At 44.8% G+C, this 72,089-nt stretch overlaps 3 protein-coding genes across 3 annotated transcripts; 1 reads left to right on the forward strand and 2 right to left on the reverse strand.

The window, feature by feature from the left end:
* Window positions 1–6,111: 6,111 nt before the first annotated feature.
* On the forward strand, window positions 6,112–10,536 carry LOC125533794 (uncharacterized). The gene is made up of 7 exons (XM_087544565.1): window positions 6,112–6,655; window positions 6,746–6,859; window positions 7,289–7,396; window positions 8,123–8,230; window positions 8,944–9,030; window positions 9,151–9,312; window positions 10,319–10,536. The coding sequence occupies exons 1-7, from the start codon at window positions 6,164–6,166 to the stop codon at window positions 10,391–10,393; spliced, it is 1,146 nt and encodes a 381-aa protein (XP_087400691.1). The 5' UTR covers window positions 6,112–6,163; the 3' UTR covers window positions 10,394–10,536.
* An 11,155-nt stretch (window positions 10,537–21,691) lies between these two features.
* LOC125539216 (uncharacterized) lies at window positions 21,692–25,350 on the reverse strand. Its single transcript, XM_048702595.2, has 4 exons — window positions 24,632–25,350; window positions 23,626–23,857; window positions 22,776–22,852; window positions 21,692–21,984 (listed from the first exon to the last, which is right to left on the reverse strand). Exons 1-4 carry the CDS (start codon window positions 25,250–25,252, stop codon window positions 21,889–21,891), a joined length of 1,026 nt encoding a protein of 341 aa, XP_048558552.1. The 5' UTR covers window positions 25,253–25,350; the 3' UTR covers window positions 21,692–21,888.
* A 6,371-nt stretch (window positions 25,351–31,721) lies between these two features.
* LOC125533795 (cytochrome P450 84A1-like) lies at window positions 31,722–33,462 on the reverse strand. Its single transcript, XM_048697146.2, has 2 exons — window positions 32,515–33,462; window positions 31,722–32,415 (listed from the first exon to the last, which is right to left on the reverse strand). The coding sequence occupies exons 1-2, from the start codon at window positions 33,454–33,456 to the stop codon at window positions 31,783–31,785; spliced, it is 1,575 nt and encodes a 524-aa protein (XP_048553103.1). The 5' UTR covers window positions 33,457–33,462; the 3' UTR covers window positions 31,722–31,782.
* Between the last annotated feature and the right edge of the window lie 38,627 nt (window positions 33,463–72,089).

Here is a 72,089-nt window from a genome sequence, read left to right on the forward strand (position 1 = left end):
TTCCCGTCTTTCTTCCGGTCCTCACTGTGCCATCGCATCAACTTGGCATGCTCTTCGTTTCTGAACAGACGTTTCAACCGTGGTATTATAGGAGCATACCACATCACCTTCGCAGGAACCCTCTTCCTGGGGGCTCGCCGTCAACATCACCAGGATCATCTCGTCTGATCTTATACCGCAATGCACTGCATACCGGACATGCGTTCAGATCCTTGTATACACCGCGGTAGAGGATGCAGTCATTAGGGCATGCATGTATCTTCTCCACCTCCAATCCTAGAGGGCATACGACCTTCTTTGCTGCGTATGTACTGTCGGCAATTCGTTATCCTTTGGAAACTTCTTCTTTAATATTTTCAGTAGCTTCTCAAATCCTTTGTCAGCCACAGCATTCTCTGCCTTCTACTGCAGCAATTCCAGTACGGTACCGAGCTTTGTGTTGCCATCTTCGCAATTGGGATACAACCTTTTTTTGTGATCCTCTAACATGCGATCGAACTTCAGCTTCTCCTTTTGACTTTCGCATTGCGTCCTTGCATCGACAATGACCCGGCGGAGATCATCATCATCGGGCACATCGTCTGGTTCCTCTTGATCTTCAGCAGCTTCACCCGTTGCAGCATCATTGGGCACATCGTCTGGTTCCTCTTGATCTTCACCAGCTCCCCCCGTTGCAGCATCACCGTATTCAGGGGGCACATAGTTGTCATCGTACTCTTCTTCTTCGTCGTCTTCCATCATAACCCCTATTTCGCCGTGCCTCGTCCAAACATTATAGTGTGGCATGAAACCCTTGTAAAGCAAGTGGGAGTGAAGGATTTTCCGGTTAGAGTAAGACCTCGTATTCCCACATTCAGTGCATGGGCAACACATAAAACCATTCTGCTTGTTTGCCTCAGCCGCATCGAGAAACTCATGCACGCCCTTAATGTACTCAGAGGTGTGTCTGTCACCGTACATCCATTGCCGGTTCATCTGCGTGCATTATATATAATTAAGTATCCAAATTAATAGAAGTTCATCATCACATTAAAACCAAAGTACATACATAGTTCTCATCTAACAACATATAGCTCTCCAGAGCATCTAATTAATTAAACCATACATTGAAACTATGTAAAACATTTCAATGCGAAAACAAATGCGATCATAATCGCAACCAAGGTAACAATTGATCCAACGGCATAATGATACCAAGCCTCGGTATGAATGGCATATTTTCTAATCTTTCTAATCTTCAAGCGCATTGCATCCATCTTGATCTTGTGATCATCGACGACATCCGCAACATGCAACTCCAATATCATCTTCTCCTCCTCAATTTTTTTTATTTTTTCCTTCAACAAATTGTTTTCTTCTTCAACTAAATTTAACCTCTCGACAATAGGGTCGGTTGGAATTTCCGATTCACATACATCCTACATAAATAAAATCTATATCACGTTGGTCGGCATAATTTTCATAAACAATAAATGAACCAATAGTTATAAAGATAATATATATACCACATCCGAATCATAGACAGGACGAGGGCCGACGGGGGCGGATACCAAAACCATCGCACTATATAAGATGCAATAATAAAAGTAAAAAAGTAATACAAGTATCTATGTAAACATACAAGTAAGAATATTTTTCCTTTTAGAAAGAAGATAAGAACAAGAGGCTCACCACGGTAGTGCCGGCGATGAGCTCGGCGCGGTTGATCGACGGCGGTGAAGACGGGGACGGGGCGTGACGGGCCGCTAAACCTAGATAAATATTGAGGAAAATGGAGTTTGGAGGTCGAGCTTGAAGAGGAGAAAGTTAAGTAGTGTGGCTCGGGCATTCCATCGAACACCTTGTGTGCATAGGAGGTGAGCTAGAGCACCACCAAGCCCTCTCCCCCTCGGCCAGAAAAAAACAGAGCAGTGTGCTCTGCTCTTACGCGAGGGGGTATATATAGGCACCTCATTGGTCCTGGTTGGTGGTTTGAACCGGGACCAAAGGGGAGCCTTTGGTCCCTGTTCAAGCCACCAACCGGGACCAATGGTGATAGGCCAGGCGCGAGGCCCACTGGTCCCGGTTTGTCCCACCAACCGGGACCAAAAGGTCCAGATGAACCAGGACCAATGGCCAACGTGGCCCGGCCGGTCCCCTAGACTCACGAACCGGGTCCAATGCCTCCATTGGTTCCGGTTCTGGACTGAACCGGGACTAATGGGCTGACCCGGCCTGGACCGTTGCCCCCTTTTCTACTAGTGAGCGACATGGCCGACCTCCACCACCACCTCGTCGGCGCCGAGTCCCTCTGCTGCCGCTCTTTTGTACTGTCTTCAACCATTCCCTTATCCCTCAGCCACCGTGTCCCTTGCGACAACAGCCTCAAGCAATGACATGTTGCCTGCAACTCGAATACGATTATAGCTAAAGCTAGTTCAAGATCAAAGACAGCAAAATGAGAAGGTATATTTGTTGCTTCCAGTGTATACACGGGGATGAATATGCACTGATCCAGATCAGTTCAACAGATAGTAGGTTGTACCTCCTGTTTGACATCCAAGCACTTCTTGATGTGCCCACGCTAGCCTGAGGAGGCTGGGAGCTCTCCTATTTCCTGCATTATCTGCGCTAGAAGGCTGCTTTAAAACTGAAGCAAGAAGCGTTAAAATAAAATTGCAATAGGATAAGGGAAATATACAAAACCGGTTCTCTATAAACAAGGAAACGGCTCTAACAGAATAAAATCTTGTTTGGATCATCTAACAAACCCGTGGATATAGAAAACCTGGTTCTCCAAAACCCAGGATTTTGAGTTTACGGGAAAACGACTATTAGTCGTTTTTGCAAAAACAGGATTAACATATCCTGGGTATCGTTGTCCTCAGATTCGCCATTCCAGTGAGTTGTAGCGAAGACGATGGTGCATCCGGCGGGTCGACGCGGACGCCGGACGCCAGACATGCTTCGTCATCCGTGCGCTCAAAGTCTGCGGCTGGGTCGGCGGCCGCCGAGCCGGTCTCGCCACTGCGGTAGCTCTAGCACCTCACTTGCTCCTGGCGACAGGGGGTTATCCTAGGCAAGACCGTGAGGCTTGCCGTGAGCCCGTGACGAGGCCTAAGATGTTGAGGAGTCCACGACGGTGGCCGGATTGATCGCGGGTGACGCAGTTCCAGCACCATCGCTACTCCGCTGCGTGGTTATCTGTTTCTGTGCATGCACGTAGTCCACGATGGTGGCTGCTGGGCATGGTGATCGCCAGTGACACAGTTCAAGCACTGGCGTTGCTCTGCCGCCTTACGCACGGCACGACACCGTCGCCGCTCCACCGTGTTGTGTTCCTTTGATATTGTGGTGTACCGAGAGCTGGAGGACTGGAGCGCGTTGCAGTTCCCCGTGCCTGAACCAAACGCCCCATGATGCGCTACTCTCCGAGTACGGCGGACACGCGCACCGGCACAGCCTCCTTCCAGTTCATGGACGTCGGCAACGACGTCGAGCTTGGAGGCATGGATGAGGGACGAGGCGCGGCAAGAGAACAAAGTTGATTCCTCATCGTGGTGAGCTCCACCAGAGGATACGGCCAACAACGCCTCGTTCGGCTTGGTCGTGGCAGAGAACGCCGGCGACCATTGAGCTTGGCCGCTGCTTGGCTTTCCATGCGAAGAGATGTGGTACTCCCAACATTCAGCTTGAACGCCGACGAGCGCATCATGCCCAACCTCCGTGATGCTCCCAACATTAAGTCATGTGCTCTTGGTGTTTGGTCTCGTGACCAACGTGCTCGGAGCGGGACGGGAGAAGCAAGTAGTCCGCGTAGAAGGCGATGAGCGAAGCGTGGCAAGTGCGTAAGAGACGACCCAAACAAAGAACTGCTAAAGACATGTACAATGGTTGATAAGATAGTCTTATCTTAAATTTTGCATGTTTTTTAGAGATGACCAAAAAAAATGTCTACAATGAGTCATCTCTTGGTCTTATCTTCAATAATTAGCAATTCCTAAAAATGTGGTGAGACATATTATGCTAAGAGATCATCTCTCGTCTTATCTTAAATAAAAGAAGACAAGCCTTCTCTTATGAGTTCTCTCTCCTCCACCTCATCATTTATCCTACGTGGCACTTCTAAGATAGCATCATTGTACATGCCCTAAATCTCTTTTTCCTAATCTCTACATCCAAACAAGGAATTGTACATACCCACCGTAACTGAAAAAATAGCAAAAACCGGCTTTGCTAAAAATCCTCCAAAAACTCGTTTCCTATAATCTCACAACTAATTCTCAGTATCCAAACAACCACTTCATTACTAAAAAACGGAATGAATACGACTGCCATCGTCCCTGATAATGAGAAGGTACCAAATAGAAGAGCACTACATCTATATGGCAACACTGAAAAATAGGGACAGAAGCAATGTTAATAAGTGAGAGGCTGTCCCAACTAAATTAGCTATATTTTGTGATCTCCTCTACAGTAGCATGATCAAGTAATATGATCAGTGTGAAGAAAGAAAAATGTTTTTGAATTATGGTGTGGGTCTTAAGAAAATTATGTGAAAAGAATGTAATAAGAACTGTATATATATATATATGTACTGATGTAAGTTTTCATATTTTAAATATTTTCCTTTCATGTCTGTTAATCTAGAGAGGATATGTATCCTTTTCTTCTATAGCATTGTCCACGTAGGATTAGGAACATTGCCTCAGATCGAGTCGCCAGTGGGTTGTCCGTTCTGTCGAACAGCCGGACGAGAGACAAAAAGAGAGAAACGGATCGCCCAGCCCCAACCCCCGTTCCCCATTCCCCAGCCCCTGATTCCTCCCCCTCTCCCTCTTCCTCGTCTGCCAATATTGACACAAACTACTACTGTAATAACGGAGAATGATATATGATCATTAGGTGAAATTCATTATCTTCCTGTAGTTTTTTTCCTACACTAAACCAGATATCGGCACCAGAAACACAAATCATGACCCCAAGAGGCCATCAAAGAGATGACGACGTGCTAGAATCATACCTTTCATGGGACGAAAAACTGGACGAATAGTTAGATCAGATAGAAAATGACAGCGTCCCATAATAACCAAATAAGTGCATTTCTATCAAAGATATGAACCTTTGGATCTAAGTGTAGTCCAGAGAGATGTCCCTCCTGAAACCGTGGATGCGATGAAGAGGAATGTTTCAGGCATATTGGGTCTGCTTCAGTCTAATCAGTGAGAGGGCGACCCCTGGCCTGGTGTACTGAGAGGGCGAAGGGTGAGTCCATACAAGCCAATCTCCTTACCGTCTGTTTAGTAAGACAACTTGATTACCATATCCGTTGAAAAGGTTTTGAAGCATCAGGGGGATTTTCAATAAGTTTAAGATATATTCTTTTATTTGAGTATCTCTTTGCCGCTGTTGATGGGCTGGCAACGGATGATTTTCAGCAAGAAATTCTAAGCTATTTGGTTTACGCTAATAGATTAGCACACCTGGCGAATGCAGTGGGTTTCCTGGTCGTGCCCGAACTCGTTCTACCTCTTTCCCTCTCCTCCTGACATGTTTTTGGAACTTTGTATTTCCGTTCATTTGCAATGGAAAGGGGTATAGCCCGGTTCGAAAAAGATTAGCACACCTGTGATTTCTAGCTAAAATGGGCTGGCACCGGGTGTTTTCTAGCTAAGAATTCTAAGTTATTTTGTTTTAGAATAGTAGATTTGTTTTTATTCAATGCATTTATTTCAAATAATTAGCAGACCTACAATTTCCAGCGAAAAATGGGCTGGCACTGAATGTATTTCCAGCTAAGAATACCAAGTTTATTTGCTTTTACACTAGTGGATTACTACTTTTTATTTGCTGCATTTATTTCAAAATGATTAGCACAATTATATCACGAATCTTCTATTGGATGCACTGCCAATGTTAGCGTTCCAGAAAAATCAACTGCAATTACGAATTAAAACTTGCTAAATATATGCAAATAGTACTAAGTAGATTGGAGTACTATTCCGTCAATCAGGCCGTTGGATAGCTTTCCGAGGTGGAGTGTTCCCATCCCGACCGTCCAGCCAACACTCCCCTCTGGCGTCTCGCAAAATATTCGGCTGTCAAAAAAAAAAACTTCAGATTTAGACGAGGCGCCTCTTCGTCCGTTTCCATTCGCTACCAACCCAGACACAAAGCCCCAACCATGCCATCACGGCCACGCGCTCCAGGTTCCGCCGCCGAGATGGGCGCCCAGGAAATCCCTGCCCGGGGCGGCTCCCCTGCCCCTCCCGTCACCACCAAGCACGACGCGTCCGGCACTGGCGAAGCCCAAAGCGGCCCCGTCCGCTCCCCGGCCCCGGAAGGAAGCGACCGCCCGGTGGAGGAGGAGAACTCCCCCGCGGAAATCCCTTGGTACGATAAAATTGAGAACATAGATGAGGGCTACCGCCTGTACTTGAGTTGCATACGCATGGTGAATGGCCACCAGATGGTGGTCGTGCCGGAGGGCGGGCTGGACGCGAAGCTGGTTCCACGGAAGAAGGGTGGGGAGGAAGCGGCTTCCCGTGCTACTTCAGGGAAGAACAGCTGCGGCTTTGGGAAGAAGGAGGAAGGGAAGGGGAAGGTGGCGGCGATCGCCACGGGTGGGCCTGCGCTGAAGTCTCCCGTGGGCGATTCCGCTACGCATCCGCAAAAGGTAAAACCGCTTCCGTTTCCCCTCTCAACTGAAAAGTTGCCGCTCGCCTAATGCAGAGCAAGCACATGTTACATATACCTGTGCGAACAGATTCAGAAGGAGAGGAAGAATGGATGGAAAAATGGTGCTAAGAAGATGAAGGTGGCGGAGAAAGAAGAGAACCCGTCGGCAGAGCCGCATCTGGAAACACTCAGCACTGCGTGGGTAAGAATTTCTTATGCTTTTTCAATTGTTTTTTCCCGGCCAGCACTGTTTGTTAGTACTAGAGCTGTGGTTTGTGGTTTATATTTGTGCACGGTTGTGGGTAGACATGCAACATAAGAATCTATAAGTATGTTAGAATAATACGGAGTAGTAATATAGTATGCCTTATACCAATGAGCGTAAATGATGTTGATGCAAACCTACAACATGTATGGAACTAAAAGTACTTAGGACCATGGCGCGTGTATTCATCACGAATTAATCTGGTGGTTGCTGGTATCAATATAAAAGTACAGACACCTATGGAGTACTTAACATACCTTGTCTCGGTAAGTAGCTGAGTTAGGATTTAAGACTATACTAAAGAAGATATACATTTTAAACTAAAAGAAAGAAAATTTATTTGGCTAAAAAGAATTATTTTTGGAGAAGGGGAAGGGGAATGTGGAGCCGAAGCTGCCTATGGAAACACTGAATACTATGAAGAGGAAAAGGAAATCAAGTGATGTCCAAAATGCCGAGTCTCGCACTGCTTCAGTGAGAATTTTCTATGCCTTTATGTTTTTTCCTAGCCTGCACTATTTGTCAGTAGAGCTTTCGTTTATAACTTTATATATGTGGTTGTCGGTAGATGTATCTTGTACCACATAAGAGTCTACAAATATGCTAGAACAGTAGTATATCGTGTACCAGTGTGCCAAGCTGATATTGATGCTTCCTGCAACATGTGTGAAAACTACAATACTGCATTCTAAATCACGTTAGTTATGAATAAATGAAATTTGTTGTATGCTTGTTAAATATGGAGGGGCATTCATGGTCAAAGTTGAATTTTGGATTGCGGACGGGCCTTATTCATTGGAACAAAGGGAGTACTGAAGAAGAGAAATGCATTTCAAACTAAAAATAAAAGAATTTATTTGGCTAAATAGAATTAACTTAAGTATTTTTTTTCTACTCTGTAATTTTTTTCCTCTTACATAATATCCACACATTACAACCCTTTCCTAATACTAAAACAGTAAAGAAATGTTAGCATCAAGGATATGGAAACTAAAAGTATTTAGGAGCATGGTGTGTATCTGTTAATAATTATCTAGGGCTCATTGGTATCAATATTTAAAAGTACAGACACATATGGGGTACTTAACATACCTTGTCTCGGTAAGTAGCCGAGTTAGGATTTAAGACTATACTAAAGAAGATATACATTTCAAACTAGAGAAAGAGAATTTATTTGGCTAAAAAGAATAATTTTTGGAGAAGGGGAAGGGGAATGTGGAGCCGAAGCTGCCTATGGAAACACTGAATACTGTGAAGAGGAAAAGGAAATCAAGTGATGTCCAAAATGCCGAGTCTCGCACTGCTTCGGTGAGAATTTTCTATGCCTTTATGTTTTTTCCTAGCATGCACTATTTGTCAGTAGAGCTTTCGTTTATAACTTTATATATGTGGTTGCCGGTAGATGTATCTTGTACCACATAAGAGTCTACAAATATGCTAGAACAGTAGTATATCTTGTACCAATGTGCCAAGCTGATATTGATGCTTCCTGCAACATGTGTGAAAACTACAATACTGCATTCTAAATCACGTTAGTTATGAATAAATGAAATTTGTTGTATACTTGTTAAATATGGAGGGGCATTCATGGTCAAAGTTGAATTTTGGATTGCGGACAGGCCTTATTCATTGGAACAAAGGGAGTACTAAAGAAGAGAAATGCATTTCAAACTAAAAATAAAAGACTTTTTTTGGCTAAATAGAATTAACTTAAGTATTTTTTTTCTACTCTGTAATTTTTTTCCTCTTACATAATATCCACACATTACAACCCTTTCCTAATACTAAAACAGTAAAGAAATGTTAGCATCAAGGATATGGAAACTAAAAGCATTTAGGAGCATGGTGTGTATCTGTTAATAATTATCTAGGGCTCATTGGTATCAATATTTAAAAGTACAGACACATATGGGGTACTTAACATACCTTGTCTCGGTAAGTAGCCCAGACAGGATTAAGACTGTACTAAAGAAGAGATGCATTTCAAACTAAAACAAAAAAATGCTAAATATTTTGTTTAGAAGGGGAAGGACAAGGTACCGACGATCATCACGGGTGAGTCTGCGCTGAAGTCTCGTGTGCGCGATTCCACTACACATCCGCAGCAGGTAAAATCAATTCCGTTTCCCTTCTCCAATTAAATATGTTGCCGTGTGCTAAAGCAGAGTAATCACATGTTACATACACATGTGCAACCCCGCAAAAAAAACATACACATGTGTAAACAGGGTCAGGAGAAGAATGGAGGCAAAAATGGTGCTAAGATGATGAAGGTGGTGGAGGAAGCAGAAGAGATTGCGTTGAAGGAGCTGCCTATGGAAACACTGAATATTATGAAGAGAAAAAGGAAATCAAGTGATGTACAAAATGCCGATTCCCACACTGCTTCGGTGAGAATTTCCTATGCATTTTATGTTGTTTTTTCAGCTTGCACTATTTTTCAGTAGATGTAGATATATATGTGGTTCTATCAATATGCTAGAACAGCAGTACATCATGTACTACCAATGTGCCTAGCTGATATTGATGCTTCCTGCAACATGTCTGAAAACTATAATACTACATTTTAAATCTCGTTTGTTCTGAATAAATGATTTTTTCTATACCTGTTAAATATGGAGGGGAGTTCATGATCAAAGTTCAATTTTGAATTGTGTGAGGGCCTTATTCGTTGGAATGAAGGGAGTACTAAAAAAGAGAGATGCATTTCAAACTAAAACTAAAAGAATTTTTTAGGCTAAATAGAATTCATTTAACTATTTTTTTCTACTTTGTATTTTTTTCCTCTTATACATAATACACATCACCCGCAAAAAAAACATAATACACATATTACAACCCTTTCCTAATGTTTTAAAACATTAAAGAAATGTTAGCATCAAGGATCTGTTTAATGATGTTTTCACTTGTTGCCTTCGGTGCAATCGTTGTTGGTTGTTATATATACCTCAAGAAAGTGGTCTAGGGAGGGAGGACTGGCATGAGCCATGCCATGCTTTTAGCTGCCTCGAATAAATATCATGCAACTATATATGTGCTGATTTGGATGGAGCAAAATTGCATCGAGCCAGGCCCAATGAAGCCTGCACGCTCGCTTTCATCACATTTTGTTGTTTAGTGATCCAACATACGATCTCTCTAGTATCCTAGTAAACATATTGACTTCATGGTGCTTTGCATCTTTCAGCACACTTTGACTAGGCAAATACGGCAAGTTGAATTTTGTAGACGAATATAAAAGTAGAGTTCTATTTCTTATGGGAATTCTTAAACATATTACATGTCTATTTCTGACCAATCTGCATCTTTATGCATAGTCATGTGGTTTCCTTTTTCTTCTCTTAAAGTTTCAAGTAATGAATTAATATGTGATTCTGCTTTTTGTCGCGCTTCCAGACTGACAACAGAAAGCCACAACTTCGGAGATCTGCTCGACTTATGCTCAATCCGCCTGAAAATGATCATAAGTAGGCTATAGAGTAACGTCTCTTTTTGGAGAATCAAAATAGATTGCTTCATTCCAAAAAATTCCTTTTAACTTGTTGTTTGGAATTGTTCGAATACATACAATGGATATGTTGGTTCTCGGATTTTACAAGCACCTAGTTAGACCATCTATTAGTCTATTGGATATGGTAATTTTTTCTGAGTAATTGGAAAGATTGCCACCTTTCAATTAGAAGAACATGGTTGTGTTGCAGTTGTTTCTATAAGCGACTATTTTGGGAGGTATGGTCGAGAAACCTATCGCATGGCATGCGGACTACAAGAATTTTGCATGGATATCTGCCAGAGCTAGGTGCACCACCTCCTGATAAATCATTCTCTGTCCATTGTAAACTAGACGATTCCTCTCTTTCCAGGCATTCCATAGTGTGTAGATCAAATTCCCATTTTGCACCTTCAAACTTTGCTCCCAAGGGATAGCCAGGTAGGCCTCCCACCAATGGTTGACAGATTGACCACGATTTGTCAGCATCAGCGGGGGCATGGCAGTCCTGGCATTCACCGCCTTCCATACCTCCTTCGAGAAGGGATAATCCTTGCAAAGGTGGCATAGTGCCTCATTTATCGATAAGCATAAGTGAGAAACCAGGCTATAGGGAAAATCCTATTTGCTAGGTTCTCTGTCATCGGGATTCTACCATGCAACACGAGCCAGACGAAGAGCTTGCGTTTGGGAACGGTTGTTTCCTTCCAATCCTTCCCAGGACGACAAGGTTGCACATGGGCAAGGGTATCTTATACACAAATTTGGTCAAGAATTAACCTGAGGCCATGGATGGTGTCCACGCGGTTAGTGTCGATGTTGGTGTTCTACAGAAGCTCCAAATGTCAACAAATTCCCGCAGTGGGTAGGGGTGCTGAGACATGCGACAACTGTTATCCACTTGCCCCTCCCCCCGCCCCCGGAGATCCTGGTTTGTCCTCCAGTTCTTCCTAGTTGCGATCTTGAAAAGCTCTAGGGCACGGTACAAAGTGTGGAATACCAAATCCAGTAGTCTTGTCAAAAACGTATCTACTGCCATCGCCGACAGTGATTGTGATAGAGGCACGAAATGGATCCATGTCCGAGTCGCTACAAGGCAGATCTGAACCCACCCAAGGGTGCTCTGGGTCATTCCATTGGAACCAAGGCTAGCGCAGGCACAAGGCTCCGTCGAAGCGGTCAAGGTCAGCATAACATGGGTTGTTGGCATGCATACATGGATGGGGCTGCTGGCAGGGCCGGCCTTGAGCATGTGCAACCGGTGCGGTTGCATAGGCCCCCCACAGCTCAGGGGGGCCAACCCATGTCAAAATTGTATAGTACTATACTAATATTATATGCTTATATAATTGATCACCCTGCTATTTAATTTCCAACCCACGCCCATGATGCAGCCTCCACCACACAACAACACTCTTAAGCCCAAAATGAAAGAAAGCAATGGGCCCTTGAGGCCTACGCGTGGCGAGCTTTCGATGCTGATCCTAAAAATAGTGCAACAAGCATTGACCAACCACTCCAACCATAAGGGTGTCTTTGTTAAAGTTTTCTATTTACCTAAAAAAAGTTAACATTTCCTATGTTATTTATGGAATAAAAAATTGTCTGGAAATGAAAAACGCAAAAGGAGAGAACAAGTAAAGGATTTGATAGAAGTTTTCAACCAACCGTTCCAAGTGTTATATATATGCTTATTCACAAAAAAAAGTGTTTTTATGCTTGGATGCGATAGTAATTAGTACTTTGATATTGATTAACAATTCAAATACAAAGAAAACATGCTAGTATTTCATAATTTTGTTGTGTGTGTAAAAGGTCTCTTTGTTATCTTGCACCGAGGCCCCTCACATGCCAGGGCCTACCGGTGATAATCATGCTTAGATAACTATACAAAACTACATACAATGCATTGAAAATGAACTTTCATGTCCTGGTGATAAACTCTAGCTTTACTATTTGATTAACATATTACCTATCAACACACATACACAAACTTATCGTGGCCCCTTGCTTCCTATGCACGCTAAGGCCGTCATGGATACAAGGGATGGCTTATACTTGTGGTTATGTGCTCGTGTACTGCAACATGGGTAGGATTTGATCGATAAACATTGTCATGGGGCCATCATGAGCGCAGGTTATGTGCGGCCCTCTAGGTAGGGATCGGTTACGTGGTTCCAAAGCTCCTTGTTGGATTCTTTCGGTGGGACCCTTTTCCAAACAAAGGTGTTGATTAGTTTGATGCCAAAGATTGTTCAGTTATGGCCTCATAAGGTAGAACTGGCTAGTATTTTACTATTGTATATGTACCATGTTTTTGTATGATTGTTCTCGCGATCTCATACACTTCATTGTTCATACCTTTTTTGGGCGAAGTGATGCTTCACAACTCTCATGTCTATATTATGATTGTAGCAATGTTGGCATAAATATGAAAGGCCAAATCAAAAAAACTTGAGAGTGGCTCCTTGACTATTGTTACTTCCAGAATTTAGGGGCTAAGGCTACAATGTTGATAGAAACAGACCCTAAGTCCATACCATAATGCACCATAGACAAAGGAATATATTAATTTTAGGCACATGAAAAAATTAATCTCCCAATCCTCCATTTAAGTTGATATAATTTTTTTACCATTAAATCCACCCATACAATTGCACTTCCATAAGATGTCACTCTAAGGTACAAGAAAGTTACCTCACCGCCCAAGAGGCGTAAACCCTAGCCCCGGAGATATATATCAATTATTCATCTTGTGCCGCTCAAATTATGTCGATATTTGTAATGCTCACTAAAAGTAGTCCTCAACATGCACTATATGACTTGAAAACCTTCATCATTCCTTCCTAAATCCCTTGCCTAGAAGGTCTAACTAGTAGTCAACTATCCGGTAGGGTAGGGATTTGACTCGACTTCGCAAGAATTACAGTCACCCATGTTTGAGTCCTTGGACCCCCTTGGGTATGCATCTTCTTAATTACGAAGTACTAGAGCTCTGACCCAATTGTCCACGAATAAAATTATAATGTCACTCTTGGAAATGCCTCGTGGTAGATTAGCTTTTGATCCATTCCCTATTTGGTCTCATAGGTTCCTACCATGGCCTTTGCTGCCAAGTTATCACTTGCTTATACCGTTATATGATTGCTTAGTTATTCCCATGCTCCATGAGGAATTTAAGGCCACAACACCAATCATTTGGGGGCGTGACAACAAATTGGTAGTTTTTGATGGAATCGAGACAGCTTTGGATACATTATGACAAAATGTATTGCCGATCCATGTATTTATGAGTGAATATACACATAAATAACAACATAGTTGTCTGTTGAATACGGGAATCTGGACATTTACTGCCACCATGTACCTACAACATTTCACTCATGTTAGGACTCGGCGCGAGTTTGAATTCAGGAATGGCAAAAAGGACAGATGCTTTTCCAATGGTAAAGACGAGCACACTAACATTAAAATAGACAAAATAATGGAAAATTATCCATAGATACCATATTATGCATATCAGGTTTGCTGAGAAAGCGTATATGGTTCGGTTTAAAATCTTTGGGTTTAAATCATCCTTCAAATATTTTATTATATTGTTGGTTTTAGTTATTATTTGAGAGCATTTAAAATAATAATTCTCACATTCAAAACTCTCATGAATCATGATAAATTCATTGTTTCACAGGAATTACGTGGTGTCGGTGTTGTATGGCCTACTCATATCATGGAGAAGCCAGATTCAGAATTCAAGGAAAAGTTGATGCGTCTTCTCCGCAAACCATTTAGCCAGAGAGAATACATTGTGCTGATGGACAAGGCTACGGCTCGCCTTCCGGCAACAAAGAAAAAGCTAACACGCACTGGCGGTGAAGTACTACAACTCTAAACATGAAAGGGAACCATCACATTTTGATTCTCATCCAGGTATACTTGCTTTTATACTACGTATATAACTTGTTTTGTTCATTGGATTTATGTTATATACTATTCCCCTTATTATTTCTGTGTTGAAATATCTTTTTGGTAATTATTGCGATCACATGGCTAAAGTAACTTTTATACATAATGATTATAGGATCAAAATCATTTTCCATGCTTAATGAACACTCTGCCTTGTTATTTATGAAACAATTTGTGCTTGTTTTTTCTCGCAATTTTCATTTTCCTTTTGAACCTTGCAACTTGCAAGCCAACATTGTGTTTTTTCGGTGATATATTGGTTTACAAGACTGTTAAATCTATGTCAAAATAGCTTGCTTGAATCTAGGTGAACATACGCTTTCTATAGATACACTTGAAACCCCTGCACGCTTAGGTTAGCAGGACTTTAGAACAACAAGCACTGTGGCATTTTCATAATTGTGTTGCACAAATTGTCATGTAATTCTTATTTTCTTCTTTGATAAAATACAAAGCTTGCATCTCGATGAATTGGTAGAAGAGAAGTGGTTGTACTAGCCTTAGAGAGGCCACAGCTTTACCCATGCAACACAACACAATTACATTATGTCGGCGCAGAAGTCCAGCTGCGCTGTGAGGGAATGTGGAGGAATTTTAACAAATACCTAAATTAGAAATAGTTTGCTGTGGAGTACTATATACTGATAATGGGTTGTGTTTGACTTAAAACTTGACTAACCTTAACTTTCAGCGTATTTGCAAAGGTCATCAACATGATGGCAGTCCAAAATTAAACTCCAGCAGGTTTATTTTATTTGCTATAATAAATGGCTTTTTTTTGCTTGAGAAGTTACCTTTCCCAATAAGACGAGAAAGTAGTACCAAATCATATTGGTATCTGGTTTGAAGTAATGTGGTATGTGGCAGTTCAAAAAACACTGATTTCTTACATGGCGTAGTATTAATCAGCACGTGTTTTATATTTATAACTCCAGATCTTGCGGAACAAGTAGAAAGCACCAACAAACCCAATCAGCTAGCTCTGTTGCGTGGATTTTTCTTCTGGATGGAGGTAACCTCATTCATACCATTTCTTTTTTTTTGTTAATAACCCTTTTTTTTGCAAATAAATTGCATGCCAGCATGGTCTCAAGCCTCGAACAGTAATGGTTCTAATGGCTCCACCTGTTGTTAAAGAACTGAAGTGATATTTTTTTTACCTGTTCCCAGTTAGAGCAAATATATTTCTTTTGGTTTAGATTATTTTTTATTAATGGAAGCAGCCCAATATTGTCCTGTTGAAGATCACGCTGGTATGATATCATTCGTAGTTAATAAGTTTATTTGCAGCAAACTATTAACAGCCACGGTGCATCAATATCAGTTTTTCTTGTTGCCAATTTTGAAAATTCATGGCACAAAGGAGTAGTTCAAAATGGAGTAACTACCGTGTGATTTCTTCATATTGCTTGATTGTTAATAGTATGTGCCAACTTCTTATATATTACTCCCTCCGTCTGGAAATACTTGTCCTCGAATTGGATAAAATGAATGTATCTATAATTAAAATAAGTCTAGATACAACCATTTTGAGGACAAGTATTTCCGGACGGAGGGAGTACCTCTGTTCCGAAATAAAGTCGCTGGGGGAGTTCAGTTTACACTCCCCCAACGACATATATTTAGGTACGGAGGGAGTAGATGGATTTCCCTAAAAGATGGCCAATTTTCCCTAGCAATATATTAAATTTTCCCTTATTTGGTTAGTTAGGCCGACTGCCCGCCGACCTGTGTCCTAACAATTTACTCTCTTCCTTTGTAGAATATTTTGCATCAGGACCAATTCGTTCCATGGATAGATGATTTCAAACAGTACGAAGTTACTATCATAGAAATAGATTGAGATCACCTGCAGAATTACAGAAGAGTTTGTCATTTCTCGATTGGAGTGGGAAAGCCCCAGTTTCTCCTTGTTGAATTAGTTTGGTCTCCAGTGTGCATCTTACACTGGTCGCTGTTGTTATTTTCTCTGCAAAAACGTAGAGCTGATGCTACGAGAAACTAGTAGCATATCTCAGTACTCAGGACTCCCCAAAATAAATTATCTTCAGACAGGGGTATACCCTATTTTTCTCAGCTTTTCTTTCAGATAGAAGGTTTATGGACGACAATGATGTTGTCAACAGACAATGTATTGTTTTTATATATGGGCAACTGCAGTCATAACTTTGGAATGTTCTGGTTCATGCTTCTTTCTTATGGAACAACAAGTGTGTACCACTCGTCAGCTAGCAGAGTTGTATTCTACATCTAGGGCTGCTTTTGAATTTGACGCGGGGTTTGCCCATGCTGAAATTGAGCACTCTAGACCTCAAGTTGTACTTTTTTTGAGAGAAGCTCGCCAAGAGGGCATGGTGCTCCTGAAGAAGAATATGGTTGGCTCGATTATTAGAAAACTAGGGCCGAAGAAGGGAAAAAGTCCATTTTAAACCTTGAACCTGTAGAGGTTGGGCGAAATGAACCCCAAAGTCGAAATCCCGGTCGATTGCACCCTGAACTATGCAATCCCGGTCTAAATTGTACCCTGGCAAAGTCGAAATCCCGGTCGATTGCACCCTGAACTATGCAATCCCGGTCTAAATTGTACCCTGGCATTGTTTGAGGCATAAAAGCGCTGACGTGGCAAATATCAACCTGGATTCATCTTGCGGGCCAGCCCGTTTTAGTTTTTTTTCATTCAAAACAAAAAATTACGGCGCGGGGTTGGCTCAAACAGAAGACCGCTCGCTACTGATCGATGCAACTAACCAAACATGCGTTCTGTTCACTTGGTCCCTTTTCTTTTCTTTTCTCTTTCTATTCTTTCCTTTTTTTTTCTTTTCTTTTTCCCTTTTTTTCTTAAATTCGTGAACCCTTTTTTAAATCGCCGAACTTTTTCCAAATTTGCATATTGTTTTCAAATCCCGTAATTTTTTTGAATGCTCAAATTATTTCAAAGTATGTAAACACCGGTGGCCATCTTAGTAGGAAATAGCAAAAAAAAAAGAACCTCGTGAACCATATTTTCAAAAGAAAAAAGTTCATGAATTTGAAAAAAAGTTACAGATATAAGAAAAAGTCAATGGATTTGGAAAAAAGTTCACGGACCCATTTGGAGCTATTGAAGTTCAGGCGCACAAAAAAATTCAGAAAAAGTGCTAAGCGAGCGACTCAAACTCACGGCCACCTTCTTGTTAGAAGATGGAACTTGCAACCCGAACCAGTGAGTTCAACTGATGTATTCACAGCGTGAAGCTTTAAGTATCAAACTTCTTTTGAAAATTTCTGAATATTACGCAACGAAGATTTTGTACTATCTGTTGAATTTTTTTTAATATACACTGAACATTTTAAATTATACGCAATGAACATTTTTAAATATATGATGAAAAATTTAGGAAAAACAATAAATAATGTGTGGAAGAATATTCAAATATGCGTTGAACATTTGTAATATACTTGAAAATTTTTGAGCATTCAAAAAAATTACAGGATTTTAAAACAATATGCAATTTCGAATAATTTGTTGAAAAAAACGAAAAGAAAATAATAGAAATAGAAATAGAAACGAAAAAAAACAAAAAGGAAAAAAGCCAAAGCAGAAAAACCGAAAAGAAAAAACCAAATAATGAACGAAAAAACTGTAGCGGTAACTTGTTATAGCAAGAGAAGAAAGAAGGTTTATAAAGCCAACATGTTTTTTGCTTTGGCAGCCTTTGTATATTGGATTGATATATTTGTGCAAAACACACAATGACATGTGGGGATAGTTTGTCATACATACATACACTAGCTTACGTACATGAATACATATGCTACCATAACTCGCCACTGTACAGGTCACATACACACACAACACACGTGTACACGTACACGTACACACTTCATAAAACAAATTCATGCGATAAAACCGTACACAAGACACACATGCGGCATGCAAAAAAAAGGTACACTAACATCACACGTACACGCACACACAACACATGTACACAGCATACACACACATGCGCGGCATACACGGCCCACCAGTCATTGAGACAAAAATATAAAGGAGACCACTTTAGGAGGCTTTGTAAAATTATAGCAAGTAGCCTCTCCACTTTGCAAATATACAATGTCTGGGTGCAAGTATGGCAAACTTTGTAAAAAAAATGATGAAGGACCACTTATACAAAGGCTGCTGGAGGCGGAGGTTTTTTAGAACAGAGGAGGGTTTTTGGCCAAGATTGCTAAAATAGCAATTGAATGCAAATATATAAAGGTTGTTGGAGATGCTCGCAGTGGGACCGGTGGACACTATGGTTTCATCAACATCTAAAAATTAGAAACATCGACCTAGTGAAAGAACCCTCTATACGAATTGATAGAGCGAAATATTTGAACATCTCGATGGAGTGAAACCGCCACTTTTTTTTTGCGAGTGACATTTTTATATTTTTCGAGAACATACATGAGCTTTGCAATCCTATATATTAAGATAGAAAGCAATGCGTAAGTTACAAGAATTGGTCTGAAAAAGCGCCGGACAAATCCATGACTGCCCAGACTATCTACCGGGAGCGATACAAGAAGGGCTAGTTAGAGCATCTTCAGCCGCGCCCTCAACAAGGCCCCCCAGGCGATTTTTTGGTCGCCGACGCCAAAAAATCGGCCCAGTCACGCCTCCAAGGGCTCAATTTTCGCCGGCTCGGGCCGAAAATGACGCCGGTGGACCCAACCCGAACCCGGCATGCTGGGGGCGCTCGGGGGTGCCGGGCGAATCGTTTTTGGCGCGAAAGAGCCGCGGGCCCTCCTTGCCAGCGACTCGTCTCGCTTCGCCGCTTCGTCGTCCTCATCGCCTTGTTTCCCGCGGCGAATCAATGCCAAAGCTGCCGCGCGCTGCCGCGCCGGTCAGCCTCCGCCATTGATGCCTCACGGGCGGCGCAGTGAAGGCGTGATGATGCGCGTCCCCGCGCATGCCACGCGTAGACGAGGCCGCCACGCGTGCTCACGCCGCCTCCGCCTATATAAGCCGACCCCAGCGCGTCGGTGGCACGCACAGAGTCCACCGCCGACGCGCCCTATCTCCCCTTCCTCCCTCTCCCCTCGCCGTCCCAGTTCGTAAAAATGTCCGAATGATTCCCAGGCGACGGCGCGGCGGCGAACGGCTTCGGCCGCCGCCACCTTCACGAAAACGAATCTCGGCTCCTCTACGAGGCCGAGTACCCGGTCCCGCCGGACATGCAGGTGCCCGGGGCATGGAGAATCAGCGCCGGCGGGGTCCCGGTGCCACCACCGCCCACCGGGGCGGCGCGTCATGCGGAGATCGCGCGTATTCGCGCCTCTCTGCCACGGGCGGCGAGGGATGGGCCGCGCTACGTCCCCGACAGCCCGCTCTGGGAGCCCTACTTCCGCCGTCGCCACGCCGAGCAGTTCGAGGCCACCAACGGCGTCGTGCCCTCCGGCAGGCTCAACTCCGAGGGGCGGCGCCGATGGTGGGGCGTGCCCGGCCGCACGCTGGAGGCCGTCCTCGAGTACATCGAGGGCGGCAACACGCCGAGGCTGGAGTACCCCTCCCCGCCGTCCTTATCTCGCCGCCGTGGGAGCTCGTGGACGCCGAGGCGCATGGACCCCGGGGCGTCCTCCTCCTCGTCCGGTCGGTCGACCGGCTCTCCCTGCCTCCGCCCCGTCAAGCCGGAGCCCCAGGACACGCCTGTCAGCCGGCGCACCCGCAGCTCCGATATTCGCATCGCCGACTCCACCCCCGCTTCCGGGCGCCTCGTCCTCGTCGCGCCCAAGCCGGGGCCCAGTCTCCCCCCGGAGTACGAGGAGATAGCCCGGCGCGGCTTCTCCGACACGGACGCCCTGCGGTGGGCGCGCGACGACTACCTCCAGACGGAGATGACCCGGCAGACCCGGGCCCTGGAGGAGATCGCCGCCCGCAAGCGTGAGCGCGAGGACGAGCACGGCGTCATGATCCTCGACAGCGACGACGAGCACGGCGTCATGATCCTCGACAGCGACGACGACGAGGACGCCGCCGGACCGTCCAACTCGCCGCGCCAATCGGGGGAGGGTTGCAGCAGGGACGGCGGCCATGACGACGATGACAACGACGATGATGACGACGGCGGCGACTACACGCGGTTCTACAGCCTTCTCGGCATGTAGAATTGTAAGGGCGGCCGCCGGCGAGGAGCGGCGAGGCGAGCGAGACGGCAGGCGGGCCTAGTAGTGTGTTTTTTTTTCTGTAAAATACTTTAAATATATATATGAGCGGGCGTGTTTGTGCTGTGTTTTGGTCGAATTTGGTTTGAAGTCGCCGAAATATGCATGAACTCGCCGTGTTTGCGCCGTTCAAAAAAATCCAGTGGACGCCGCGACTGGGTGGCATCACGTCCCCAGCATGCGTTTTTTGCCAGTGCGCCCCAGGGGCAATTTTTAACGGCTGGAGATGCTCTTAACAACTCGCTCTAGGCTACCGTTTCCCATCTTCTTCCACTCGCGCAAAGTGTCGCGGTCCTTGAGGACAAGTGCCGATGTGAGGAGGGATTTGTTCTTGAAGATCCTCCTATTTCTCGAGCCAAATGCAGTGGGAGGGTGCAAATGATGACTGAATCGATCCCTTTTTTCATCTTGGGAGGGATCGTCTGCTGCCATGAAGACCACCACGGGAGAATGTGATCAATCGAAGAGGGCACGAGGTGGATGATGCCAAGCCAGTGGAGCACACCAAACCAGACTTCGCGGGCGTAAACACACTGAAACAGAGAGCTCCAAGGCCGACCAGGTGAGAGCATGACAAGTTTTTGCCTGCCATAGCCATTTGGTTGACTGGCTTATGGCCGTGCCCAAGCCAAGCCAACGAGGGCATTGGCTAGCTTTTGACCGGTTTTTAGTTTGCCATATAGAGTTTCCAGGAGTTCCCTTCAAAAATCTGCTATCGCTGTACATCAGCCCTTTTTTATCTAATGAAAAGTTCCTCGTAAAAAAGAAGTTTGGACTTAAACTCTAGCTCCAAACTACAAAGAAGACAAACAATTTTCATCAGTTTTTACTTCTGCTTCGGGAATCAGATTCTCTAGCACCACAGCAAGAAATGCTGAACAGAGTTGTGCCCTGATGAAATCAAAGATGAAAGTGAAATTGCAAGGGTGCCGCACGACTAGACCAAATCCATTTTCAGAGTACAAAATCAAGTTTAATTAGGTCATTTACGCTACGTCATGTGATGCATTGTGATGCGGACATAAGTTGAATGTGAGATTCAGTGCCCTCAATTTCAACATGAGAAATGCATCAACTGATCAATAGCAGCTAGAATGCTAGATCCCAGTTGTAACCTAGAATGTATGCAGTTTCACAGGGAATGATTTCTCCTTTCACCAGTTGAGCAATATATACATTTATTCTCCCAAGAGAAAGAGCAACACAAGCAGGCTGCTACAGTACTTATTCGCACACTCCATATATAAAATGATAAAAATCAGATATTCTGTACTGAGAATGGTTTCACCCTTAGGGAATAATCTCCACAAAAGAGAAGATGGGTGAACTAAGGCAATGGGTAATCTAAGTCCATCAATGGAATAACCTCTTGATCTTTCAGATCATCTGTCCATGGCCTGAATTGATCCTCGTGTGCACTATTCTGCAAAAAGAAAGTGTAAACTTCAAAGTTTGCAAATATCTTCATGCTGCCAAGGTACGTATGTGATAGCATATACTCCCTCCGTCCGGAAATACTTGTCTTAGAAATGGTTGTATCTAGACTTATTTTAGTTATAGATACATTCATTTTATCCATTTCCAAGGACAAGTATTTCCGGACGGAGGGAGTACTTCCTCCCTTCCACAAGATAAGGTGTCTGTTTTTTCAAAAGTCAAACTTGTGCATGTTTGACCAAGTTTTAAAAAATATATCAAATTTGTATAGTTAGATACATCATGAAATATGTTTTCGTATCTTATTTATTATGTATTGCTTATTATGTTGATATTTTATTCTACAATCCTGGTCAAACATACATATGTTGACCTTCACGGAAATTTATGCACCTTATATTCTGGGACGGAGGGAGTAGTATAGAACAAGCATGCGATTAAGATAGTGTATACACTAATGCTGCAACTACAGATTTCGTTATAATTGGTATCAGGCCCCCTAACCTGATCTTGAAATGGCAGTATTTGAGCTGCATGGCAAACTAATAGTCTATCCATGACACATCTCCTTTATATTCTACCAAAAGAATACATGTGCTCCAGCTGTGACAAACTTATTTGTGTATATAAAAACTACTAGTTCATTGTAGGTGACCTAGAAGATTTTAGGTTTGGGCCTTTGGATTTAGATGGAAATGTGAACGTTGCAGACATGACCACAATTACTGCAAACGTATTATTATAACTTATAAGAGGTAAATTAGTATTAAAGGATACCTGCAACCAGAAGAAAAATCCACGCATCAGAGCTAAACCCTTGGAAAAGCTAGTGTTTGTAACTTGTTCGACAAGATCTGAAGTTAAATAAACGAAGAGTTTTAGTACTATAACCACAACAACTCAGAACTGTTAAAGTTAAAAAAACATCCTTCATCAAACTGTTACAAAGTACTCCCTCCGTCCGAAAAAGCTTGTCCCTCAAATGAATGTATCTAGCACCAAGTTAGTGCTAGATACATCCATATGAGGAACAAGCTTGGGACAAGTTTTTCCGGACGGAGGGAGTAGTAGTTTACATTTAACAAACCCTGGCATCAATATTTCAAATATTCTCGAGGGAAAAATATCAATGTGAATGTGCTAGTTTATACTTAAGTTCACTGCAATACCAAGGACCGTTTAGTGACTTTACAATTGTGCAGTAATATAATCTAGAGAATGAGTGTTTGACTATGGCACATCAACAGTATTAGAATCAAGAACAAACTATGTTCAAACCTTTGATTGCTAGTTGAGCTGCCCATCAAAAGTACAGAGTAGTCCACAACATACTAATACATACATTTACAATGATGCATAGCCTATACTGCTCTGGAATTTCAGCACTGCAGGATAAGTCGTGATATTGAGGATTGTTAAACAACACAGCAGTGTGTCGTCAAGCTCAGTACAGAAATGTCCATGAAGGGTAATAAGTATAGTTCAGCAGAATTTACTTTACCCGGTTGATTTATTACGATAACAATAAGAAACAAATTTCTGAAGGGAAAGATGGCAAAAGGCAGTACTATAAAACAGGTGACACAAAAGATACAGTACTTGTCAGTGTATACCCATGATAACATACCAGGGTAATGATCAAAATATGAATTGCCCATCTCCTCGGTAGGGTAGAATTTTGCATCATTGCGCACCTGTCGCAACTTCACTAAAGGAGTACGAATAGAAGCCATGTCAAACAGCTTAATATATTCTTTGCGGCTAAATGGCTTCTGAAGAGCATCCATCAATCTTCGCTTGAAGTCTGAATCTGGCCTACGGTTGATATGTGGAGGCCATATAACATCTGATCTATGTGACTACAAATTTGTAGGAGGCGAAAGGAGAAGTAAATCACACATGGTAGTTAACATACAGAAAGAAAAAAGACAGCCACTACATACATGTAGTATGTACAGCTTATGAACTTTGGTTGAATCTTTCTAATATTATTATGAAGTTCAAAGATGGTGCTTAATACCAATCAAGAATGTCTCAATTTCAAAATGTAGATTAGCTTAACATTTTTCAAGAAAAAACTTAGATTATCACACTCCTAGACTGTTGTACAGGTAGATAGAGTGAATGACTATTGCGTTATATTAAGTGACTGACAATGAAGAATCAACAAAAATGGCAAAGTAGGGGAGATATATTTTGATCACAACTGCTCGAACAGGATGGTGTGATGTTCCAAAGACATGAATGTTTCTACTTGTTCGGGAAAAATGGTTGATCCGTTTCTTCAGAACTACTGATATCCGAATATATTTTCTAAAACATATATTCCATACTGGCACGTGCTACAGAATTTGGAAAATGGAAACAAGGCACGTGCTACAGAATTACTCGTATGATTTCAAATGTCAATTGACAGTTGACCTATCTACCATACTGGCACTGACCACTTAATTACACACTGATCAGTTCGAGAACAGGCGAACAAGATAAAATTGTTTACACATTGATCAGTTTTAGCATCACAGTAACACATTGATCCATTTCATTATCCAGCAGTAATACACTGATCAGTATTGTCCAATAGTGTGAAAACGTAACAACAATAGGTATCAGAGATAACAGGAAATTCTCACCGAAGCAACGCGAGGCTGAGCATCCTTGCGCCCAATATCTTCCTGACCCTGCATCCTTTGACGAGGGGCTGGATCTGCACGCCAGTCGTAGGCGTTCGGGTCCGGCATAATTACAACCGGTACATCTGAGTCGACCGCCTGCTCCTCTTCCCCCGAGGAAGCAACGGCCGCATCTTTCTCCGATTGCTCCTCGACCCCGCTGCTGCCTCCAGATTGCGCGGCGTCCGGGTCCGGCTCGTAGTCCACAACGACGCCCCCCATCTGGAGCTTCAGGCGGTTATTCACCACGCACGTGTGGTGCAGGAAAATGCGGTAATCCTCGTCAATGTCGACGATGGAGTCGATCCAAGAGGGGGGCGCCTCCACCGACGAGTCCCTCTCTTCCGCCCGGCGGTTGGCGCTTGCGCCGCCCGGGGAGGGGTCCGAGACACATTCGCCGTCGGAGATGGCGATGGGGGACTCGTACCTGATGACGGGGGCAGGGGAGGCGCCGCCCGGCGGGAGCTCGAGGACATAGGAGCTGCCTTCGGTGCGAAGGTGGCGGAGGAAGTAGAGGTAGTCGGGGTCGAACTTATCGGCGGAGCAGTCGCCGGCGGCGAAGGGGGAGGGGAGTGAGGGCATCGCGGGGCTTGGGGCTTTGGGCTGGAGGCGACTGTCCGAAGCGGTTGTGTCGCCTTCGCGGCGACTGGCCTGCCTCTCCCACTCGGGCTCTCGGCTCATGGGAATATGACGCGATTCGGTTTTTTTCTAGTAATACTTCTGCCTTTATAATTAACCGACATAAGCTCGGAATGTCATCTGAAATTACACCCAACACAAAGTCTGGGGGAACACCCCCATCAAATCTTACAAAGTTCATCATCCACATATACTCTAGCTAATTTATGCGCAGCAACATTCAAGGAATGTCTAGCCCAAGAAATTTTAAACTCGTTTGATTCATTTTTTCTGTAGTTTGTACATGGGTTTTTTTTTCTTTTTTTTATTTGCATGGGTTCTCTTTTTTAGTTGCATGGGTTCTTTTCAAATATCATGTTTCCGGGACCAGCCCTTTTCAAAATTTACCAATTTTGTTTGCGCGGGAGTGAATGCAAATATCAATGGGAATTACATATTACTAAAAAGGATTATTTGATGTCAGATTTTGAGGTTAAAAACAGACACCCTCAACTATATCGGATTCTGATCAAACGCATGGCAACTTTTCTGTTGATTTTTACAATACATGGCAATTTTGACCGTAGAACATGGAAAATCCTTATATTGAAGCATGCCAATTTTATTTTTTTCGCATGGCAAATCTGATCATCGGAATTTTAGCGCTAAAAATCAGATGTTGGATTTTTAATATTTTTGTACTAAAAAAATGAGCAATCTGGTCTAAATGTAGATGATATCCCTCCACAAAAGGTATATCCTTTAACGTTGGGGAGAACTTTATATTACTAAGGGATTTTTTTAGATGCCAACTTTTTCCACTTCCCATTTTGTAGCATTCTTGTTTACTAGCACAATGTCCGTGTTTTACTATGAAGAAAATCTTTTAATTGTCATGAGATAGGGGTGGCTAGATCGAGCAACCGTGAGGACAAGGGTCGTCCGTGATAAACATGATGGGTTGTTTGAGGGTAGTGTTCTTCAAGACATTAGCTCGATATGGGATATAATCCTGAGTTAATTGATCCCGGTAAATAGTGCTAACATCACATTATTGGCTCATTATAAAAAATTTAAAAGTAGAATACAATAAATAGCATTACAATAAATCTGGAATACGATAGTAGGAAGTGGACCAATCTAGAGTAAAAACACCAACAATCATGGTCCCGATACGTGATACGACAACATTCGGATGGTGCCGCCCGATGGTGCAGAGGTCGCGTCTTCCACGACTCTGACCGCCATCAAACAAAACACCCACCAGAATATTGTTGACCTGACAATGACAAACTGAAGTTATGCTGCTATGCTATGACGAGTGTGTAATCCATGAGAGGAGAGTCGACAACGATCACTTAACAGGGCACATTAAATGACGAAACCCTTTTATGTGGCTGCAACACACCTGAAACAGGACCAACAAAAATGGTGGATTGGTAGCTTATATACAAGCTTGTTATGATGAGAATGCTCGTGCTGGAGGATGAAAGAACTTAAACAACAGGTGTGTGCTTGACATGTTTTGTGTTATTTTAAATAATTTGTTGTTCCTTTTTTGATCAAAAGGGGTCCCCGCCCCCTATCTCATTTATTTAGAGACATTAGAACTGAGCACCCTCCCAACCTTGTTAGGCCACTAGCATTCGAAGACGACCGTTTTTATGATCTAACTAATCATGGACGTTTGATCTCCGTTGAGTTTAACCCCTACTGTTCTCATGAAGTAGGCATTTTTAGCCGTTTGATTTCATTTGTCAAACGTTTCTAACCATCCAATCTAAAGTTAGCGCTAAGCTAGTCACAAATTGGACCTAACGTCGCAAAGGGCAGCTACTCCCCGTAGCTATTTTGGACTTCTGTGGTTAACTGGGCTAGTTTTCCTGCTCGGCCCTAGGCAGCAAAAGCCCTCTCATACATTCGCTCCCGTTCGACACAGTAAAGAATCAGCGGGCGCTCCTAACCGGCGCTCTCAATGCATGTTCCTCGTACTGGCGCCCGAAGGCGATGCGACTGGGCGGCCCAACAAAAAATCAATCGATGCAACTAGTTTATGGGTAGCGCGAAAAGCGAAAAAACAACCCAAAAATGGTTCTCCTTGAGGATCAAACTCGCGCCGTGATAACAACGAATGAGTATGGCTAACCACATGACCTACAACATGCTACTGACCAATTCCAGGGCAAGTTTTTTAAGTACATTTGTAGCCATGCAATTTATTACACATATACATGTCTACTGTAGCACCTTGATTATAAATTATTTGAAAATATTTTGGAAAAATTTCATGAATTACAGAAAAGTTCATTGGTTTTGAAAAAGATTAACCGAATTTTAATTTTGAAAGAAATTCATGATTTTGAGAAAAATTCCATCGATTTTGAAAAAAATTATCCATTTGAAAAATTGTTCACAAATCTTGGGAAAAAATTCACAAATTTGAAAAAAAGTTCATCAAAATTCAAAAAAGGTTCATTGATTTGGAGAAAAGTTCACCGGTTTTGAAAACAACTCATCAATTTTTTAAATAGTTCACAGAATTGGAAAAAGTTCGATGACTTGGAAAAAAGATCATGAATTTTGAAAAAAAAAGTTTATCGATTTTGAAAAAGTTCACAAAAAGCAAAAAAAATCATCAAATTTGAAATAAAGTTCATCAATTTCGGGAAAATGTTCATAGAATTTGAAAGAGTTCATCAAATTTGAAAAAGGTTCATCGATTTAAAAGGAATATTCATCAAATTTGAAAAAAGGTTCATAAAGTTGAAAATAAGTTCATCAATTTTGAACAAGTTCATCTATTTGAAGAAAAACTTTATGAATTTGAGAAAAGAAAGAAAAAAGGACAGAGAAAAAAATAAAAAATAAAAGAATAGAAAGGGAAGAAAGATGAAATAACGGAAAAACATATATGTAATCACACTGAGTGATTTGTCAGGGGGTTATCCCATTGTCCCCTCAACACTTGCGCTGGAGGTTCGGGCCCCAGCTAGAAGCATTTTTTGCACTTCAGATTAGAAAATAGAAAAAAAATGTGAAAAGGGCCGGCCCAACATGAGGATGTGATCGCTCGACATAGAAACGAATTGGAGGCGGCCAAGAGGATGCGTCGTGCGGTCGAAAGGGGACGGATGGGGCGGGCGCTCGATTCAGGCGAAGTGGACGACCTACGGTGGGATCCAGCCTACGCGTGCCGCTCGCGAGGGAATCCAGCGTGAGGGGATCAAACAGTGCTAGAGTTCGATGCCAACGGTTGTCTGCTTAATCGACCGCTTCGCAAAGGTATGGAAAGGTGAGGGCGCCCCGGCTACCCTGGCCTCGCGCTTATATATCTCCGCGTATCGTTCGTGCATTCTTCAAAGTTTGCCATGTCCCCCAGGTTTGACAGGTTTGAGTGAATTCCAGTTTATGTGTGTTGTTTTCGCTATATTTGCAGAGCTACTTGGGGTTGCACAGAATGTGATGTTGGCTAGTTACCTACATATGCTCTGTGTCAATACCCAGGTTCTCCTCTCTTCTTCCTTTGGCAGTAACGCAGTAGCATCCAGGAGCTATGTTTCTCCGATAGTTCGCCCCTTTATCTTCAACTCTGTTGCATATTTCCCTTCCCCACTACAATGCCTTCGCACTCAATATTTGTACCGATGCAGATTTCTGCTCTTAATTTGTTGCAGTTATTGATGCCCAAGTGTTCGGAAATGCTTCAGGCTTGTTTAACAAATTTCTTGAGGTGTCTCTGGATTTTTTTTGTTCCTGAATTCTGAAACCTGGGATCCCAATGGCTGCTAGCGGTTTAGTTAGTGGAATGTCATATTAATTTTCCATATCCAGTGTGTTCATATGATTGCATATTTTCCATGCTTATTTGTTTGTAATTATTCATGACAAGCTACTGCCGGCTATTATTGTTCCTATACATACGCATGAGGTTGTTTAGGATGGTAGATCCATATGCGCAAATAAGTATTGTTGTACATGCACGTGTGATGTGTGTTATCTGACCGTGGTGTAGATGCTCAATTCACATAATATTTATGCGTGTAATGAAATCTCTTACCAGTTTTTGTACATTGGTCTTTTATTCCAGATGGTTAGTAGCTTTGTAAATTCTACCTTGCAGTTTAATAAAAAAATCTACCCTTGCAGCAACTTCAAATATGAACGGGGGCTATTCGATTGTCTTTCTGCATATGGAACATTTTAGTTAATTGATCCCTTTGTTCCATTGCTATTTGGTGCTGTCATACTCGGCAATGATTTGGATGGTGTCATTATAGCATGTCTGGCTTTTTGCTGTCATTTACATCAAAGTGACGTATTTGAAACTATTTTATTGCAAAAATCTCCTCTTCGACCACTAACCAATATGTACAGTTAGCTCTCATGTTCATCATTTTGCAAAAATCTTACCATTTACATTCAAATAGATGGGCGCAGCAATGCGTGGCATCAATGATCAAGTTTTTTTTTATTAAAACGAGGTCACAAAAGCAACATGACTGTTCACAACACTCGAGCTAAGCTTAGAGTAGCTGAGTCAGATCCTCCCAACACATAGGAGGTTTTATGATAGAATTCAAACATAATAAGCAACTCCATTTATGCGACCAGAAAGAAAAAGCAAGACCAGGGCTATCTATTACATTTTTCTTCATCAAGGTATCTTCTTTTTTCACTCAGAATGAGCTCGTGGGATATATCCCTTTTGTGCCCTCGCTCAATCAATGCTTTGTATGTTGGATCTAGATTGGTGTGTGCGGTTTTCGTTCAGACAAGTTGTTTTTGATTCGGGCCACAGTGTGGCGCGGCCCGTTCTTTTTTCTATGAGTTTGGCCTATTGATTTTTTTCATGGGCTCTTTTTTGTTTTGTTTGTCAAATGGGCCTTTATTTTGCGCTTGGACGGTACCCGAGTGGAATGCGGTTATAACTCATCAGATGACGCTCGATTATGGAAGAATCGTCCCCCTTCACAGCTTCTCGGAGAATCTTCAACTCCCATTCGTGGCTATGATTTTCGGATGGGAGTTGAAGATTCTGAAAAAAGCTGGGGAGCGGGCTGATTGTAGGAGAATTGGCCAGAAGAACTTGCCTGATATAGGGGAGAAAGTGCAAGTAGGAGTGTGTTTTGTTCTTTCTTACACAATGCTTTTTCTCATGTGTGTTTGTGACAGTGGAATCTGTAGCAGAGCACATGTCCCCTTTTTCATCATTTTTTGTGCATTTTTTAGTCCACTACTTTTCACTAGATTAACTTTGTTTGGTTTTTCCTATGCTCAAGGTGGATGTATGTAATGTTTTTACAACAACGTGCGACATGTCCATTGTAGTATATATGAATTTCCTTTTTCCTTTTCGTTGTTTTCTTATGCTCAAGGGGAGGTATGCTAAAACTTGAGAGTAAAACTACACCTAAACCGAGCTCTACCATGTCCCCAACAATTTTGTCCGTCGGATTTCGCATTTAGATCATTTTTGGTCGTCAGATGTTCGTTTCAGTTCCAATTTACCGCGACCTGGTCCGCATGTGTTAATGGGCCGCTATTCTTGTGACCTTTTTCAAGACATGTGGTCAATTGGGCTTTATTGGGCCGCTGTGCAAGCCTAGAATATGTCAAATATTACTTCATAGATTTTTAACAACACATGTCTTGAAAAAAGTCACAAGAATAGCGGCCCATTAAAGCCCAATAAAGCCCAATTGATCACATATCTTGAAAAAAGTCACAAGAATATTTGACATCGTAAAAAAATTGACCACCACTCTATTACTTAGTAATTTTAACAACACATTTATATTCACCTTTCAACATTTTTATTTAAGCACAAATATATGAAAAATTATATTATTATATCGTAAAAAAATAGACGGGTGCGTCAATGCGTGCCATGAAAGATCTAGCGATCTACTACAACAATGACCGACATGGTCATTTTAGAATGTATAGTGTGATTATCTGTTTTCCTTTAACGCTTTTTCTTCTTTCTTTTACGATTAACGCCTTTTCTTCTTATATTAGCATATGCATCAATAACATCCCACCGATCCCCCTTTTTAAGAATGCACCAACAATGAAAAGGGGAGAATTCATTATTATTTTTGTAGCACCAAAAGTGAAGCATAAGTGAATGCATTTCTTTCAAAATCAACATAAACGGAACTAACAGAGGCAACCCAGGAATAGACGGTCCTGCGAATCAATCCGTGGTTGAGTTGGTTAGGTGGACAGTGGTATCCCCAACCCACCAGGGTTCAAATCCTGGTGCTCAGTCTTTTGAAGGTGCTCGTAGGGGTAGGGTGTGCGTGCGTGCGTTCATAGGGGTAGGGTGTGCGTGAGTGCATTCATAGAGGTGAGTGTATGCACGTGTATATGAGCGCTTGTGTCTGTACTGATGCTAAAAAAAAAATAGACGGTCCTTTATTTATTCGACGAGTACCACGTTACTTGCACAGTTGCACTGATCTGGCAACACGAGCTGTGCGCGCGCGGCTCTGCTAGACCACTGGGCAGCTAAGACGGGGCAGCGGCACTGCGCACAACCGCACGGCCCGTGGAGCGGTGGCGCCGTATGCCTCTTCCATGTCAAGGTCCCCCGGCGCCATCCCGCTCGGCAGGCTCCACTCGAAGCCATGCAGCAGCCGCGCCAGCGCCATTTCCACCGCGTGCATTCCGAGCTGCATGGCGGGGCACGACCTCCGCCCCGCGCCGAACGGCAGGAGGTGGAAGTGGCCGCCCCGGCAGTCCGTCTCTGCCTCGTCCCCGCCCGCGTCGAACCGGGACGGCCTGAACGCCCCGGCGTCCTTCCAGGCCTCGGCGTCTCGCCCGATCGCCCACACGTTGATCAGGACGCGGGTGTTCTTGGGGATGCGCCAGCCGGCGACGTCGCAGTCCTCGGCGGCCTCGTGCTGGAGGAGCGGGCCGGGCGGGTGCACGCGGAGGGTCTCCTTCACCGCGCACCTCAGGTAAGGGAGCTCGCCCAGGTCGCCCGCCGCGACCTGGCGGTGCAGCCCAACCACCACGGCCAGCTCGTTCTGCACCCGCTTCATTTCCTCCGGGTCCCTCAGCAGCTCCGACATTAACCACTCAATTATCATCGCTACTGGTCCTGTCCCACCGATCATCACATCCTGCGCGTATTGTGATCAAAAAATATTTAGTTTGTCACAATAGCTATATGTAAGTTTTAATTTGTGGAGTGGTAAATTTCGGCCACTGTTGTACTTTACCATAATGGTGGCCTTGATGTTGTCCCTGGTGAGACGAAGCGTCGACCCATGACCATGAGCACTGGAGTCGGTGCTCACCCTGTCGGCAGACCCGGGCATGTCCACGAGGAAAGCCAGCATGCCGTCCACCATGTCGGCGTCCGCGGCATCGACCGGCTTCGGGTGCGCGAGGTGCTCGTCGATGGCACGGTCGATGAACCGGTCCAGCGCAGCCCGTGCCGCCACCATCCTCCTGTTGATCCCATGCAAATCCAGCCGCGCCACCCATGGCACGTAGTCCGCAAGGGTGGAGTTGGACACCACGAACAGCTCGGCGAATTCCTGCACTATGGCCACGAACTCGGCAGCGTCCTCACCCTCGTTCCGCATGCCCAGCGCTGCCCGGAGCGTGATGTTCATCGACATGTTGAACACGAGCTCGCCGAGATTGACGACGGAGCCAGTGTACCTGGCAACGTGGCGGATCAGGTCGTTGACCTCGTCGTGGACGGCGGCCCACGACTTGGCCCGACGGTGGCTGAAGAGCTTGTGGACGCACAGCTTCCGCATCTCGCGCCAGAAGGGCCCGTACTGCGCGAACACCATGTCCGCGCGGCCGTAGGTGAGGTAGGCTATGGGCGCGCTGGCGGGGCGGTTGGCGAAGGCGCGGTCGTTCACCTGGAGCACCAGGCGGGCCATCTCCGGCGTCGACACGACCACGGTGCTCAGGCGGCCAACGCGGAGGTGAAGGAGACCGCCGTAGCGCGCGGACAGCCGTGCCAGGCCTCGGTGCGTCATGTCTCTCGTGTAGAAGATGTTGCCGACGAACGGCAGCACCCGCGGCCCCGGAGGGAGCGGGAGGGGTCGGAGACCATAACGCCGTGATGAGATAGCGCGATAGAGGATCAGCGCAGTTAGAAGCAGCGCGAGATGAAGCCCGCATTGCGGCCACCAAGTCTCCATTGCCGCGTCGCCTGTACGGCTCCGAGAGTGAGCGAGAGCGATGTTAATATAACCTGGAACTGATTGCATGTTACGGAGAATGTCGTTGTATAGTTTTTTTTTTTTTGCGAGTGCGTAGGTTAGTAGCAATCATTGTTGTTGTGAGTCATTCAGCACAGTCTTTCAAAAAGAAATTTATCATAATCCGTCGGTGCGCTTTTGTTTTGGCGCATGAAGATGCAACAAAACGGCATCTTTGTACTCCAGTTGTGCAACTTTTCTGTTTCCGTTTTGTTCTGAACTCGCAGCTTGCTAGGGTTAGGGTATCTTCGACGGCAACCCGCAAAAAATCTTCCGTATCTGTTTGCGGACGGGGGACCAATCCATGGATACGGATGTGGGAGGCAGCCATCTGACGATAGCCGCATACATTTTCCCAACAATTCAAACCAACGTTCAAACACGGCCGGATTTCATGCAAACTCGATCAGATTTTATACAAACATGACGGATTTCATATAAACCGGACGCAAACGATTACTTTTTGAAAATATTTTAACTAAAAAGTTAAAACTATGTGCACATACGGTCGCTCGGAACTCCACTCCCACTACACGGATACAGTGCACTAGTATATGAACGGTCACGGCGGATCCCTTCGTCACCGGACGGCCGGGAGTCCCAGAGGCGTATTCTTCCCCCGTAATCTTCTCTATGTTCGGCTGCACCGCTCATCGGAGTGCGACAGAGAGGGTGCTTCAGGCCAGGGTGGTCTTGTAACGCCCCAGATATACTTTCCATATTTGTATCCAACTCTTGACGTTTCCGGCGTTAACTTATATTTATTTCTCGGGTTCGGGTCTTTGCCTTCGTGTGTTGTTCTCGTTTTTCGTGCATCGCATATCATGTCATCACGTGCATTGCATTTGCATACATGTTCATCTCATGCATTCGAGCATTTTCCCCGTTGTCCGTTTTGCATTCCGGCGCTTCGTTTTCCTCCGGTGGCCATTTCTAGCTTTCTTTCGTGTGTGGGGATTAAACATTTCCGGATTGGACCGAGACTTGTCATGCGGCCTTGGTTTACTACCGGTCGACCGCCTGTCAAGTTTCGGGTCATTTGGACTTCGTTTGATACTCCAACGGTTAACCGAGGGACCGAAAAGGCCTCGTGTGTGTTGCAGCCCAACACCCCTCAAATTTGGCCCAAAACCCACCAAACTCTGATCCATGTCCTAGAGCGTTCGATCAAGATCGCGTGGGCGAAAACCGCACCTCATTTGGACTCTCCTAGCTCCACTTATGCCTATTTATACCCTCTCCATTCGGATCTTCTTCCCCGTCCAAACCCTAGTTTAAAAAAAAAACTCCAGATCCGCGCCGACGGACGTGTCCGCCCCGGCCGGACAGCGTCCGCCGCCGCAGCCCGCCACTCGCCGCGCGCCACGTGGCGCGGACCACATCGCCCCTGCCGCCGGGCCCGAGGCCCACGCCCGGCCCCCGTAGCCGCCTCGCCGGGCCAGATCCGCAGGGGCGCCGCGCCGCCCTTCCTCACCCGAGCCGGCGGGCGCCATCGCCGGCCACCACGGGCGCCATCGCCGGCCGCCGCTGCCTCACCTCGCCTCCCGCGCCCGCTCGTCGCCGCCGCGCCGGAGACCGCGCGCCACCGCGCCGGACGCCGCCGCCTGCCCCGCGGCCACCGCCTCCCCGACTCCGGCGAGCTCTCCGGCCGGTCATCCTCGATCCCCGTGCCCCGGCGTGAACAGTGCTCCCGGGCCAGATCTAGATCCAAACTCCTCCTCGGTTGACTTTTCTTCTCCTAACCCTGATTTTTGTGCCTACTTTGACCGCCCGTAACTTTGCATCCGTAGCTCCGTTTTGGGCATATGATATATCAAAATCTTCGCCTCGACGAGTACATCATTTCATTACATTGCATCATTTGCATTTGAGGCCATCCTGTTGCCCAAAAAGCTGTTAGAAGGAGGCTTCGTGAGTTAAATTGCAGATCCGTTAGTTCATCATGCACTTTTGTCTTTTTTGCCATGTTTAATTCGTGCATGATATGCCTATGCCCCTTTGGGATGAATTGTTAAGAATTTTGTCTTCTTTCCAGAGGTGTCACCCATGCATTTTTAGGATGTGTGTGTTGTCTTGTGCAAGCTTGCGAAGAGAGGTACCTGAGATTGCTGATTTCAGGGACTTAGTGATTTTCACTAAGTCTGGGATATTTTAGATCATGATGCTATATGTCCAGCTTGTTTCCTAGTGATCCGTGCCTCTTTTGAGGATGATCAGTAAGGGAGTTTTGATACTTATGTTATGCTCCATCCATCCATGTCTTTGTTTGCATATGTGGAGTGCTCTAGGTTGACTCAATCGAGCTCAACTTTTGCTTCGTTGTTAATCTGGGCAGATCGTCAACTTGTTTGCAATTTTGCCGATGCTACCGTTAGTGTTCCATGCATGCTATGCCTTTGTTCTTGCCATGTGTAGCTAGCATATTGTTCCTTCTTGATGGTTATATGCTTGCCTTGCCGTGACTTGCACCATAGTGAGTGCATCGAGCTCGTTTACATGCCTTCGCGAGTTAAATTTCTGCATGTCTCAGTTTTCACTAAGTCTGAAAACTGATTGTGTTCGAGCTATGTTCGTGAGCTCGGTAGAGTATTTTGTGAACCCTTTTGGCCCCAGGTCACTTTGGGTGTTTTGTTAAGCTTGTTGAGTATCTCCATGCCATATTCTTACTTGTCATGTTCAGGTCATTTATCATGTTGTTTTGCTGCTCCGAAGAGGGCTTCGTGATCTGAAATTTCAGGCTAGTGTTAATTTCACTAAGTCTGGAATCTGTTTTGCATATTCATTTTTGCCATGCTTGTTTGAACCTCTTAATGGATGAATTTGCCTATGTCTCAGTGCTAGTGTTTTGTTAAGCATCTTGTGTACATCACTGCAATGTATTTTGTTTTCATGTTTGGTGGCTGTAGCATGTTCATTTCGTTGCATTTAGGAGCCTACTTGCTGTATATCGCAGACCGGTGTCATATCTTAAAACGCTTGCCATTTCCAAACCGTAACTCCGATTCCAATGATCTTTATATCGTTTTCAAGCGATTTCATCCCCTCTATCCAGTGGCACCCTTGGAATTCCAAGTTGAGGTCAGGTTCATGCATTTTCTGTCATATCTTGCATTTTGCATCCCGCATCGCATCCCGCATAGCATATCATCATTTCAACGTTTTGCTTGGTCTTGCACGTGGTTGATTGTATCCTTGTTGCTTGGTTGTATTGTTGGGTAGAGCCGGGAGACGAGTTCGCTACCGAGGAGCCCGTTGAGTTTGCTTGTGAGGATCCAGTCGACTCTGACAACTGTGCAGGCAAGATGATCATACCCTCGAAATCACTACTATCTTTGCTATGCTAGTTTGCTCGCTCTTGCTATGCCAATGCTACGATGCCTACCTTTTGCTTGTCAGCCTCCCAATTGCCATGGTGAACCTCTAACCCACCATGTCCTAGCAAACCGTTGATTGGCTATGTTACCGCTTTGCTCAGCCCCTCTTATAGCGTTGCTAGTTGCAGGTGAAGTTTGGAGGCCGTTCCTTGTTGGAACATTTATTTACTTGTTGGGATATCATTATATTGCCATGTTATCTTAATGCATCTATATACTTGGTAAAGGGTGGAAGGCTCGGCCTCTCGCCTAGTGTTTTGTTCCACTCTTGCCGCCCTAGTTTCCGTCATATCGGTGTTATGTTCCCGGATTTTGCGTTCCTTAAGCGGTTGGGTTATAATGGGAACCCCTTGATATTTCGCCTTGATTAAAGCTTTTCCAGCAATGCCCAACATTGGTTTTACCATTTGCCACCTAGCCTTTTCTTTCCCTTGGGTTCTGCAGACTCAAGGGTCATCTTATTTTAACCCCCCCGGGCCAGTGCTCCTCTGAGTGTTGGTCCAAACTAGAGCACCGTGCGGGGCCGTCCCTCGGCAACTTGGGTTACGTTGGCTCCCGTACGCTTAGCTTATCCGGTGTGCCCTGAGAACGAGATATGTGCAGCTCCTATCGGGATTTGTCGGCACAGCGGGTGGTGTTGCTGGTCTTGTTTTTAACCTGTCGAAGTGTCTTGAGTTACCGAGATACCGAGTCTGATCGGAACGTCTTGGGAGGAGGTCTATTCCTTCGTTGACCGTGAGAGCTTGTCGTGGGCTAAGTTGGGACCCCCCTGCAGGGATTGAACTTTCGAAAGCCGTGCCCACGGTTATGGGCAGATGGGAATTTGTTAATGTCCGGTTGTAGATAACTTAAACCTTAATTAATTAAAATGAATCAACCGAGTGTGTTGCCGTGATGGCCTCTTCTCGGCGGAGCCCGGGAAGTGGACACGGTGTTGGAGTAATGCTTGCGCAGGTTGTTCCTCTAGATTCTCGCTCGCGCCTTGCCTCCTCTTCTCGCTCTCTTTTGCGGATAAGTTAGCCACCACATATGCTAGTCGCTTGCTGCAGCTCCACATATACTTGCCTTATCCTTCCTATAAGCTTAAATAGTTTTGATCGCGAGGGTGCGAGATTGCTGAGTCCCTGTGGCTCACAGATACTATAATTCCAGATGCAGGTCCAGGTGATTCCGTTCCAGGTGACGAGTACGAGCTCAAGTGGGAGTTCGACGAGGACTCTCAGCGCTATTATGTTTCTTTTCCCGATGATCAGTAGTGGTGCCTAGTTGGGGTTATCGATTCAGGGCCTTGTCGCATGTTGGGGGTCTTTTCTATTTTGGCACCGTAGTCGGGCCATGAGTGATTTGTATGATGGATGTTATTTATGTACTTTGATGTGACGTGGCGAGTGTAAGCCAACTATGCTCCTCCCCTTTATATTATTTATGTACATGGGATGTGTAATGACTTCCCGACTTGCGACATTGCTTTCAATGCGGTTATGCCTCTAAGTCGTGCCCCGACACGTGGGAGATATAGCCGCATCGAGGGCGTTACAAGTTGGTAATCAGAGCCTTCCCCGACGTTAGGAGCCCCCATTGCTTGATCGTTTTTAGCAGCCGAGTTGTGTCTAGAAAAATGTTTTGAGTCCTTAGGAATTATATATCGGAGAGCTTAGGAATTCTTTTTACTTCCCAGTCTCCTCATCGCTCTGGTAAGGCATCCTGACGTAGAGTTTTGACTCTTCTCTTCTCAAATTTCACAAAAAAAAAATTTAGGATCATGCGAGTATCTTGGTTTTGTTCCGATGGTTTTGTGACGAGAACATTGTTCTTGGTGCCTCCTGTCTTTAGGGGTTGTGGCAGTGTCCCGGGGAGTTGAGCTCCGAGGTGTTGTCGTCACAATTTTATCGTTGCAATTCTAGAATACTTGAGATATGTGCGCGACATCGAAAATCTCCTTTATGCAGTTCGTTGGTGAGATAATCTCGACGCCACCCAGTACTGGGGCGGGAGTTCGGGAGTATCGCCATAACTTGTATAACGGATGCTTTTCGAAGGTTGAGGTAGATGGTTTCCGAAGTTTTCTTGGTTATGTGTTGAAGGATGGATACAGCTGGATGTAGGATTTGCTAGTTTGGGTGAGATATTATGCTTCCCCTGTATCCCCAACACCTGATTGCATAACCGGGAAAATTTCGGGAATTTCATAGGTGGGAATTCAAGTAGACTTAGGATATCTTTCCACAGATGTATGATATGAAATTGGGGTTCGACGTCTAGTGGTTCGCCTATTCACGGTCGATTTTACAGTGGTCTCGTTGTGTCTTAAAGAGTCCTTGGCTATGCTGACTCGGGGACGCTTCGTATGTCATGTGCACTGCCTTGTACATGATGGTGCTGTACGATCGAGCCCGTGTAGGTCCCACCACGAAAACTTCGGACGAAATTTCTATCATGTATTTGTTCCGGCTTATTCCGCAAGCCAACCCTTGGTTTTATTTCGAGTTGTGGCATTCGTTTTGCTTCGACGTCATATGTTGATTCCATCCCTCGTTGTTGTACTCCTTCTACCTGATTCTTCGTGGCTTCGCAATTTAGGAATATGTGACCACTTCAAGAGAAATGCATTCGTTCATTTTGTTCGGATGTGAAGACTGTATGTTGCAATTTTCATTCCGTTGGATTCAGCTTCAATATTTATCTGTCATGTGCTAACGGTGGTCAACCTCTTCAGGATGGCTCCCGCTAAGAGCACCAGTCAGAACCAGAATCAAGATGAACCTATGTTGGGTAAACCTATGGGAGTGGTTTCTCCGGCTAAGTCTATGAGGGCTACTTCAATAGTTCCGGATGTTTCTATCATGTTGGGTGATTTCAAGTTTCTGGCTTCTCCAATGATTCTTGGTAACTCGGATATTGATCTTATTCTCGGGATGGATTGGCTTTCTAAGCACAAGGCTCAGCTTGATTGTGCTGCCAGGCAGATTCAATTGACTCATTCGTCTGAGGATGTAATTATCTTTGCCGCTCGGGATAATACCATCCGTCTGTTTTCTCTCAATGAGAAGGGTGAATTGGATGCCATCTCTCAAATTCCAGTCGTGTGCGAATATCCAGACGTCTTTCCAGAAGAGCTCCCAGGAATGCCTCTGCACCGGCCAGTTGAATTTGTTATTGAACTTGAACCTGGCACGGAACCTGTGTGCAAACGTCCCTACAAGCTCGGCCCCGAAGAGTTGAAGGAGATGAAGAAGCAACTCGATGAGCAAGAAAGATTGGGTCTTATCCGGCCTAGTACTTCTCCGTGGGGTTGTGGTGTTCTTTTTGTGAAGAAGAAGGATGGAACGGACCGACTTTGTGTTGATTACCGTCCAGTGAACAAGAAGACCATCAAGAACAAATACCCACTTCCCAACATCAATGAGCTGTTCGAACAACTCAAAGGTGCTCAAGTATTCTCCAAGCTTGATCTCCGTATGGGTTATCACCAGATTCGCATTCGTGAAGAAGATATTCCCAAGACAGCATTCAGAACAAGCTTTGGTTCATATGAATACACCGTCATGTCTTTTGGCCTCGCCAATGCTCCTCCGACGTTCTCTCGCATGATGAACTTCATCTTCAACGCCTACACCAATGACTTCGTTTTGGTCTATCTCGATGACATTCTGGTTTTCTCGAAGAACAAGGAAGATCATGCCAAGCACTTGCGTTTGGTTCTTGACAAGCTCAGGGAACATCAGTTCTACACCAAGTTCTCCAAGTGTGAATTTTGGCTCGATGAGGTTCTTTATCTTGGCCATATCATCTCTGCCAAGGGCATTTCCGTGAATCCCGAGAAGGTATCCGCAATTGTGAATTGGGAACCTCCTCAGAACGTGAAGCAACTCCGCAGTTTTCTCGGTCTCGCAAGCTATTGCCGAAGATTCGTTGAAAACTTTTCCAAGATCGTGAAGCCTCTCTCAAATCTTCTTCAGAAGCACGTCAAGTACGTTTGGTCTCTGGAGTGTGATATTTCTTTCAACACTTTGAAAGAGAAATTGATCACTGCTCCAGTTCTGACTCCGCCTGATGAATCCAAGCCGTACGAGGTCTTTTGTGATGCCTCTCTCCAAGGTCTTGGCGCAGTATTGATGCAAGAGAAGAAAGTTGTCGCTTATACATCTCGCCAGTTGAAGCCTAATGAGAAGAACTACCCCACTCATGATCTCGAGTTGGCGGCAGTTGTGCATGCTCTTTTGACTTGGAGACATCTTCTATTGGGAAGAAAAGTGGACATTTTCACTGATCACAAGAGTCTCAAGTACATCTTCACTCAGCCTAATCTCAACCTAAGGCAAACTCGATGGGTCGAAATGATTCAAGAGTATAATCCGAGTATTGAGTATACTCCAGGCAAGGCCAATGTGATTGCTGACGCTTTGAGCAGAAAGGCCTATTGCAACAGTCTGATTCTCAAGCCTTATCAACCCGAGCTTTGTGAAGCTTTCCGCAAGCTGAATCTTCAAGTTGTTCCTCAAGGTTTCCTCGCCAACCTCCAAGTTTCTCCTACCTTGGAAGACCAGATTCGCCAAGCCCAGCTTCTTGATGCTATGGTGAAAAAGGTGAAGATTGGTATTGCCAAGAGTCAGTCCAAGTACAAGTGCTACCGCCTTGATGACAAGGACACTCTCTTCTTCGAGGATCGTATTGTTGTGCCCAAAGGTGAACTTCGTAAAGTGATCATGAACGAGGCTCACAATTCTCTCCTCTCCATCCACCCTGGGAGTACGAAGATGTATCAGGACCTCAAGCAAGCTTATTGGTGGACTCGAATGAAGCGCGAGATCGCTCAATTCGTGAACGAATGTGATGTCTGCAGAAGAGTGAAGGCAGAACACCAAAGACCAGCTGGTCTCCTCCAACCTCTTGCCATTCCAGAATGGAAGTTTGACCACATTGAAATGGACTTCGTGACTGGGTTTCCAAAGTCCAAGCATGGCAATGATGCTATATTCGTTGTCATCGACAAGCTCACCAAAGTGGCTCACTTTCTGCCTATCAAAGAGTCGATCACTGCAGCTCAATTGGCAGAACTCTATACCTCTCGCATTGTCTCTCTGCACGGTATTCCTCAAGTGATATCTTCAGACCGTGGCAGCATCTTTACCTCCAAGTTTTGGGATTCTTTTCAGAAGGCCATGGGCACCAACATCCGTTTCAGCACTGCTTTCCATCCTCAAACAAGCGGTCAAGTCGAGCGTGTCAACCAAATTCTTGAAGATATGCTCAGGGCTTGTGTGATCTCCTTCAGCATGAAGTGGGAGGACTGTCTTCCTTATGCTGAATTCTCATACAACAACAGTTTTCAAGCAAGTTCGGGCAAGGCCCCCTTTGAAATTCTGTATGGCAGGAAGTGCCGTACCCCTCTCAACTGGTCCGAAACCGGTGAACGTCAGCTGCTGGGTAATGACTTAATCACAGAAGCAGAAGGAATGTGCAAGGTCATTCGTGATAACCTCAAAGCATCCCAATCCCGCCAGAAGAGCTACTATGATAGTAAGCACCGTGATTTGGCTTTCGAGATCGGAGATCATGTTTACCTCCGTGTCTCTCCTATGAAAGGTACTCGTCGCTTCGGTATCAAAGGGAAGCTTGCCCCTAGATACGTGGGACCTTTCAAGATTGTCAGCAAGAGAGGCGACCTCGCCTATCAACTTGAGCTTCCTTCAAACTTTGCAAATGTTCATGATGTGTTCCACGTCTCTCAGCTTCGAAAGTGCTTCAAGACTCCCGACCGCACCGTCAACTTCGAGGACATTGAGCTCCAAGAAGATCTCTCTTATCGTGAGCACCCAGTTGCTATTCTTGAAGAGACTGAACGCAAGACTCGCAACAAGTCAATCAAATTTCTCAAAGTCAAGTGGTCTCACCATTCCGACCGTGAAGCTACCTGGGAACGCGAGGATCACCTCCGTTCTGAGTACCCGGAGTTCTTTCAGTCCTAGATCTCGGGACGAGATCTTTTCGTAGTGGTGGAGTGTTGTAACGCCCCAGATATACTTTCCATATTTGTATCCAACTCTTGCCGTTTCCGGCGTTAACTTATATTTATTTCTCGGGTTCGGGTCTTTGCCTTCGTGTGTTGTTCTCGTTTTTCGTGCATCGCATATCATGTCATCACGTGCATTGCATTTGCATACATGTTCATCTCATGCATTCGAGCATTTTCCCCGTTGTCCGTTTTGCATTCCGGCGCTTCGTTTTCCTCCGGTGGCCATTTCTAGCTTTCTTTCGTGCGTGGGGATTAAACATTTCCGGATTGTACCGAGACTTGTCATGCGGCCTTGGTTTACTACCGGTAGACCGCCTGTCAAGTTTCGGGTCATTTGGACTTCGTTTGATACTCCAACGGTTAACCGAGGGACCGAAAAGGCCTCGTGTGTGTTGCAGCCCAACACCCCTCAAATTTGGCCCAAAACCCACCAAACTCTGCTCCATGTCCTAGAGCATTCGATCACGATCGCGTGGGCGAAAACCGCACCTCATTTGGACTCTCCTAGCTCCACTTATGCCTATTTATACCCCCTCCATTCGGATCTTCTTCCCCGTCCAAACCCTAGTTAAAAAAAAAACTCCAGATCCGCGCCGACGGACGTGTCCGCCCCGGCCGGACAGCGTCCGCAGCCGCAGCCCGCCACTCGCCGCGCGCCACGTGGCGCGGACCACATCGCCCCCGCCGCCGGGCCCGAGGCCCACGCCCGGCCCCCGTAGTCGCCTCGCCGGGCCAGATCCGCAGGGGCGCCGCGCCGCCCTTCCTCACCCGAGCCGGCGGGCGCCATCGCCGGCCACCGCGGGCGCCATCACCGGCCACCGCTGCCTCACCTCGCCTCCCGCACCCGCTCGTCGCCGCCGCGCCGGAGACCGCGCGCCACCGCGCCGGACGCCGCCGCCTGCCCCGCGGCCACCGCCTCCCCGACGCCGGCCACCGCCTCCCCGACTCCGGCGAGCTCTCCGGCCGGTCATCCTCGATCCCCGTGCCCCGGCGTGAACAGTGCTCCCGGGCCAGATCTAGATCCAAACTCCTCCTCGGTTGACTTTTCTTCTCCTAACCCTGATTTTTGTGCCTACTTTGACCGCCCGTAACTTTGCATCTGTAGCTCCGTTTTGGGCATATGATATATCAAAATCTTCCCCTCGACGAGTACATCATTTCATTCCATTGAATCATTTTCATTTGAGGTCATATTGTTGCCCAAAAAGCTGTTAGAAGGAGGCTTCGTGAGTTAAATTGCAGATCCGTTAGTTCATCATGCACTTTTGTCTTTTTTGCCATGTTTAATTCGTGCATGATATGCCTGTGCCCCTTTGGGATGAATTGTTAAGCATTTTATCTTCTTTCCAGAGGCGTCACCCATGCATTTTTAGGATGTGTGTGTTGTCTTGTGCAAGCTTGCGAAGAGAGGTACCTGAGATTGCTGATTCCAGGGACTTAGTGATTTTCACTAAGTCTGGGATATTTTAGATCATGATGCTATATGTCCAGCTTGTTTCCTAGTGATCCGTGCCTCTTTTGAGGATGATCAGTAAGGGAGTTTTGATATTTATGTTATTCTCTATCCATCCATGTCTTTGTTTGCATATGTGGAGTGCTCTAGGTTGACTCAATCGAGCTCAACTTTTGCTTCGTTGTTAATCTGGGCAGATCGTCAACTTGTTTGCGATTTTGCCGATGCTACCGTTAGTGTTCCATGCATGATATGCCTTTGTTCTTGCCATGTGTAGCTAGAATATTGTGCCTTCTTGCTGTTTATATGCTTGCCTTGCCGTGACTTGCACCGTAGTGAGTGCATCGAGCTCGTTTACATGCCTTCGCGAGTTAAATTTCTGCATGTCTCAGTTTTCACTAAGTCTGAAAACTGATTGTGTTCGAGCTATGTTCGTGAGCTCGGTAGAGTATTTTGTGAACCCTTTTGGCCCCAGGTCACTTTGGGTGTTTTGTTAAGCTTGTTGAGTGTCTCCATGACATATTCTTACTTGTCATGTTTAGGTCACTTATCATGTTGTTTTGCTACTCCGAAGAGGGCTTCGTGATCTGAAATTTCAGGCTAGTGTTAATTTCACTAAGTCTGGAATCTGTTTTGCATATTCATTTTTGCCATGCTTGTTTGAACCTCTTAATGGATGAATTTGCCTATGGCTCAGTGCTAGTGTTTTGTTAAGAATCTTGTGTAAATCACTGCCATGTATTTTGTTTTCATGTTTGGTGGCTGTAGCATGTTAATTTCGTTGCATTTAGGAGCCTACATGCTGTATATCGCAGACCGGTGTCATATCTTAAAACGCTTGCCATTTCCAAACCGTAACTCCGATTCCAATGATCTTTATATCGTTTTCAAGCGATTTCATCCCCTCTATCCAGTGGCACCCTTGGAATTCCAAGTTGAGGTCAGGTTCATGCATTTTCTGTCATATCTTGCATTTTGCATCCCGCATCGCATCCCGCATAGCATATCATCATTTCAACGTTTTGCTTGGTCTTGCACGTGGTTGATTGTATCCTTGTTGCTTGGTTGTATTGTTGGGTAGAGCCGGGAGACGAGTTCGCTACCGAGGAGCCCGTTGAGTTTGCTTGTGAGGATCCAGTCGACTCTGACAACTGTGCAGGCAAGATGATCATACCCTCGAAATCACTACTATCTTTGCTATGCTAGTTTGCTCGCTCTTGCTATGCCAATGCTACGATGCCTACCTTTTGCTTGTCAGCCTCCCAATTGCCATGGTGAACCTCTAACCCACCATGTCCTAGCAAACCGTTGATTGGCTATGTTACCGCTTTGCTCAGCCCCTCTTATAGCGTTGCTAGTTGCAGGTGAAGTTTGGAGGCCGTTCCTTGTTGGAACATTTATTTACTTGTTGGGATATCATTATATTGCCATGTTATCTTAATGCATCTATATACTTGGTAAAGGGTGGAAGGCTCGGCCTCTCGCCTAGTGTTTTGTTCCACTCTTGCCACCCTAGTTTCCGTCATATCGGTGTTATGTTCCCGGATTTTGCGTTCCTTACGCGGTTGGGTTATAATGGGAACCCCTTGATATTTCGCCTTGATTAAAGCTTTTCCAGCAATGCCCAACATTGGTTTTACCATTTGCCACCTAGCCTTTTCTTTCCCTTGGGTTCTGCAGACTCAAGGGTCATCTTATTTTAACCCCCCCGGGCCAGTGCTCCTCTGAGTGTTGGTCCAAACTAGAGCACCGTGCGGGGCCGTCCCTCGGCAACTTGGGTTACGTTGGCTCCCGTACGCTTAGCTTATCCGGTGTGCCCTGAGAACGAGATATGTGCAGCTCCTATCGGGATTTGTCGGCACAGCGGGTGGTGTTGCTGGTCTTGTTTTTAACCTGTCGAAGTGTCTTGAGTTACCGAGATACCGAGTCTGATCGGAACGTCTTGGGAGGAGGTCTATTCCTTCGTTGACCATGAGAGCTTGTCGTGGGCTAAGTTGGGACCCCCCTGCAGGGATTGAACTTTCGAAAGCCGTGCCCGCGGTTATGGGCAGATGGGAATTTGTTAATGTCCGGTTGTAGATAACTTAAACCTTAATTAATTAAAATGAATCAACCGAGTGTGTTGCCGTGATGGCCTCTTCTCGGCGGAGCCCGGGAAGTGGACACGGTGTTGGAGTAATGCTTGCGCAGGTTGTTCCTCTAGATTCTCGCTCGCGCCTTGCCTCCTCTTCTCGCTCTCTTTTGCGGATAAGTTAGCCACCACATATGCTAGTCGCTTGCTGCAGCTCCACATATACTTGCCTTATCCTTCCTATAAGCTTAAATAGTTTTGATCGCGAGGGTGCGAGATTGCTGAGTCCTTGTGGCTCACAGATACTATAATTCCAGATGCAGGTCCAGGTGATTCCGCTCCAGGTGACGAGTACGAGCTCAAGTGGGAGTTCGACGAGGACTCTCAGCGCTATTATGTTTCTTTTCCCGACGATCAGTAGTGGTGCCTAGTTGGGGTTATCGATTCAGGGCCTTGTCGCATGTTGGGGGTCTTTTCTATTTTGGCACCGTAGTCGGGCCATGAGTGATTTGTATGATGGATGTTATTTATGTACTTTGATGTGACGTGGCGAGTGTAAGCCAACTATGCTCCTCCCCTTTATATTATTTATGTACATGGGATGTGTAATGACTTCCCGACTTGCGACATTGCTTTCAATGCGGTTATGCCTCTAAGTCGTGCCCCGACACGTGGGAGATATAGCCGCATCGAGGGCGTTACAGGTCTAAGATAAAGAAGAAACCGGGCATGTCACCGGTTGTACAAGCCGGCGACGCGCCGGCGGTGCCCTTCCTGGGACCCAAGTAACGGCGGCCTCCCGTGTTCTACTTTTCCTCAAAGTTGCCAGCAGACGTGGACGCGGATGCGCTGGCCACCAACTCATCGATCTTCTTCGCGCACCCGTGTTCTTTCTCTGTTTGCATGGCGCAACTACGCGTGCGTCAACGGCGGATGGCACGGTCGTAGGCACTATAGGGGCGGTACGACGCGACGTCGTCCATGCCCGTGCCGTCGTGCTCCCCTCCGTGCCGGCCTGGAGTAACCCGACACTCCTCCATGAGCTGGCTTGGAGCGGCGAGTTGCTGAACCACATGCCGGATTATGGCGGCAACTTGCTCCATTGGCCTAGGGGAGGGAGGTGGAGCAGCTAGTTGCCTCGCTCATATCTGCCGGGCTCGGTGGGCCACCATGCTGGCTTTTATGCTGGAGAACCACTCTTCCTGCCCGTCGGATGCCATCGAAATGGTGAATAAAATGGTGAAGGAGGAGATGGGGAGAGTGGCAGAGGGGTGTGATTCTTTCCCCGCGTGTGCCATCGTTTAAATAGAAGGCGGACGGGCGAAGCTCGGCCGACGTTGTGTTTAATGTCGTTCCGCTCCTGAACGGACGTGTAGCCGGAGTAGGTTTCTCGGCTTCCAAGCGGGGTTAATGGAGGCGTATGAATGAGGCGAGGAGGCGCGTTTAGCCGAGCGTGCAGCGGGCGGCGTCCTCGGTTAGCGCGCCGCTTCAATGCCGGAGGCAGTGAGAGGTCGCATCCGCCCTGAGCCGTCTTTAACGCGGAGCCTCACGCACTACAACGGATGAATGCGGGCAGCTGGCGTCAGGCGGGAGCGTGCGCAGGAGGAGGATTTTGGTGGGCCAGGGTGGTCCGGGATTTCGCAAACCTCCCCCATTTTTGTCTCTGATTTGCGGGACAAATCGCGTCCGGATCGCCTCGCGGACCGATATAGATCGGCGTTGGATGACTTCTGCGGTCCGAACAACGCGATCAGATGATCGCGGGAGGTTTATGGATCCACCTTAAAAATGCCCTTAGAGCATCTTTAACAGATCCTCAAAAATTGTATACAAGGGATTTTTCTTTTTTGGTTTGATGAATTAAGCTTCATCGAGCAGACCCCATACTTGTAGACTTATAAAAAGTTTTAGCATGGATCTTGTCCCTGCCGCGCGTAGTGCCCCAAAGCTCTGCATCGTGTGATGCACATTTTAGGCTAGGCCGCCAACAGTCGCCCGGGCCATGGCCGACTCCGACGATCCCGCTGCCTCCTCCACCACAGCCGTCCACCCCTACCGCGGCCTTCGCCAGCGTAACCAACTTCCCAATCCCGCCTTTGCCTGCATGCCGCTGCCCTGGTTTTGCCCCACCCGTCCAATCATCGTCGCGGCTACGCCGTCGACGAAGAAGCAACAGACAGCCAATCCTCGCGGTGGAGGTGTGAAGCAGCCGGCGCGACGCGACCCGGCGATTAACCCATCTTGGGTGGCCAATAAATCGAAGGTGGCCGCGGTTGCATCGGCCGATTCGCTGTCGCTGGCGGCCTGGCGGCCGCAGCCGGTCAAGGAACCCCTACTCCACCTCTGCCGCCGCCGGCCATGGAGGAAGACATGGTCACTGATACGTCCATTTTGCATCATGCTTTTATATCGATATTTATTGCATTATGGGTTGTTATTACACATTATGTCACAATACTTATGCCTATTATCTCTTATTTTACAAGGTTCCCATAAAGAGGGAGAATGCCGGCAGTTGGGATTCTGGGTTGGAAAAGGAGCAAATATTAGAGACCTATTCTGCACAGCTCCAAAAGTCCCGAAACTTCACGGAAGACATTTTCAGAATATATAAAAAATACTCAGCGGAAGAAGTTCACCGGGGGGCACACCCTGCCCACAAGGGTGGGGGGCGCGCCCTACCCCCCTGGGCGTGCCCCCTACCTCGTGGGCCCCCTGGTGGCCCTCCGACGGCCATCTTCTACTATATGAGGCCTTTCGATGAGAAAAAAAATCATAAGCCATCTTCTCGGACGAAACTCCGCCGCCACGAGGCGGAACCTTGGCGGAACCAATATAGGGCTCTAGCAGAGCTGTTCTGCCGGGGAAACTTCCCTCCGGGAGGGGGAAATCATCGCCATCGTCATCACCAATGCTCTTCTCATCGGGAGAGGGCAATCTCCATCAACATATTCACAAGCACCATCTCCTCTCAAAACCCTAGTTCATCTCTTGTATCCAATTCCTATCTCCAAGTCCGGGATTGGTACCTGTGGGTTGCTAGTAGTGTTAATTACTCCTTGTAGTTGATGCTAGTTGGTTTATTTGGTGGAAGATCATATGTTCAGATCCTATATGCATATTAATACCCCTCTGATTATGAACATGAATATGCTTTGTGAGTAGTTACATTTGTTCCTGAGGACATGGGGGAAGTCTTGCTATTAGTAGTCATGTGAATTTGGTCTTCGTTCAATATTTTGATGAGATGTATGTTGTCTCTCCTCTAGTGGTGTTATGTGAACGTCGACTATTTTGGGCCTAGAGGAAGGCATTGGGAAGTAATAAGTAGATGATGGGTTGCTAGAGTGACAGAAGCTTAAACCGTAGTTTATGCGTTGCTTCGTAAGGGGCTGATTTGGATCCATATGTTTCATGCTATGGTTAGGTTTACCTTAATACTTTTGTTGTAGTTGCGGATGCTTGCAATAGAGGTTAATCATAAGTGGGATGCTTGTCCAAGTAAGGACAGTGCCCAAGCACCGGTCCACCCACACATCAGATTATCAAAGTACCGAACGCGAATCTTATGAACGTGATGAAAACTAGCTTGACGATATTCCCATGTGTCCTCGGGAGCGCTTTTCTCTATATAAGAGTTTGTCCAGGCTTGTCCTTTGCTACAAAAAGGATTGGGCCACCTTGCTGCACTTTATTTACTTTTGTTACTTGTTGCTCGTTAGAAATTATCTTATCACAAAACTATCTGTTACCACTTATTTCAGTATTTGCAGAGAATACCTTGCTGGAAACCGCTTATCATTTCCTTCTGCTCCTCGTTGGGTTTGACACTCTTACTTATCAAAAGGACTACGATAGATCCCCTATACTTGTGGGTCATCAAGACTCTTTTCTAGCGCTGTTGCCGGGGAGTGGGGCGCCTTTGGTAGGTGGAATTTGGTAAGAAAAAATTTATATAGTGTGCTGAAATTTACTGTCACTTGTTAGTATGGAAAGTAATCCTCTAAGGGGCTTGTTCAGGGTATCTTCACCCCGACCAGTAGAGCAAAGAGTTGCTCCTCAACCTACTGAACCTACTGAAAATGAAAATGTCTACTTTGAAATTCCTTCGGGTATGATAGAAAAACTGCTAGCTAATCCTTTTGTAGGAGATGGAACAAAGCATCCTGATGAGCATCTAACATATGTGGATGAAGTTTGTGGATTATTTAAGCTTGCAGGTGTACCCGGAGATGTTGTTAAGAAGAAGGTCTTCCCTTTATCTTTGAAGGGAGATGCATCGACATGGTATAGGCTATGTGATGATATGGGGTCTTGGAATTACAAACGATTGAAATTGGAATTTCATCAGAAATTTTATCCTATGCATCTTGTTCATCGTGATCCCAATTATATATATATATATATAATTTTTGGCCTCGCGAAGGAGAAAGCATCGCTCAAGCTTGGGGGAGGCTTAAATCAATGTTATATTCATGCCCCAATCATGAGCTCTCAAGAGAAATGATTATTCAAAAAATTTATGCTCGACTTTCTGATAATAATCGCACCATGCTCGATACTTCTTGTGCTGGCTCTTTTATGATGAAGACTATTGAATTCAAATGGCATTTATTGGAAAGAATTAAACGCAGCTCTGAAGATTGGGACCTCGACGAAGGTAAGGAGTCAGGTATGACACCTAAGTTTGATTGTGTTAAATCTTTTATGGATACCGATGTTTTCCATAAGTTTAGCACTAAATATGGACTTGACTCTGAGATAGTAGCTTCTTTCTATGAATCTTTTGCTACTTATGTTGATCTCCCCAAGGAGAAGTGGTTTGAATATCATCCTCCCATAGAAGTAAAAGTAGCTGCACCTATTAAAGTTGTAGAAAAGACTATCACTTATAATGATCCTATTGTTCCTACTTCTTATGTTGAGAAACCACCTTTCCCTGTTAGGATAAAGGATCATGCTAAAGCTTCAACTGTGGTTCGTAAAAGCAATATTAAAACTTATACACCTCCTGAGCAAATTAAAGTTGAACTTAATATTGCTATTTTTAAAGATCTCTTGTCTGATAATATTGATGGGCATGTTATTTATTTCTGTGATAAAACTGCTAGAATTGCTAAACCTTGTGCTAAAGATAAACCTAGACCTGTGGTAGGCATGCCTGTTATTTCTGTTAAAATAGGAGATCATTGTTATCATGGCTTATGTGATATGGGTGCCAGTGATAGTGCAATACCTATTAGCCTATATAGAGAAATTATGCATGATATTGCACCTGTTGAGTTAGAAGATATTGATGTCACAATTAAACTTGCCAATAGAGATACTATTTCACCGATGGGAATTGTTAGAGATGTTGAAGTCTTGTGTGGGAAAACTAAATATCCTGCTGATTTTCTTGTTCTTGGTTCCCTACAAGATAGATTTTGTCCCATTATATTTGGTAGACCCTTCCTGAACACTGTTAATGCTACCATAGATTGCAAAAGGGATGTTGTTACTATCGGTTTAGATGATATGTCTCATGAATTTAATTTCTCTAAATTTAGTAGACAATACCGTGAAGAAGAATTACCTAGTAAGGATGAAATTATTGGTCTTGCTTCTATTGCCGTACCTCCTAGTGATCCTTTAGAACATTATTTGCTAGACCATGAGAATGATATGTTTATGAATGAAAGAAGGGAAATAGATGAATTATTCTTTAAACAGGAACCTATTCTGAAAAACAATTTACATGTTGAAATCCTAGGGGATCCTCCTCCACCCAAGGGTGATCCCGTGTTCGAGCTTAAACCATTGCCTGATACTCTTAAATATGCTTATATTGATGAGAAAAAGATATATCATGTTATTATTAGTGCTAACCTTTCAGAGCATGAGGAAGAGAGACTATTGAAAACTCTGAAGAAGCACCGTGCTGCTATTGGGTATACTCTTGATGATCTTAAGGGCATTAGTCCCACTCTATGTCAACGTAAAATAAATATGGAAGAAGATGCTAAACCAGTTCGTGATCATCAACGGCGGCCGAATCCTAAAATGAAAGAAGTGGTAAGAAAGGAAATACTAAAGCTCCTTGAGGCATGTATAATCTATCTCATTGCTGATAGTCAGTGGGTAAGCCATGTCCATTGTGTCCCTAAGAAGGGAGGTATTACTGTCGTTCCTAATGATAAAGATGAATTGATTCCTCAAAGAATTATTACAGGTTATAGGATGGTAATTGATTTCCGCAAATTAAATAAGGCCACTAAAAAGGATCATTACCCCTTACCTTTTATCGATCAAATGCTAGAAAGACTATCCAAACACACACATTTTTGCTTTCTAGATGGTTATTCTGGTTTCTCTCAAATACCTGTGTCAGCCAAAGATCAATCAAAGACTACTTTTACTTGCCCTTTTGGTACTTTTGCTTATAGACGTATGCCTTTTGGTTTATGTAATGCACCTGCTACCTTTCAAAGATGCATGATGGTTATATTCTCTGACTTTTTTGAAAAGATTTGTGAGGTTTTCATGGACGATTTCTCCGTCTATGGATCTCCTTTTGATGATTGCTTGAGCAACCTTGATCGAGTTTTGCAGAGATGTGAAGAAACTAATCTTGTCTTGAATTGGGAAAAGTGCCACTTTATGGTTAATGAAGGTATTGTCCTGGGGCATAAAGTTTCTGAAAGAGGTATTGAAGTTGATAAAGCCAAGGTTGATGCTATTGAAAATATGCCATGCCCCAAGGACATCAAAGGTATAATAAGTTTCCTTGGTCACGCCGGATTTTATAGGAGGTTCATTAAGGACTTCTCAAAAATTTCTTGGCCTCTGACTAATTTATTACAAAAAGATATACCATTTGTTTTTGATGATGATTGTGTAGAAGCATTTGAAATACTTAAGAAAGCATTGATCTCTGCACCTATTGTTCAGCCAGCTGATTGGAATTTACCTTTTGAAATTATGTGTGATGCTAGTGATTATGCTGTAGGTGCTGTTCTAGGGCAAAGAGTTGATAAGAAATTAAATGTTATTCAATATGCTAGTAAAACCCTAGACAATGCTCAAAGAAATTATGCTACTACTGAAAAAGAATTCTTAGCAGTTGTATTTGCTTGTGATAAGTTTAGACCCTATATTGTTGATTCTAAAGTAACTATTCACACTGATCATGCTGTTATTAAATATCTCATGGAAAAGAAAGATGCTAAACCTAGACTTATTAGATGGGTTCTCTTGCTACAAGAATTTGACTTACATGTTGTTGATAGAAAGGGAGCTGAGAACCCCATTGCAGACAACTTGTCTAGGTTAGAAAATGTGCTTGATGACCCATTACCTATTGATGATAGCTTTCCTGATGAGAAATTAAATGTCATAAATGCTTCTCATACTGCTCCATGGTATGCTGATTATGCTAATTATATTGTTGCTAAATTCATACCACCTAGTTTCACATATCAACAAAAGAAAACGTTCTTCTATGATTTGAGGCATTACTTTTGGGATGACCCACATCTTTATAAAGAAGGAGTAGATGGTGTTATTAGATGTTGTGTACCTGAGCATGAACAGGAACAGATCCTACGCAAGTGTCACTCCGAAGCTTATGGAGGACACCATGCTGGAGATAGGACTGCACATAAGGTATTGTAATCTGGTTTTTATTGGCCTACTCTCTTCAAGGATGCCCGTAAGTTTGTATTATCTTGTGATGAATGTCAAAGAATTGGTAATATTAGTAGACGTCAAGAAATGCCTATGAATTATTCACTCGTTATTGAACCATTTGATGTTTGGGGCTTTGACTATATGGGACCCTTTCCTTCCTCTAATGGATATACACATATTTTAGTTGCCGTTGATTACGTTACTAAGTGGGTAGAAGCTATTCCAACTAGTAGTGCTGATCATAACACTTCTATTAAAATGCTTAAAGAAGTTATTTTTCCAAGGTTTGGAGTCCCTAGATATTTAATGACTGATGGTGGTTCACATTTTATTCATGGTGCTTTTCATAAAATGCTTGCTAAATATGATGTTAATCATAGAATTGCATCACCTTATCACCCACAGTCTTGTGGTCAAGTAGAATTGAGCAACAGAGAACTCAAATTAATTTTGCAAAAGACAGTTAATAGATCTAGAAAGAATTGGTCCAAGAAACTTGATGATGCACTATGGGCCTATAGAACTGCATATAAAAATCCTATGGGTATGTCTCCGTATAAAATGGTTTATGGAAAAGCATGTCACTTACCTCTCGAACTAGAACACAAGGCATATTGGGCTATTAAAAAGCTCAATTATGATTTTAAACTTGCCGGTGAGAAGAGGTTATTTGATATTAGTTCACTCGATGAATAAAGAACCCAAGCCTATGAAAATGCCAAGTTGTTTAAAGAAAAGGTTAAAAGATGGCATGATAAAAGGATACAAAAGCGTGAGTTTAATGTAGGTGATTATGTATTGCTATACAACTCTCGTTTAAGATTTTTTGCAGGAAAACTTCTCTCTAAATGGGAAGGTCCTTACGTTATCGAGGAGGTCTATCGTCCTGGTGCCATAAAAATCAACAATTTCGAAGGCACAAATCCGAAGGTGGTGAACGGTCAAAGAATCAAACATTATATCTCAGGTAATCCCATAAATGTTGAAACCAATGTTATTGAAACCGTATCCCGAGAGGAATACATAAGGGACACTTTCCGGAACATTCCAGACTCCGAAAAGGAATAGGTATGTGGTACGGTAAGTAAACCGACTCCAAAACAGTTTTTAAGGCAATATTTCTCCGTTTTGGAATATTTAGAAAATAGAAAAATAAGTAGCAGTCTGGGAAGGACACGAGGCCTCCGCGAGGGTGGAGGGCGCGCCCTACCCCCTGGGAGCGCCCCCTACCTCGTGGGCACCTGGTGCGCTTTCCGGACTCCGTTTTCTTACACGACACGTATTTTGGTCGGTAAAAATTCATTATATAATCCCCCGGAGGTTTTGACTCCCGTACCACGCAAAAATCTCATGTATTTGTTTCGAGCTGTTTTTCTGACAGATCTAGGTCATCATGTCGTCTTCAAGCGCCCCGAAGGACCAGTTCTTCGAGAAGGTCATCAACCCCTACCTCGCGGAGGTGCTGCAACACCCTCAAACCATTGAGATGCATGAGGGGTTGTTGCACATCCGCAATGTTGAGGGACCAAGGAAGACCGGAAGCACGGAGGCAAGGCTCGAGGCATTGGAGCAAGAAGTTTTCAAGTGTCAGGAGATGGTGGAGCGTGGACTCGATTCCAATCACATTATGATCACGAAGTTCACGAACAACCACAAGATGGACGTCAAGGACATTGGGGAGGCCATCTTCAAGCTTCATGAGAAAAACGAGCACCTCCAAGCCCAGATCTATGACCTGCAAAATCAAAACTGTTAGTATGAATATAGATTCAAGAGGATGAGTTTGGCTGCAGATTTGAGGTTTTAGGAGACTCGATCATCCTTCTATGATGGTGAGCCTATGCCTTGGAAGAAGGACGACAAGCCTACGCCATCAACAACACCATCACCTTCTCCACCAACAAAGAAGAATTGAGTATCTGGTATGGGCACTCCCTTTGGCAACTGCCAAGCTTGGGGGAGTGCCCCGGTATCGTATCACCATCACTTTTATCTTTACCGTTTTTCTTAGTTCGATCCTTTTGGTAATATCTTGATCTAGTAGAATAAAAGTTCTTAGTATGATCTAGTCGTGAGTTTTGCTTTATAATTCCTCTATGTAATCGAGTCCGTGAGTTATATAATAAAGATTGGTGTTGAGTCAAGGGCTTGATTCTTTAGCCATGATCCTAAGTGAATAAAAGAAAAGTGAAAGAAATAAAAAGAAACAAAGAGATCATGTGGATCTCATGGAGAATAATGAGCTCACATAGAAAAAGTATGATGAATAAAAGTTGTTGAGAGTTGACAAGCATAGTTTTGGTCATCGTTGCAATTAATAGGAAGTAATAAAGAAAGAGAGGTCTTCACATATAGATATACTATCTTGGACATCTTTTATGACTGTGAGCACTCATTAAAATATGACATGCTAAAGAGTTGATGTTGGACAAGGAAGACAATGTAATGGGTTATGCTTTCTTACATCTGAGATAAATTATATTGTCATGGATCATCCAACATGGTTGAGCTTGCCTTTCCCTCTCATGCTAGCCAAATTCATCGCACCAAGTAGAGATACTACTTGTGCTTCCAAATACCCTTAAACCAGTTTTGCCATAAGAGTCCACCATACCTACCTATGGATTGAATAAGATCCTCCAAGTAAGTTGTCATCGGTGCAAAGCAATAAAAATTGCTCTCTAAATATGTATGACTTATTAGTATGGGAGAAATAAGCTTTATACGATCATGTGATATGGAAGAAATAAAAGCGACATACTGCATAATAAAGGTCCATATCACAAGTGGCAATATAAAGTGACGTTCTTTCGCACTAAGATTTTGTGCATCCAACCATAAAAGCGCATGACAACCTCTGCTTCCCTCTGCAAAGGGCCTATCTTTTACTTTTATTTCCTACCTTGCATAAGAGTCATGGTGATCTTCACCCTTCCTTTTTACATTTTATCCTTTGGCAAGCACAGCATGTTGGAAAGATCCTAGTATATATGGCTAATTGGATGTGAGTTTTCATGAACTATTATTGTTGACATTACCCTTGAGGTAAAACGTTGGGAGGCAAAACTATAAGCCCCTATCTTTCTCTGTGTCCGATTAAAACTCCATACCCATAAATATTGCGTGAGTGTCAGCAATTGTGAAAGACTATATGATAGTTGAGTATGTGGACTTGCTGAAAAGCTTTTATATGTTGACTCTTTCCTATGTTATGATAAATTGTAATTGCTCCAATGACTAAGATTATAGTTTGTTAGTTAATGAAGTTTACGATTCATACTTGAAATTGTGATTGAATTATTACTCTAGCATAAGAAATCATATGACAAGAATTATATAAGTTGTTGTTCTAAGAATTATCATGATGCCCTCATGTCCGTATTTTATTTTTATCAACACCTCTATCTCTAAACATGTGGATATATTTTTCGATTTCAGCTTTCCCTTGAGGACAAGCGAGGTCTAAGCTTGGGGGAGTTGATACGTCCATTTTGCATCATGCTTTTATATCGATATTTATTGCATTATGGGTTGTTATTACACATTATGTCACAATACTTATGCCTATTCTCTCTTATTTTACAAGGTTTCCATAAAGAGGGAGAATGCTGGTAGCTGGGATTCTGGGCTGGAAAAGGAGCAAATATTAGAGACCTATTCTGCACAGCTCCAAAAGTCCTGAAACTTCAGGGAAGACGTTTTCAAAATATATAAAAAATACTCAGCGGAAGAAGTTCATCGGGGGGCCACACCCTGCCCACGAGGGTGGGGGGCGCGCCCTACCCCCTGGACGCGCCCCCTACCTCATGGGCCCCCTGGTGGCCCTCCGACGGCCATCTTCTGCTATATGAGGTCTTTCAATGAGAAAAAAAATCATAAGCCATCTTCTCGAATGAAACTCCTCCGCCACGAGGTGGAACCTTGGTGGAACCAATCTAGGGTTCTAGCGGAGCTGTTCTGTCGGGGAAACTTCCCTCCGGGAGGGGGAAATCATCGCCATCGTCATCACCAATGCTCCTCTCATCAGGAGAGGGCAATCTCCATCAACATCTTCACCAGCACCATCTCCTCTCAAAACCCTAGTTCATCTCTTGTATCCAATTCCTATCTCCAAGTCCGGGATTGGTACCTATGGGTTGCTAGTAGTGTTAATTACTCCTTGTAGTTGATGCTAGTTGGTTTATTTGGTGGAAGATCATATGTTCAGATCCTATATGCATATTAATACCCCTCTGATTATGAACATGAATATGCTTTGTGAGTAGTTACCTTTGTTCACGAGGACATGGGAGAAGTCTTGCTATTAGTAATCATGTGAATTTGGTCTTCGTTTGATATTTTGATGAGATGTATGTTGTCTCTCCTCTAGTGGTGTTATGTGAACGTCGACTACATAACACTTCACCATTATTTGGGCCTAGAGGAAGGCATTGGGAAGTAATAAGTAGATGATGGGTTGCTAGAGTGACAGAAGCTTAAACCCTAGTTTATGCGTTGCTTCGTAAGGGGCTGATTTGGATCCATATGTTTCATGCTATGGTTAGGTTTACCTTAATAATTTTGTTGTAGTTGCGGATTCTTGCAACAGAGGTTAATCATAAGTGGGATGCTTGTCCAAGTAAGGACAGCGCCCAAGCACCGGTCCACCCACATATCAGATTATCAAAGTACCGAACGCGAATCTTATGAACATGATGAAAACTAGCTTGATGATATTCCCATGTGTCCTCGGGAGTGCTTTTCTCTATATAAGAGTTTGTCCAGGCTTGTCCTTTGCTACAAAAAGGATTGGGCCACCTTGCTGCACTTTATTTACTTTTGTTACTTATTGCTTGTTACAAATTATCTTATCACAAAACTATTTGTTACCACTTATTTCAGTATTTGCAGAGAATACCTTGTTGGAAACCGCTTATCATTTCCTTCTGCTCCTTGTTGGGTTCGACACTCTTACTTATCGAAAGGACTACGATAGATCCCCTATACTTGTGGGTCATCAGTCACACCCACGGCCACCGCATCCAATGTGTTCAACGAAATGTTGCAAAGGGAAAGAAAATTCCGATTCTCTTGTTTGTTCTTTCAATTTCGGGTACGAATAGAATGTGAGGTTGATTACACATACGTCCATTTGTAGTCTTGATGATGAAGCTTTCATGCATGTGATAGATGTCTGAACTGATGATTATTTCTCTCATGAGTATGCATCACAAGAATGTGATACTCAATGTGATGATGATAATATCGACATGGATGAAGAGGGATTCGTTACGAAGGGAAGAACGACAAATTGTTGGGAAACGTAGTAGAAAACAAAAAGTTCCGCCCTACGATCACCCAAGAACAATATGAAGATGCATAATAGGTTTTGATCAACTATCGTTACCGACTCCGGGAGTGTAGCGGAAGTAGACGAGTCGGTGTAGATCGTACTTGGTGTCCCTCAAACGTTGATGACGATCCCGCGAACCGCCCTCTGATACGTCTCGAATGTATCTATAATTTTTTATTGTTCCATGTTGTTATATTATCATTCTTGGATGTTTTATAATTATTTTATAGTCATTTTATATCTTTTTTGGGACTAGCCTATTGACATAGTGCCAGTTGCTGTTTTTTGCATGTTTTCTACATCACAGGAAATCAGTATCAAATGGAGTCCAAACACCGCGAAACTTTTTGTGGATTTTTTATGGACCAGAAGACCACCAATGAGCCAGAGTAGCACCTGGGGGTGCCCCGAGGGGGGCACAACCCACCAGAGCATGCCTGGGGGCCCAAGCGCGCCCAGGTGGGTTGTGCCCACCTTGGTGGCCTCCCGCACCCCCTCTTTACCCTATAAATTCCCAAATATTCTGAAAACCCTCGAGGTTAACTTAGATCAGAAGTTCCGCCGCCTCAAGGCTCTGTAGCCACCGAAAACCAATCTAGACCTCGTTCCGGCACTTTGCCGGAGGGGGAAATCATCACCAGTGGCCATCTTCATCATCCCGGCGGCCACCACGATGAGGAGGGAGTATTCCACCCTCGGGGCTGAGGGTTTGTACCACTAGCTATGTGTTTAATCTCTCTCTCTCTCTCTCTCGTGTTCTTGAGATGTCACAATCTTGATGTATCGCGGGCTTTGTTAATATAGTAGGATCATATGGTGTTTCCCCCTCTCTATCTTGTGATGAATTGAGTTTTCCCTTTGAGATTTTGTTTTATCGGGTTGAATACTTTTATGGATTTGAGAGCACTTGATATATGTCTTGCAAATGAATACTCGTGGTGACAATGGGGTATTATTTTGATTCACTTGATATACGTTTTGGCATTCAACTCACGGATTCCCGAGGTGACATTGGGGTAATCTATTCATAGGGGTTGATGCACATTCTTGTCTTTGTTTCCCCGGTAGAAATCTTGGGGCACTCTTTGAAGTTCTTTGTGTTTGATTGAATATTACAAATCTGAATTTGCTTTGGTGTTATTTTAGTATGAACTCTTGGTTAGATCGATCGGAAAGAATAGCTTGGTGTTATTTTAGTATGAACTCTAGGATAGATTGATCGGAAAGAGTAGCTTTGAGGTGGTTTCGTACCCTACAAACAATTGTGTCTTATGTTCTCCGCTACATAGGAACTTTGGAGTGATTTCTTCATCGCACTTTGAGGGACGGTTATATGATCCAATTATATTAGCATTGTTGAGAGATTGCACTAGCGAAAGTACGCACCCTAGGCCTCATTTTCAAGCATTGCAATACCGTTTGTGCTCACTTTTGTTACTTGCTACCTTGCTGTTTTTTATTGTTATTATTCCAAAAGCAATAACTACTATCATTACTACACTTTTATCACCATCTCTTCGCCGAACTAGTGCACCTATACAAATTCCCATTGTATTTGGTGTGTTGGGGACACAAGAGACTTTTTATTATTTGGTTGCAGGGTCGTTTGAGAGATACCATCTTCATCCTATGCTTCCCACGGATTGATAAACCTTAGGTCATCCACTTGAGGGAAATTTGCTACTGTCCTACAAAAATCTGTGCTTGGAGGCCCAACACGAGTCTACAAGAACAAGTTGTGTAGTAGACATCACCCTCGAATGATCCCTCTAACAGAAGACTGAAAGCACGGCCTCTCTACTTGGCTGCAAGCGTATGGTCTTCACGATCCGGCAGTGCTTCACCGTCCAAAGCTAATCGACGCTGGAGAATTAGAGGGAGGAGTTTAGAATCACATGGGGCTTCTAACTATGAGGATTAGAGGTGGCTAGGGCTCGCTCTAATTAGTTAACTAGGTGAAGGAAATATTCCCTAGAGGCAATAATAAAGTTGTTATTTATATTTCCTTATATCATGATAAATTTTTATTATTCATGCTAGAATTGTATTAACCAGAAACTTAGTACATGTGTGAATACATAGACAAACAGAGTGTCCCTAGTATGCATGTACTAGACTAGCTCGTTAATCAAATATGGTTAAGTTTCCTAAACATAGACATCAAATATGGTTAAGTTTCCTATATATGATGATTATGGTGATGACATGTATGCTATATTGAATAATTATAAACATGAAACTTGTCATCATGATTTTAATTTCCAATCACATGAGAGTTTTTTTGTTGAGTATGCTCCCACAATTATTGATGAGAATAAATTTGCTTATGTGGAGAGTAATAAAATTTCTATGCTTGTGAATCATGAAAAGAATGCTTTATGTGATAGCTATATTGTTGAATTCATTCATGATGCTACTTTAAATTATTATGAGAGAGGAACATATGCTTGTAGGTATTGCAATAATATAAGTTTCCTCTCTATGTGTTGAAAATCTTGAAGTTGCACTTGTTTTGCCTTCCTACGCTAGTTGATTCTTGCTCCCATAAATTGTTTGCTCACAAAATCCCTATGCATAGGAAGTGGGTTAGACTTAAATGTGCTCACCATGTGCTTCATGATGCTCTTGTTATGTTTCAATCCTTATCTTTTACGCGAGCATCATTGAACTCATCACGCCTAGCAAACGAGCATATCCTTCAGAGATGAAGGAGTGAGATGCTCCGGTATCGAACAGAACCGAAGCTGGATGACAGTTGACAAGGAGTGTACCAAGAACGACATCCGGATCATCATGAGCGTCTTTAGCTGAGACGTGATGCACACATCCACGTTCAGTAGGAGCTGACTTGACACTAATCACCTTGCGTCATGGCTTACCACGGCCAGCAGACTTCTCAGGCGGGGGTGGAGCATAGCTGGTTTGAGAGTAGTCACGTGCATAGTGTCCTGGCTCTCCGCATGTGAAACAAGTCCCTGAGGTAGGACGTGGACCCGCATTGACAAGCGGTCTACCAATAGGCCTGGGTGGAGCATACTGCTGAACTGGGTGAGGCACCACATAAGAGGGCCTCGGTGTATAACCGGGTGGAAGAGCGGAGTACCCAAATCCGACGCTTCTGAGGACTAGAATCGGAGGAATAACCCAAATCACGGGCGTGCTTACGGGACTCCTCGTAAGTGAGACAACCCAATGTGTGGTAGTAGCTAGTCATTGGACAAGTTACACAGAACTCAGTTCTTAAGGACGGTCCCAATGAGACAACCCACCATGTACTCCTACATGGCCTCTCACCGCTACCTTTACCAAATCGTGTTCACACGCTTAACTCTCAGCACCAGAACATACGTAACACTCCAATTCATTCCCGATGAATCAGACCTGACACAACTCTAAGAAATAGCAGGCATGGCATGGTAGGAACACAACATGGCTCAATCAACTCCTACACATGCTAGTGGGTTTTAACTATATACTGTGGCAATGACAGGTCATGCAGAGGAATGGGTTCAACTACCGCAGCATAAAGTAGTAGTTGAATCGTTGTTGTCCTAATGCAATAAATAAGAGCAGGAGCGAGAGAGTAGGATTGTATCGGAATGAACAAGGGGGTTTGCTTGCCTGGTAGATCAACAGAGGGGGCACTGCTCCTCAGACAGATACTCAGGAACGGTCTCCGGAGCAGGACCTATCGAGAAGGAACGGTGTCGGCAATCAAAACACAAGCATATGCAATAATATGATGCATGAATATGGCATGAGATGTGATGTTGTTTGAGCTAATGCATTTAGCATTCAACTTGGAAGAGGTCCATTTGAACCAAAGGTTCAAATGCAACTCTAATTTAAGTCCCTTTAAATGCCGTAAGTGTGTTTTCATATATACAGCATGTATAGGTTGGTTTGTCATGCATGAAAATGGTACAGATGGATAGATTGAATTTTTTTGATAATTTTTCATATATAACTTATTTCAATCTGAGCTACAGTTGAATTTCTATGAATTTTTGAAGTATAGCTAATTTTCTGGAATTTCCTGATTTAATTTAAAACCATAAAAGAATTAATTGCGTCAGCTTGATGTCTGAGTGACATCAGCAGGTCAACGGGTCGGTCCAGGTCAAACCTGACCAGTGGGACCCATATGTCAGTGTCTAACTAACTAACTTAAGTTAATTAGCACTAATCCAATCCTAATCTAGCTTAGTTAAGGTCCTGGGCCCACATGTCAGTATCAGCAGGCTAATTAGGTTTAATTAACACTTAACTAATATTAGCAGGGGCCTGGGCCCACTTGTCAGCGATCCAGGGGAGGTCAAACCCCTGGTCAACGGGGTCAAACCCGCCGACGACTCGACGCCGGCAAGGCCAGATGCGGCGGAGGGCCTCGGATTTGGTCCTTCGGTGACCAAATGGGCCGCGGAGACCATCTCCGAGGAGCTGGTGCTCGCGCGCATCTAGGGGAGCAGACAGGAGGACGCGGTGTGGCCGGAGCTCGCCGGAGCGAAGCTCGGGGCGGCGGCCGAAGCATGGCTCCGGGCGGGATGTGGCTGCAGGGCACGGCAGGGGCTGCGGAGGGCGGTTTTAGTCTTCTGGGAGGCTCCTGAGCGCGATGGCATGCGCGAGCGCGAGCTGCGGTGGCTCTGGACATGACGGTGAGGATCCACAGCGGCGCAACCGCTCGAGTTCGGTGGTTAGCACGGCTACGGCGCGTGAGTGACAAAATGGAGAGGGGGAAACAACGGCGGGGTTCACAGCGGATCCGGTAGAGGCTTCAGCGAGCTCGGGGGAGGTCCAACGCGGGCGGAACGACGACGACGATCTCCGGCGGTCGGCGATGAACAAGGCAACAACGATGGCTCCACAGGGCGTCCGGCGATGCACGGCTTGGCGGAGAGGTAGCGGACGAGGTGGCGGAGCTTCTGGGCACGACGGAAGGGTGAGGGGACGACAGGGAGCGCGGGGGCAGCGAACGGCGGCGACCGGCTCATTCGGTCCAGCGAGAGAGAGAGAGAGCAGAGGAGGCAGGGAAGGGGGATGAGAGTGAGAGGGGTTCCGGGGCGGCGTGTGGCGTCGCGCGGAACATCCAGGCGGCGAGGGGGAGCCAGGCAGGCAGGCAACTCGCATGGTGCGCGGAGCGCGTGCCCGCGCCGGGCACGCGCCTCGCCTACTGGCGCGAGGTGGGGGACGGTGCGGTGGCCAGTTGGGCTGGGCCAGAGCGGCAGCAGGCCAGGTAAATCGGCCCAAGTAAAGTCCAGGTAGGTTTTTCCCATTTTGTTTCTTTTCTATTTCTGTAATTTGTTTTCCTGATTTAGTAAAACACTAAATCAATTTATTTTTCTTCTTAAATTTAGTGTAGGAGCTAGTTGAAATATTCCAGAGCCCCTCACATAAAAATCAGAATTATTGGACATATATAAATAAATATAACATATATATATCCAATGCAAACAATTATTGCATTAATTCCAAATGTCCAAAATAAATACTTATGAGCTCTTAAAAATATTGGTTTGATTTTCAGAGAGCAACATGAGCATTTTCTTGGACCTTTTTGGAGCAATTTTTTTATTTGGGTCATTTCCAGAAATGATTCTGAGGGTTTCACAAATCCTCATTTCAAATTAAATGGAATTTAAACATGATGCACAAATGACTAGCTAGTCTAGGTCATACCAGAACTAGGGATGTGACAACTCGCCCCCACTCGAAAGAATCTCGTCCCGAGATTCAGGAGTCGGCGGAAAGAAAGTGGGGTACTTAAGTCGAAGACGATCTTCTCGCTCCCAGGTAGCTTCTCTCTCATAATGATGAGACCACTGAACCTTGAGAAACTTGATGTTATGACATCGAGTGACACGCTCTGCTTGATCAAGGATGCAAACAGGGTACTCTCGATATGTGAGGTTATCTTGGGGATCAAGCGTTTCCTGGTCCACTCCGCGGATGGGATCCGAGAAGCAACGCCTGAGTTGAGAGACGTGGAGGACATCATGTACTCGGGAAAGATGTGGGGGTAGTTCCAACTAGTAGGCAACCTCTCATCGTTTAGCGAGAGTGCGAAAAGGACCAATGTAACGAGGAGCCAACTTGCCCTTGATACCGAAATGGTGGGTACCCTTCAAAGGAGTAACCCAAAGGTAAGCCTTGTCGCCAACTTCATAAGCCACTTCCTTATGAAGGCGGTCATACTAGCTCTTTTGACGAGATTGGACTGTTTTCAAATTCTCACGAATGATGCAAACTTGTTCTTCTGCCTCCTGGATCATATCCGGTCCAAAGAATTGTCTTTCACCGGTTTCTGACTAGTTCAAAGGTGTTCGACATCTTCGTCCATACAGAACCTCAAAAGGAGCTTTCTTGAGGCTGGATTGGTAGCTATTGTTATAAGCAAACTCGGCGAAGGGAAGACACTTCTCCCAATCCATACCGAATGAGATAACACAAGCTCTAAGCATGTCTTCGAGAATTTGGTTGACCCTTTCAACCTGACCACTTGATTGAGGGTGGAAAGTGGTACTGAAGGAAAGATGGGTGCCCATGGCAGTTTGGAAACTCTCCCAGAAATGAGAAGTGAAAAGACTACCACGGTCTGAATTGATCTCTAGTGGAACACCATGAAGTGACACTATTCAAGAAATATATAAGTCAGCGAGCTGATTAGCAGTGATACTCTCTCGAACAGGTAGGAAGTGAGCCACTTTGGAAAGACGATCAATGACTACGAAGATAGCATTATTCCCTCTCTTGGTCCTGGGAAAGCCGGTGATGAAGTCCATACCAACTTTATCCCATTTCCACTCAGGAATAGCTAAAGGCTGAAGGGTGCCAACAGGTCTCTGATGTTCTGCCTTAACGCGACGACAAACATCACATTTAGCAATGAACTCAGTGATTTCTCTCTTCATCCTAGTCCACCAGAACCTCTGGTGTAGGTCCTGATACATCTTAGTACTACCGGGATGAATCGTGAGAGGAGATTCATGAGCCTCCTTAAGAATCAGTTGTCGCAGATGTTGGTTCTTGGGAACCACCAAGAAGTTCTCAAAGAAAACAACACCTCGATCATCCATAGAGAAACATCCACCAACTCCCTTCCTAATGTTTCTCTTGATGCGGGAAATTCCCGTATCCTGCTTCTGGGCTTCTATGATATGATCCACAAGAGTAGGTTTCGCCACCAAGGTAGAAAGGAATCCACGAGGAGCAATGTGAAGGTTAAGCTTACAGAATTCCTCATGGAGAAGTGGTTGGCCCTGCTGCAACATGAGATTGTTGCAATAGGACTTATGACTTAGCGCATCAGCCATGACATTGCCCTTGCCTGGGGTGTAAGTAATACCTAAGTCGTAATCTGAGATCAACTCCAACCAACGCCTCTGCCTAAGGTTCAAATCTGGTTGGGTGAAGATATACTTGAGACTCTGGTGATCGGTGTAAATCTCGCAACGTTTACCAAGGAGGTAATGTTGCGAGGTCTTAAGTGCATAGACTACGGCTGCAAGCTCTAGATCATGTGTAGGATAATTCTCCTCATGTGGATGCAACTGTCAAGATGCATAGGCAATCACATGGTGATCTTGCATAAGAATGCAACCTAGTCCCTGTCGTGAGGCGTCGCAGTAGATAACAAAGTCTTTAGTGAAATCCGGTGGCACAAGTATGGGAGCAGAAGTCAGGCGTCTTTTCAGTTCCTGAAAACTGTGCTTACACTGTGGGGACCACTCAAACTTTTTATCTTTCTTGAGAAGTTCCGTGAGAGGTTTGGCCACTTTGGAGAAGTTTTCAACAAAGCGTCGACAGTAACTGGCTAGGCCAAGGAAACTCCTAACTTGCTTAACCGTTTCAGGCGGAGTCCAATCAAGAATGGCCTGAAATCTCTCGGGATTGACGGCAATTCCCTTGCCAGAGATCACATAGCCGAGATAGGTCACTTCTGGCAACCGAAATTCGCACTTGGAGAACTTGGCATAAAGGTGGTGCTCTCTGAGTTTTTCTAACACAAGTCTAAGATGTTCAGCATGCTCTTCCTCATTCTTCGAGTAAATAAGAATATCATCGAGGTAAACCACGACGAACTTATCTAAGTACTCCATGAAGATCGAGTTCATCAAGCGGGAGAATGTAGCTGGAGCATTGGTTAGACCAAAGGACATGACGGTGTACTCGTACTGACCATAACGAGTGACAAAAGCCGTCTTAGGAATGTCCCCATTTCTGATCTTGATTTGGTGGTAGCCTAACCTCAAATCCATCTTGGAAAAGACTGAGGATCCAGCGAGTTGATCATATAGATCGTTGATCCTCGGGAGCGGATACTTGTTCTTTATCATGACCAAATTAACGGGACGATAATCTACAACCATCCGGTCTGTACCATCCTTCTTCTTGACGAAGAGGACGGGGCAAGCCCAGGGAGAAGAACTAGGACGGATGAAACCCTTTTGCAAGGATTCATCGAGTTGTTTCTTAAGCTCAGCTAGTTCTAAGGGTGCCATCTTGTAAGGTCTCCTAGAGATTGGAGCGGTTCCTGGGATAAGATCTATGACAAACTCTACATCTCTGTCAGGTGGAATACCTGGCAGTTCCTCTGGAAAGACATCTGGAAAGTCACGGACTACCGGGATATCCTCAAGGTCTGGAAGAGGGCTGGCATTAAGAGAGTAGAGTTGGCGCTTTGCAACTCTGGTGGAGACAGTGACTATCTTGCCAGATGAGTGCGTAAGCTGAACAGACCAGGTGAAACAATCAATCTTGGCATGATGAGCTGTCATCCAGTCCATACCCAAGATGATGTTAATATCTGAAGACTTGAGGGCTACAAGTGATGCAAGGAATACAAGTCTTTCAACAAGGATTTCATTACCATGGCTTATTATGGTAGTTTGCCATCTAGACCCTGGAGTTTGGATTTCAATTGGAGTTGGCATATCACAAAATGACATGTCGTGCAAACGAGCATAGCCTTCAGAGATGAAGGAGTGAGATGCTCCGATATCGAACAAAACCGAAGTTGGATGACAGTTGACAAGGAGTGTACCAAGAACGACATCCGGATCATCATGAGCGTCTTTAGCTGAGACATGATGCACACATCCATGTTCAGTGGGAGCTGACTTGACACTAATCACCTTGCGTAATGGCTTACCACGGCTAGCAAACTTCTCAGGCGGGGGTGGAGCATAGTTGGTTTGAGAGCAGTCACGTGCATAGTGTCCTGGCTCTCCGCATGTGAAACAAATCCCTGAGGTAGGACATGGACCTGCATTGACAAGCGGTCTACCAATAGGCCTGGGTGGAGCATACTGCTGAACTGGGTGAGGCACCACATAAGAGGGCCTCGGTGTATAACCGGGTGGAAGAGCGGAGTTCGGAACCCAAATCCGACGCTTCTGAGAACTAGAACCAGAGGAATAACCCAAATCACGGGCGTGCTTACGAGACTCCTCGTAAGTGAGTTGAGCTGTCTCCGCATTAATGGCCTTCTTCACAAGAGCCTGGAATGTATTGCAATGATGCAAGTGGAGATTACGACGCAACTTGGGGTTGAGACCCTTCCGGAACCTAGCCTGCTTCTTGGCGTCCGCGGACACCTCTTCTGTAGCATAGCGGGCGAGGTCCTCAAACTCTCTACTATAAGCATCAACAGCCATCTTATCCTGGGTGAAACTACAGAACTCTTCTCTCTTGCGGTCAATGAGGGCTTGAGGAATGTGATGCTCGCGAAAAGCCTCAGTGAAATCTGTCCAGGTGGGTATCTGGCCAGCTGGAAGCATAGCCTCATAGTTCTGCCACCAAAGACTCGCAGGACCTTCCAGGTGATATGTAGCATAGGTGACCTTGTCACCTTCAGCTACGTTCGCAGAACGCATCTTGATAGTGATACTACGGAGCCAGTCATCTGCATCGAGTGGTTCAATGGAATGATGGAAGGTAGGTGGTTTCAGACCAATGAAATCATAGATGGTCGCTGGCTCTTTGCACTGATGGGAGGTGTTCTCCTCAATACGTGCTAACAAGTGGTTAGACTCACGCTTGTTCTTCTCCATCTCTAACATGAACTCTGCCAACGAAGGCTGGCCGGGAGGATCCTCATCCCTACCATCTCCGTGGTTCCGGCTACGAGCAATAGAACTTCGGTTAACTGACGACATCCTGAAGAACCAACCAAGGAAATAAGGATGGATTTAGCATCATCATAAGGATGTAGAATATAGTACAAGGAAAATACTATCTCTTGAACTCCTAGGACAATTCCGGCAGCATAACGGCAGTAAAATGCTCAAAATGAGACATTCTGCAAAAGACGGGGTAGCACCATACTCAACATCATCACTCAAGGTTCTGTGATAGTACTAAACAGACTACACCGGAAGTACTTGAAAACCGGAATATGACTCTAATCAACCAATCCTAAGAGACTACAGAGTAGTAACACATGATCCTGATAGACGGAAGAGAAAGCCTGGTTTCTTAACCCCGTAGGAAGATAGGATGACTCAGATCAGAAAGCATGATGTATAAGGAGTAAAAAGAGCCTTACGTTCCCTTCCACAATCAATTCCCCTATATGGCTAAAGAATTTCTAGACTCAACTTCGACCAGGTTGGCTTGGTAATCCTACAGGCAGTCAGGCTCTGATACCAAATCTGTCGGGACCCCGATTCTAAGTCACACCGATCTAGCATGTAACACCTCATATCACTTTGCGGCCTCACGCACGGTATTCCCACGGGTGTCGCCTTACCATGGCCCGGGACCGTTTGCGCCTTTTGGCTCACGTATATGATAGTATCGCTAGCATCCATATGACAGAGAACCCGGGCCGACATGACTAGTCGTGAAACCAAAGTGGCACTAACTTACGGGGACAGGCATACATGAATCAACATCGATCATGTCGGTCAGCAGTGTGCGAATCCGGGCTGTAGCACTGGGCTAACAGGACTCCGGTGAACCGGGCTGTAGTAGGCTAGGCAGGACTCTGGATGTCACCGCGTGATATTTCCCCGAAGGGACAGACACAGAAACAAAGTGAATCACATGCCGGCCAGTCTAAGTGTTCCGGAGCAGTAGTGCTGGGCTAGCAGGACTCCGGGTAAACCGGGCTGTAGCGGACTACCATGGCTCAGTGGAAGCACTAGACTACATTTGCCCATAAGAGAGGCTACCAAGGACAAACAACTAGGTTGTCGGATCCCACACATAGCAATACACGTCACACATACGCATAACATGCAAGTATGTGTTATACAACATGGCATCACAACATAACTCAAACACATATAGATAAAGGCCCAGAAGAGCCACATAGCATTAAATACAAACAGAGGTCTCACGACCCATCATTCAGAGCATATAAGCAACAGAAGCATTACATGTCCGAGTACAGACAACTACAAAAGAAAAAGGCCGAGAAGCCTGACTATCTACAAGTCCCTCCCAAGGGTACAAGATCGTAGCTAAGGTAACAAGCTACTCGTCGAAGTCCAAGCGGAACTACTAGTGAGACATATGTCTCACCTGCAAAACATAAATAAAGCAAACGTGAGTACAAAGGTACTCAGCAAGACTTACATAAGATCCTATCATACATGCATTAGTGTCAAGAAGGCAATGTGGGGTTTAGTTGCAGCAAGCCAGCTTTGACTCAGTGGCTATCCTGTTCTGCGACTACGAGTAAGTCCTTTGAGGTGAGGCAGCGCACACGAGTCCACTAATCACCACATCAATACACTACTATGGATTCATCCCCGTCTCTCTATGAGAAGGCCATCCATAGCACTCACACTTGTCTTGAGCATTTTAGAGTATCCACTTTAAGTTGTCTATGTACCATGTAAGCATCCAAGAAGTCCATAACCGAGGACACGGCTATTCGAATAGATCATGATAACCCTGCAGGGGTGTACTTCTTCACACACGCTCTCACCACTTATCACCATGTACACATCATGTATCTCGACAACCTTCAAGCGAAAGCCTGGCGAGGGTGTCGGCCACGATCTGACTAACCACACAAGACTCTAGTCCAGGTTTATCACCTATTCGGGTTCCATCCGCAAGGAGATCTGGCCGGGGTTTCGCTCACAGCCCCGTACGATGTGTAGAGGGTTCCTGAGCCCACCATCCAGGTGCCACTCGATACACCGGGCCACGGTCCCTAGTCTGTCCCAAGTCCACCCTGCCGGGTGCCACTCTATAGAAAAATAGCACTACCTACAAACACCAGAAACTATTTGCAACTCCTAGACAGAGATCAAGGCGGTTAATAAGTCGAGAGAGCTTGGAGCGCCCGGAGTCCAATGTGTGGTAGTAGCCATTCATTGGACAAGTTACACAGAACTCAGTTCTTAAGGACGGTCCCAATGAGACAACCCACCATGTACTCCTACATGGCCTCTCACCGCTACCTTTACCAAATCGTGTTCACACGCTTAACTCTCAGCACCAGAACATATCGTAACACTCCAATTCATTCCCGATGAATCAGACCTGACACAACTCTAAGAAATAGCAGGCATGGCATGGTAGGAACACAACATGGCTCAATCAACTCCTACACATGCTAGTGGGTTTTAACTATTTACTGTGGCAATGACAGGTCATGCAGAGGAATGGGTTCAACTACCGCAGCATAAAGTAGCAGTTGCATCATT

Source organism: Triticum urartu, chromosome 2A, assembly GCF_056163025.1.
Source record: "Triticum urartu cultivar PI428250 chromosome 2A, HENAU_Tu73, whole genome shotgun sequence".
NCBI classification, from domain to species: Eukaryota; Viridiplantae; Streptophyta; class Magnoliopsida; order Poales; family Poaceae; genus Triticum; species Triticum urartu.

Coding starts and splice junctions, on each gene's coding strand:
- LOC125533794 (XM_087544565.1), top strand. CDS start 6,164: ATGCCATCACGGCCACGCGCTCCAGGTTCCGCCGCCGAGATGGGCGCC. Junction 6,860..7,288: donor AAACACTCAGCACTGCGTGG/GTAAGAATTTCT, acceptor TTATTTTTGGAG/AAGGGGAAGGGGAATGTGGA. Junction 9,313..10,318: donor CCGATTCCCACACTGCTTCG/GTGAGAATTTCC, acceptor TCGCGCTTCCAG/ACTGACAACAGAAAGCCACA.
- LOC125539216 (XM_048702595.2), bottom strand. CDS start 25,252: ATGCCCTCACTCCCCTCCCCCTTCGCCGCCGGCGACTGCTCCGCCGAT. Junction 23,858..24,631: donor CTCAGCCTCGCGTTGCTTCG/GTGAGAATTTCC, acceptor ACAAATTTGTAG/TCACATAGATCAGATGTTAT. Junction 21,985..22,775: donor GATTTTTCTTCTGGTTGCAG/GTATCCTTTAAT, acceptor TTCTTTTTGCAG/AATAGTGCACACGAGGATCA.
- LOC125533795 (XM_048697146.2), bottom strand. CDS start 33,456: ATGGAGACTTGGTGGCCGCAATGCGGGCTTCATCTCGCGCTGCTTCTA. Junction 32,416..32,514: donor ACATCAAGGCCACCATTATG/GTAAAGTACAAC, acceptor CAATACGCGCAG/GATGTGATGATCGGTGGGAC.